The sequence below is a fragment of the Lygodium microphyllum genome, chromosome 16 (genome assembly GCF_053477565.2).
Source record: "Lygodium microphyllum isolate KBCC chromosome 16, Lygodium_microphyllum_v1.1.10, whole genome shotgun sequence".
NCBI lineage: Eukaryota > Viridiplantae > Streptophyta > Polypodiopsida > Schizaeales > Lygodiaceae > Lygodium > Lygodium microphyllum.
Genome location: NC_141150.1, coordinates 24,880,627 through 24,952,715, shown reverse-complemented (window position 1 = coordinate 24,952,715; position 72,089 = coordinate 24,880,627). Strand labels below are relative to the sequence as shown.

The 72,089-nt window shown below is 42.1% G+C and overlaps 2 pseudogenes; both read right to left on the bottom strand.

The window, feature by feature from the left end:
• Positions 1-32,151: 32,151 nt before the first annotated feature.
• Positions 32,152-33,029, bottom strand: LOC148022643 (thiamine pyrophosphokinase 1 pseudogene; annotated as a pseudogene).
• Positions 33,030-41,103: 8,074 nt separating this feature from the next.
• On the bottom strand, positions 41,104-61,820 carry LOC148022642 (thiamine pyrophosphokinase 1 pseudogene; annotated as a pseudogene).
• Between the last annotated feature and the right edge of the window lie 10,269 nt (positions 61,821-72,089).

The window sequence follows — 72,089 nt, the reverse complement described above, 5'->3', positions numbered from 1 at the left end:
GTATGATGCGTTCTCTCAGGTCCGCATTTTCTAAAGACGACCAATTGTCAGGGCTAAAATCCCATGATTGGCATAAGATATGTCAAGCTTATGCTATGAATGGATTGTAATTAGCGTGGGCATTTTGCAATTTGGAAAGTAGCCATTATTCATAATGCTTTCTCATTTGTGGCAGTTTGTCCTACCGATCGCGATCGTAGAATGCCTTATTCCAGAAATTTGCGGGGCCATTTACAAGTTGTCGACTTTGGTGCAATGGATCTTACAGAAAGAGATTAAGACGTCCTCTATTGAATCCGCTAGGCGAGGAGCAGTGGAGACGGTCTGTCTCTTTGAGAATACGTGCCCACTAGCATACTCACGATACAAATCCACCTTCTTGTGCATCTTGTGGACAAAGTGGAGATTGCTGGACCTGTCCATATGCGATGGATGTTCTTCTTGGAGCACTTCATGAAAGCCCTGAAAGGCTTTGTGCGACAACAAGCTCGGCAAAAAGTTAGCATGGCCAAAGGTTGGTTGGTGTCAGAGGCATTAGTGCATATTTCACAATGGCTACCAACGGTGGAATCAGATAGAGGAGACAGGCAACCTTCCAGACCAATCTACAATCTTAGAGCCTGAGATGGAGGCAATGATCGATGCATTGATTCCCATGGATGTCGAGATTTCTGATCCGCTTAGAGAGGAAGCATCCATACCATTATATGATGGGTGCTGAGTATCTCGGCTAAAGACACTGCTTGCACTCTTAAGTGTGCAAGGAGAATACAGGTGGAGCAATACGAGTGTGACCGAGTTGTTCAGGTACCTTATACATACGCTTCATTGATTTTTTTTCGACACTATTATTACAAAAATTTGTGCTTTTTCAAGGTGTTTTATGATTTTTTTCAGGTTATTGAAATATTATATATTACCACCTGCAAATACCATGCGTGAGTCTCATGATAATGCACGATATGTTTTATGAAAGCTTGGCATGGACTACAATAACATCCATGTATGTATCAACGATTGCATACTGTTTCGAGGAGAATACGAGACTATGGAGACATGTCCAAAGTGTGGTGCTCACACGCATCGACAGGACTTGCAAGGGCAAACCATCCCTCAAAAAGTTCACAGACACTTTCTACTTATCCCCCGCATAAACCACATGTTTCGTACGTCTGGCATGGCGAGCTTGACAACGTGGCATGCGTAGAATAGGTCCATGGATGGAGTTCAATGAATATCAGCGGATTCATGCACATGGAGCCACATTGACTCTACCTTCCCAGGCTTTGCCCAAGAGCCAAGGAATCTTCGGCTCGGTCTTACAATGGATGGCGTGAACCCATTCGGTTTGCGCTCAACTTCTTATAGTATGTGGCCGATAGTCCTTGTCAACTACAATATCCCTCCATGGCTTTCTACGAAGAAAAGACATCTCGTCCTTAGCTTGCTCGTCCCCAGCCGCTACAAAGTGAAAAATATGGATGTGTATCTTTGTCCATTAGTCGATGAGCTTAAGATTTTGTGGGAGGAGGGGGTCACCGTGCAAGATATGAGCAGGCACGATGGGTCGGTGGTCAGCCAATATTCGAGCCATTCTCATGTGGACGATGCATGAGTTTCCAAGAGGTGAGCAGGCCTCTGTTCTCGTTGGTAATATCTATATTTTATCTCATTCAAGCAAGTATTCACTAGGCCATGGTGTTGGAACAGGACTGGTTACCTCAGGTTATCATGCATGTCTATTGTGTAGGCCACAGTTAGACTCTCGAAGGTCACGAACCATGAAGAAGATGGTATATCAAGGAAACGCTGCTTTCTTGCCGAAGGATCATGAACTCAGGGAAGATTTCCTTGGATGACCTCCAACACGTCTACGAGTTGCCATATTGGACCCACTTACAGGTCCAACCACATGTTGGATCCCATGCATATTTTCAAGAATGTGGGTAGCTTGTTATGGGACCACATCACAGGAAAGAGAGACACTATAGGGGCACGAATGGATTTGAAGGAGGTAGGTAAGATGGAGGTGCTTTGGCCGCAGTCAAGGTGCTAATGGTTGCGTGCAGCTTCCTTGCGCTCCTTGGGTTTTGTCCACTAAAGAAGAGCGCATTGTGAAGCAAGTAATCAAGTCTATCCGCAATCCGACGGGTATGATGCATTCTCTCAGGTCCGCATTTTCTAAAGATGACAAATTATCAGGGCTAAAATCCCATGACTGGCATAAGATATGCCAGGTTTGTACTACGAATGGATTATAATTAGCGTGGGCATTTTGCTATTTGGAATGTAGCCATTATTCATAATGCTTTCTCATTTGTGGTAGTTTGTACTACCGATCGCGCACGGGGCCATTTACAAGTTGTCGACTTTGGTGCAATGGATCTCAAAAAGGAGATTAAGACGTCCTCTATTGAATCCACGAGGCGGGGAGCAATGGAGACGGTCTGTCTCTTTGAGAAATACTTGCCCACCAGCATGCTCACGATACAAATCCACCTTCTTGTGCATCTTGTAGATGAAGTGGAGATTACTGGACCTATCCATACGTGATGGATATTCTTCTTGGAGCGCTTCATGAAAACCCTGAAAGGATTTGTGCGACAACGAGCTCGACCAGAAGGTAGCATGGCTGTCTGAGGCGCTAGTGCATATTTCACAATGGTTACCAACGGTGGAAATAGACAATGAAATGCTATGGTTGTGCTGAAGGACGATAATAGACTGACTGGAGATGTGGTTGTTGGAAATGGGGTAGAAAAAAGAATGGATTCCTCAAAGGAAGAGAAGGTGAATCGCTTTTGGATGTTGCACCATGCCTTTATGGAGACGTGGCTCGCCAAGTACTAGATCGCTAGGCAAGATTGAGAGGAAGCGTGAGCTGAATTCTGACGTAGTACACGTCATTGATTGATTCAACCCGTGATTTATGTCAACGAAATGGTTGCATGGAGCTTTGACCACAGCATCTCGCGAAGAGACAGAGGTCTCAATGGAGGAGTGGGAATTCTTGAGGGGATGTAGTCCAAAGGTGATGAGGGGTTTAGAATATGTCGTATCTAAATTTTATATGCGACATCTAATTTGAGTATTTCAATGTACAGTACAAAATATATAGTGTAGTGTGATCGCGCGGACGGCATTTTTGCGTGGAGCGTATTGACAAAATGCGCTCCACAATGGACTATGGTATCATGGCAAGGTTCGAGCAAGAGAGCCGGCGATGAGCAATGGATCCAAACACGGTTGTGGATGAGATGTGTAGTGGTTCAGAGTGGTACTTGGAGGAGCTGGAGTAACAGTTTGACGAGGTCCATTTGGATTTCTCGAAATAGATTCCGAAAAAAAATGGACGAATTTGCGCGACACCTTTGTGTTGCTGGCCCATTGTGAACAGGTGCATAGACTCATTTGCTTGCTAATTGTATTACGACATGGTTTATGTCACAATGGTTTGAACTCTCTTGTACATGTTTGTGAATAGGTAATCTTCTATCCAAACTCCCGACAACCTCGATGGTGGTATGTTATACATTCAACTCCCCGAAGTGTGAGAGTACATGATCAAAGCGATGTTCCAAGCATAGATGAAGATAATATGCAAATAGAGGGTTCAATATTGCAAGGGATGGAGGCCGTCGAAAGCTTGGAGCCAGCATTGGCTAACAATGATGGAAATATAGGAGTCCAAGAATTCTTTGAGAACAAGGTGGACTCATTCTTTTGTGGTGACATGTCTATCGATCTTCCAGTGTATGCGGAGTTGTGTCAGGAGATTAACATGGGACCATAGGATACTTCATACTTGGAGCATCCACTTACTCAATTCGTTGACCAATCGCTTATAAGGGTACATAAGATATGCATTTTAAGTGAGAAAATTTTTAAATGATTTATATTAATGTGCTTTGTATGATTTAAATTGATTATTCTAACATCATTTTTTATCTTTGCAGGTGACATTTTTAGGATGAGTCGAGGGATGAGCGATGAGGAGTTACAGGATATCTTCGCATGCATGTCTCCATACCACATCACGAGATTCAGAGAGATGGTAGACAAGGAGGTATCTTGGTCTTTCGTCAGGGTGCTCTGCTAGATTTGCTTTAGCGCGATCAAATGCTTCGGCTTCGAGCAGACAAGCTCGACGCTCATGACTTTGGCCAGAGGGAGGGAGTGCATCGGGATCAGAGGGATGCTGCAGAGATACAGAGGTAGTGAGCCCGCGGTTGACACGGGATACAGGTGCGACTCCTCACTCTCGTGGCCCTTCCACGGAGCCTACCTCAAGCTCAGGTGGATGCTGTGGAGACACGGACGCGGTCTCTCTGTCTCATCATTCAGTTGGAGCTGCGTCACCTCAGGGATTTGTCACACCTGTGGGGACGTCTATTCCAGTTACTCCGTCCAGCCGCCGTCAGTATAGGTGGCACACCTGTGGGTGCCAGTCCGAGAGATATTACCCCGGTTGGTACACCAAATGCACATGGATCTCCTAGATATGCCGAGGAGTGTGGATGCAGATGGAAGAGGACCCATCTTAGGTAGACTCCAGGGGGTTATGGATATCTAGTCGATAGTAGGTCAGAAGCCATCATCATGAATGATGAGGGGAGGAGGGTGATGGCTCGCATGAGAGAGTTGTGCCAACAAGTTTTTCGGCACAACATCTTGGATCATTGGAAGAACATACCAGAGGGGAGCAAGGACTACATAGTAGCATCCTTGCACGAGGAGTTTCCGGTGCCAATCTTAGTAGATAGATTCTCTACGGGCTGGATGATAGATTGCATGCGTGCATACATGTCACATAGATGATCCGATGCATGCAAGGCAATAAAGAGTGGGATTGCAAAGCCCAAGTGGTTAGATGCAGACGATTGGTGCCAACTGAGGGAGGAGGCTACAAATTCTCCAAGACATTGGAGTCAGCAGCGCGAGGCGGTGAGGGCACGACTCGAGGCCGGGTCCATCATCTTGGGAGTGATGGCCATAGGACATATTTGGAGAACTTTGTAAGTTTTTCTTTTGTTTTTCTTATTTATTTTTTTGAAATATTCTTTGTACTGACCACTGCATTGATCGACCGATTGTGTAGATGCGGCGGCCCTGTAAGTCACTCATCTTTCTTGTCCGTAGTTACCATGAGATATTTGAATGCATTATTGTATGGTGGAGTGATGTGTTGTTTCTTTATCTGCAGAGTCCGTTCAATGCTCCTTTGCGGTGGGACAAGCTTTCGGGGGACGAGGATTTGTAGCTCGCCCTTGGATCCCTGGAGCTCACACACCTTTATTTTTGAGTCGCCTGATCTATGTAGACATTTTCTATGTATTAGTGATATCCTGTCATGATTGTACCAATTGCTTATTATGCGATCATGTATTTATTTCATGTATTAGTTTTATGATTTCAGTATACATTGTTTTTGTTTGCAAGTGCATTGTACACAGTAGTGCAGAAACTATTTTGTATGGCTCTCATAAAGCACACAGTGCTATATGTGGCAGGGCATCTTGCTGCCCTGCCATAAATTTTTTTTCCCCTATTACCGTCGCTATTAGCATCACAAATTTTACTACTTGCGTCGTTATTGGCGTCGTGATATACGTCGCAAACCATCGCTATCAACGTCAATATTGGCGTCGGTATCAGCGTCGCAAATGCCGATACCGATGCTGATAGCGACAGTAATACCGACTGTTCTATGGCGTTGCTAATAACGATGCTTTTTGCGACAACGGGAGAAAATTTTGTTATTTGCATTTTCATTGCTTTAAATGTCGGTATAAGGCCTATATCTTGTAGTGAAACTTATTAAGTAAGACTTGACATATGATGTATTGGTGGGGAATTCTTATTTCCTCATGTTATGTATGTTCATGGGAGAGATTAGGAGCCATCACCTCTCTTAACCTTCCATCATCTTCATTTCCTTTACAAATTCTCTCTCATGAAGTTTTGTTTTGGTTCTTTCCATTCTCTTTGAGGAAAGGGATGCCCTAGCCCATCCTCCCTTTGGCTATGTGGTGCCCTTCTTTAGCTCTTTTAGTGAGGGTTGGAGGCTAGGTGGGTAAGAGGCAACCCACACATCTTTTCAACTCTCAATAGTAACTTCCCTGAGAGTATTACAAATAAACAAATGTTTATCCAAAGATTATTCTTCTTGTTACAATTTCAAAAAGAGTGATCATCCAACCCATCTATATTTCAAGAGGCATTTTTATTTAGATTGTAATAGAGCATATGTTGCTATACATGAAAACACTAGTGAAGAAGCTAATTGTGTTAGTTGTTCCATCTCTTTAGAAAGGGTACTTCATATTCGTGATAGATCTTTTTTTATTATCAATTCTAGTGCTATAGAAAAGATGACATATTAGTCCCAATGGTTACATAATTATCATTCTATTCCTGTCAAGAAATTGGTTTATCTTGTTGATGACACATCTCGTCAAGTCAAAGGTGTTAGGAAATGTGCAATCACACCCACTATAGCCTCTTTGTAATGAACAACAAGCACCATGGTCCCTTTCCACCTTTTTTCACCTAGCAATACCACCTATTGTAAGCTTATAAAAGGCACTCAACCCCACACTCATTTGATCTATTATTCTCATTCAATTGTACTTGCATTATGGCTGGATACTATTAGTTGTTCTTCTTTGTCATTATTTATGTCTCATTATGATTGTCTACTTGCTCATCAGTGATCCACCTTAGCATGCATCCTCAATATTGTAACATGGTATCAAAGCAAGTTTCAAGCTAATGAGTCATTAGGCCACTAATTGGGTAATTTCAGTTTGAAATTTTGGCTCCCTCCACTTTCCCATGAATCTCTTACCTACCTCCATAGCCATCCACCTTCATTGGAGGGCTTGAATCTCTTCTCCCAAGAATTATCATCCTTTTCTCTCTCTTGAACAACTCTTCCTTGACTCAAGGTACTCCTGCTTGACACTTTATAGTGTGGCATTGGTGTCTCTCCTCTCCAACATTGCGCCTTTTCTCTATCGTTGTTCAAATCTGCGCATTCTCTATTCCTACTATTTGATCAGCCTTGTATGCAAAATGATATTGATGGTTTCCATAAGGCTTTTGAAGCTATACACCTAAGCTCTCTCAGACTCAGAGGGTTTTCCAAATGGCAACCTCTGTGAGCTGCAATGAGCAAAATACCAGTTGCCTCTCAAAACCCTAAAGAGGGCAGCCATAGTGATTAACCTCCAAGCTCATACTTCACTCCATTTTCTCACTTCCTTTGTCTCAATGATGTCATTGACTCTCTAGTCTGCTACAACACTCAATCCCCAACAAAGCTACCACTTCAAATCAGCAAGGAAGGGATTCAACATCAAGTGCTTCAACTACATAGTATCTCTTGATACTCACCTAGTCGTTTTTGGCACTAGTGCTTCTTGTATCTTTTGATACACTCAAATTCAACTTTGTTGCTAGTCTCCTCTCAATTAGTTTTTTCTACTCCTACTAACAAAATAGGCAAAGACTCATCGTCATGCCAATTCAACAGTGTCGAGTTCCACACATAGCAAACTAGGATCAAACTAATCCCGATTAAGAAAGGCTTGTAGTCAATCACAAGTGCTCAAGAGAAGAAACCAAGGGAAGCTACACTCTCTATCATATGGGATAAAAATGATGACAAGGCTTAAGCTATTTTCAAGGTTGAACTTGATGACATCTACATTCATCTTGTTGATGATTGTGAAACCTCTCAAGCAACATGGGATTGGTTAGAAACCCTATTTGGAGCTCACTCAAAATCCTCCAAATATGGCTTACTAATTGAAAATAGTACCTCACTTGGAACTCACTTGACTTATATGGTAAGCTTTGTTGGAAATCAATCCTCTAATCAAGACCAAGAAACCGAGACCTGAAAATAAGCGGTAATGCTATTTTTATAAAGAAAAATGATCTTTTTATGTTATTTGCTTTATGAGACCTTGTTCATATGGGATGAAAGTTCTTTATGACATTTTTTGCCATGATTTTCAACTGTTTGCAACCTGAAAATCAGAAAATATAAGGCTACATGGCCGAAAATAGTGTTAAAAAACATGAAAACACGCGTTTTAAGGGTAAAATTGGGTTTTTTGCTATATAAATGAGAAATATGATATGTCACACCAGCTAAATCTGAGTTTTTACTGTCAATGAACTTAAGGGCCACAGCCCACAATCATTTTTCATTTTAAATCATTATTTATTAAAGAAAAATATAAAAAAATATAAAAAAATGGAAAAAATGGGTTTAAAATTAGGGAAAAATAGGAAATGGACTGAGAAAAATTAGGGAAATTTATATCTATATTTGTGCAATGTATAACGATGGCAAAGCATGATGTTGGCCTCGGTTTGTCCTCGTTTCTATGTTTTGTGCGTATTTATCGTTCTTTTAAAATGGAAAAATGCATAGAAACCCTATCTAACCGATCAATGATGCAAAATGCTAAGAGTTGGATGAAGAGGGGCTGAAACACTGAAAGATAAAGAAAATATTTGATTTATGCATTGCACTTGGCATATAGGAAACGGTTTAAATAAAGAGGATGGTAGCATGAGTATATGGCTCGGTGCCTCCTTTCAACGCAGCACGCGCTAGTAAAATTCATGGAAAGAATGCTTTATGCACCATGCATAATGCTGATTTTTCTTTTGCCTGAGCACATAGCCATACACGATTTGCATTAAGCATAACAATTAAAAGGTATCAGAAAAACCTCTTGGATACATGGCACCTGTCTTCCTTAGGTTGTGACCAACGATGAGCGTGAGAGGACGTCCCAAGCTGTAGGTTAGTCGTTGGGTCCTAAAGGGAAATTGTTGTGAGGAATGGTACATCCAAGAACGTAAAATATTAGTACCTTGAGAGGAGTTTGTGCTCGTTTGTGTTATATGTTTAGCAGCGCATCAAAGGGCCAATCCCTGCGATGTAGGAGAGCTGTAGTGGGGCTCCGACTATTAGTCGGTGGAGTGCCTCCTATGTGTGTGTGACGAGGCATTATGCCTGAGTACTTTAGGTTCTCCCTCTGAGGAGTTTAAGGGAAATGTTAGACTATAAACCATAAACGCAGGAATTAAGCTTTAGGGTAGTTTGTCCTTTAGCATTAGATTGACGCTCCTGGTCTGCGAGGCCGTGAGAGTATTTGTGTGTCATGAGCATGAGGTTCGGCTAGTGCCATAGCTAGTGCCGGCCCATTTCAGGTCTCATCAGTGGTGCATCTGCCCGGAGCCACCTATAAGTGGTGTTTTTTGGATCTAGGGTTTCTAGGGACCAAAAGAAAGTTGGTTTATGTCCTCTGACAAGGACCATCAAGTCGAAATCCAGAAAGTAGAACGTGCTAAGAGGGCTAGATGGCAGTTAGAGATCGTAAGCCATTATTCTCCTCAAAGGAGTAGCCTAGTATGTATACGAAGCAGTGGTCTTAGTCACCCAACTGCTCCACATATTCTGTTAGGTGCAAGAGGAAGCATAAGTTCTTCCTCTTCTCAACCAAGTCTACCCACTTCAAGTGGGGGGTGAATTCACCCGTTCAAGCTCCTATTGCTAATCCGATTGTCGCCATGGCACAACCAATTGCAATTCCTGCAGGAATGCCGGATTTACCAACCTTAGGAGTTCCCTTGCCCATTTTTAATGGGTTAACGGAAGAGGATGCAAAATTTCACATTTGTGAATTTCAAAGATTGATGTTCAATTATCGCATATAAGATGAGGGACATTTCATGATGTTCTTTAATATGACGTTAAAAGGAAGGGTTGCGGTATGGTATCACAGCATAGAGTCTGGAACCATAACCCCCATTGATCAATTCTATGCAGCTTTCTGAGAGGAATATGTCCCTGAAAGAGGTGGCCAATATTGGTTGCGGGTCTTGAATATAACACACCAAGATCCTCACGAGAATGTGAAAGCATATGCCAAGAAGTTGAAGGAAGTATTTCGTAAGTTGCAAACTTACATTCCCATTCTACCAGCTGCCCAATTGCAATATTTTTTGCATGGGTTGGACTTTAATATCCAAGTACAATTGAGTAGTGCGGCCTTGGCAAATATAGACACCACTATTATGCAGGCAAAGGGAGAAGAAGTAGGATTACAAATGGCCTACTCCTCTCCAATGAATGTTAATGGGGGTTTAGTACGTGGCGGCAATCCATCATTGACGAATGGAAGTCAAGGGATGCCTATGACTAACCCTATTGGGAGAGGGAGCATGGTCCAGAATGTACCTTTGCTGCCAGCTCCTCCCGGTGTGACTATGCCTATGGTAAGTAAGTTGGCTCCATCAAATGTTGGAGGCCAAGTTTCGAATTCTAACGTTGTTCCTATGGGTCAACAACTAATGCCAAATCAGATTGTTAGGCCAATCGAACGATGGGTTGATGATCGAGGCTATGAGTCGAGTGCATCTAATGTCCTTGGAGAAGTCAAGGATATGATGAAGCATTATACCGATATGATTTTCGAACAATATCGACAAATAGCCATCGATGTTAATTTCTTGAAGAAGCAACAAAATCTGATAGGGAGTTGATGCCCTGAAGAGGGTCGACCCTCTAGATTCAGTTGTAAATGGTGTGGTGGATAGCACTTCCCCAGAAATTGTCCAAATGTGAAATGTGACATTTGTGGGAAGTCAGGCCATTTAGCTGCTACCTGTTGGAGTAAGATTAGTTCTCTCCAACAAGGGAGTAAATAGCTAGGTCCAGTGAATCATAGAGCGCAAGGAAATAACTTGCAACAGAATGATGCACCCAGGCAAATATTGCAGAGGGGAAAAATAACTATAGAAGAGTTGCCACAAGGCAACGGAGTCAGCCTTATTGAGGCTATATGAGTCAATGATGCTGAAACCTCTAACTTAAGAGCCGTGACAAGAGGCCAAAAGGCTAAAGAGGTTGACAAAGATAGTGTAAAACCGGTTGAGGGAAGCCCTAAACAAGGGGATAAGGGGACACAAGTCCAAAATCCTAGCATAGAAGGGGGACCGCTAAGGCTAGTTGACAAGAAAGGCGACCCTAAGAAGGATGAGGAAGTGCCAAGAAAGAAGGCAAGAGCTAAAAAAGAAGCACCAAAACTGGTCCAAAGACCCAAAGAGAGGATGGTTTGGCGAGAAAAGAGAGCTTTGGCTACTTATCATGACTTTGATTTAGCAAGTTCTCTTTGCGAAGTTAGACTAGATGTGAACCTCTTGCAATTGATCAAATTATCTCCAGGAGTACGCAAGGAATTCAAGAAGATCCTGCGTATTGGGTATGTTGTAGAACCCTTGGGCATAGCACGAGTAGGGGAAGATTGGTTTAATCATGCTGAAAAGAACTGCCCTAGGGTTCCAGCTTATGTAGATGGAATATTAGTGGAACATGTCATTGTAGACACTGGATCCTCCGTCAATATCATGAGTTCAGAATTGATGGAGAGGTTGGGTCTAGGCATCCAGAAAGACAGCTCCACCCTTCTGAGAATGGCTGATGATAGTCTGAGACAACCAGAAGGTTGCGTTACTAAGGTCCATGTTACAGTTGCGAGTGTAGAATGTTTCTTGGACTTTAGGGTTATTAGATTTGCAAGACGTCCTAGCTATCGAGTTTTGCTAGGTAGGCCTTGGATCTTACGAATAGACTGTCAAGTCGATATACCCGCCGGTCGAGTGGTTCTAGGTAGAGGTGCTAATCAAGTAATAGTCGATGCTTATCCAGAGTCTCCTCAAAGTGAGAGAGCTCCTTTATCTTCTACTGAATTAGAGACAGCAGACGATCCATCTGGTAGTGAGACATCATCCAGTGATGAGTCTAAAGAGGGATCCACTATAGAGGATATCTATCAGATAACTCTAAATGAGCCGATAGAGCCGCAAGATAGGATAAGAGATGCGGATGTGATTGAGTTGGACCTTGGCACGCCGAATGATTCGTGGCCAATTAAATTAGGTTCCATGCTCAGTTCAGCAGAAAGGGAGGACTATGTGTCCTTCATTTAAGAATTACACGATATCTTTGCTTAGAGTTATGATGAGCTGAGAGGTATTCCTCCCAGCCTGGCTGTTCATACAATTCCTGTAAAAGAAGGCAATCGTCCTGTGCGTCAGAAGGTAAGGCGTATGCCTTTTGAATTGAGGGACGGGCTGTTTGAGGAGTTGCAGAAGTTAAGGAAAGCTGGGTTAATCTTCGCTGTACAACACACAGAATGGTGTTCACCAGTTATTATCAGGAAGAAGAAAAACAACCAGATCCGATTATGTGTAGATTTTAGAGAGCTGAATAAGAAGATGGTTAAGGATTACTACCCGTTACCATTTATTGACCAGATTTTGGATCAATTAGCGGCTAGGGAAATATATTCGCTCATGGATTGCTTTGCAGGATACAACCAGATGGCAGTTGTAGAGGAGGACAACTTGACAATAACTTTTATTATTGTCTTTGGTACTTTTGTGTACCATGTGATGGTCTTTGGTTTGTGCAATGCACCTGGATCGTGGCAACGAACAGCAGACAAGACCTTTGGTGACATTTCCCCAGATGAGCTGAAAGTATATATTGATGACCTAGGGACAACCACTGTAAGGGAAAGGATGTTGGTTGTTTTAAGAAAATGCTTTGAGCGTTGCACACAATTTTGTATCGCTCTTGACCCACGGAAGTGTATTTTTGGAGTGCCTTATGGGCTATTGTTAGGTCATGTGGTCAGTTCAGTAGGGATAGCAACTGACCCTGAAAAGATCAAGGTCATAGTTGCTATGAGTCCACCATGCACTCCGAAAGAGGTTCATAGCTTTCTGTCATCGATAGGATACTATATCGGAGGTTTAAAAATGCCTTGGCCGAAATAACGTTGCCATTAACAAACTTATTATCCTTTAGCTGTTCATTTGAATGGAGCGACCCTTGTAAGGTAGCTTTTGAGGATGAGAAATAGGAGCTAGTAAAAGCAACCATTTTAAAAGCACCTAAAAGAGGTGAGGTGTTCTATATATTTTCACAGCCACCATGCATAGTATCAGCTATTGTTTAGCCCAAATCTGGGAGGAAAAGTGGTATCATCCGATAGCTTTTGCTAGTCGCAAATTGGGTATATCACAGATCAACTACACCTACATGGAGAAGTTGTGTCTTGCAATGGTCTTTGGGACTAAGAAATTCAGGTACTACATCCTCTATGAAAAGGTAGTGTTCTATACAAAGGCGGAAGGACTTAGATTGCTTATGAACAAGCTATAGCCACCTGATCGGTTGGCAAAGTGGTTAATCACTTTGTAGGAGTTCGATTATGAGATTAAGAGTAAGCCACCGAGGTTGCAGGGTATTGTGGAATGCCTTGTGGATTTCAGGGAGCCGAAAGAGATCTTAGCTGAAGGAAGTGATATTGAAGAAATGTTTAAAATTGATATAGCTTCTATCCCATCTTGGTATGCTGCTATTAAGCATTATCTATCAACAAGAGAGACAGGAGCTGGTTTATCAAAGTTTGAAAAGAGGAAAATCAAACAATAGGCTTTGAAGTTTTCCTTCATCGCAGGGACACTATATTAGCAGGGTGTTGATGATATCTATCGCCGATGTGTGATGCCTGACGAGGTTTCTTTTATTTTAGAAGAGTGCCATGACTCTGCATGTGGAGGGCACTTCGCAGGACAGTTGACGGAGTAGAAAGCTTTAAGAGTTGGATATTGGTGGCCGTCCATCTTCCAAGATTCCTTTGAGTATGTGAAGAGATGTGATACTTGTCAAAGACATGACAGTAGAGAGAATAGGAAACGTCCACTTATGCCTATCATGGCTACCCTTCCATTTGAGAAGTGGGGCATTGATTTTGTGGGTTCTATTACCCCATCGTCTACTACCCAGAAGAGGTACATTATAGTAGCCACTGATTATTTCACAAAATGATCAAAAGCGCGGGTGACGAGGCTAGACAATGCAAAAGAGACTGCAAGTTTCATTTTAGAGTAGATTATCTGCCGCTTCGGTCCCCCGAAGGAACTAGTGTCGGACCGTGGAACCCATTTTTTGAACAAAGTGATCAAAAGCTTGACTGAAGCTTGGCAAATCAAGCATAATAAAATGACTCCTTATAATCCGTAAGCAAATGGGCAAGTTGAAAGTACTAATAAGTAGCTTGTGGGTATCTTGTCTAAAATAATCTCTGAGAAGAAACGAGACTGGGACAGGAAGTTGTATGTGGCAGTATGGGCGTACAATACAACATTCAAGCGAGTTACCGGCCATACTCCATTCAAATTGGTTTATGGGGAAGAGTGTGTGTTACCCCTTGAAATCGAATTGCCAACCATACAGTTTGCAATTAACCATTCTTTGGGAGATAAGGATTCCGTTTTTGAACGTTTCACGACTATATCCCACTTGGATGAGCTGAAGTTGCAGAGCTTATTACACCAGGAGGTACCCAAGCGTCGAATGAAGCAGTTGCATGACCTTAGAGCAAAGAAATATACCTTTAAAAAAGGGCAATTAGTCCTCTATTACGATGTGCGTAGGGAGCTGTTTCCAGGGAAGCTGGAATCTAAATGGGATGGTCCCTACAAGATTGTGAGGCTTGGGAAAAATAGGTCTACGGCTCTACTAGCTGATCTATAGGGAGTAGAGTTTAAAAATAAGGTTAATCTTAATAAGATTAAACCTTATTATTTCTAAGTATGCTAATATAGAGAAATGCATTGCAGGTCCATGCTGGGGATGATTTGAGACGTGCAAAAGAGCTTACAAGCTAGTGGATGGGGCAGTTAACTCCTTATTTGGAGCACCCATATTTAGAGCAGAGATACCATAAGGGGAAACTCATCTGGTGGAGCAAAAGATACAAAGTGGTTGAGCAAGAAGATGGAACCTTTGTGTGGGAGATCAAAGTTTTCTGCCATCACTGCTTACGACTGTTGACAAGTATCCCTGTTGAGTTCAATGAAGAAGGTGGGATGGAGCCGTTAGTTCATCCTCTAAACATGATAAATTTTGATTATCATAATTACGAATAGAGAAGTTTGTGATGGCAGGCTGTGTAAACCCATTGTGGATGTATACATTATATTTTGACGGAGCGTCCAAGGGCCCTGATAAAAAAGAGAGTGTTGGAGTAGTAATCCGAGATCCCCGACGTAGAGTTACGATGAAGTTAGCTGCTTATCTCGGGGTAGGATTCACTAACAATATGGCGGAGTATAAAGCCTTGATTATGGGACTGCATAGTGCCAAACAAGGTGGTATTCGTCGGTTGTTAGTAAAAGGGGATTCCCAGCTGATTCTGAATTAGCTAGATGGGACATAGATAGTACGGAATCCCATTCTTTGTATATATCATCGAACTGCTATGACCCTATTTGAGGAGTTTGAGAGAGTGTCTTTTCAGCTGATTCCACGTTATTGGAATCAGTTTGCGGATTCACTGACAAATCTTGCTTATGAGGAAGACCTCTTCTTCAATTGTGGTCCTTGTTTGGATATTGTGATCAATGATGAAATAGGACCCGGTCGCTTGTGGGGAATGTTATCAGAGCATGCAATATATGGCAGACGATGTGATATGGGTAATGCAAAGAGTAGCCGAGACCAATCTACCGTTATTATCCTGGACCCATCAGTTGCTTAGACAACATGTTATGCGTACGTCTCTTGCTATATATGCAGGAGGGATGGGTCATAACCTTATGCATTTAGTTTAAGGCTACAAGCCCTGTGTTTTTCCTCCTTGGAAAGGAGCTTATTATTGTATATCTGTGCTATTTCAGGGAGGGATGTATAGGTGTTATTTTATTTTATTTTTTTAGGCCAAGAGGGCCAGTTTTGCGAGGTGTTACTATTTTATTTCGTTAGCCCAAGAGGGCTAATTAAGTTTTGTAGTGAAGTGTTTTATTTCATTAGGCCAAGAGGGCCAGTTGTCTGTTTAGTGCAGGTGCGGTTAATGGTTTCCTGTTTTAGTTTTGTGCTAGACAGGTTTCAAAGAAGAGCTTGGAAGAAGCCTTTGTTGCATGGAAGCTTCTTGTGGCCCTATCTAGGTGATATCTATCCTTTATGAGTACCGTGTTTTTTGTTATATGTATCTATGTACTTGTAGGGGATTCTCTTTTCTTGTTGGGGACTAGAGTCCAAGGCATGAAGTCCCAGGTTTAGGCTAGGTATGTTTGAGGAAGGTCCGAGTAGTCGTTGCCTCTTGTAAAGCCATTGCGAGACATCAAAAGACCTGTTTTTGAAGGCAGTTCTAGTGACTCTGTTCTGCTAGCCTGCTAGGCAGCCGTTCTAGGAGTTCTTGTTAGTTGTGAGGCAGTTAGAGAAGCCTGCCAGAAGGGAAAATAATCATGATAAAAAGAAACCCTGAATATCTTAAAGAAAATAAATATATACAAAGGTGTGTAAATAGGGGTTCTAACCCCCTATAAAAGTAGAAAAGAAAAGAAAGGAAAAATTTATAAGCAGTTGATCATCGCCTTGTGAAGGCCTGGTAGGTTCCTGGGGACGAGTCAGACCCGGGGCGGATGCCTTGTCTTCCTAGGGGTGGCGTCTTGCTGGAAAAGAAGAAAGTAAGGAAGGTTGAAGCGAAAATAAAAGTGAGCGTAAAAAAAGGATTAAGTGTTGCCTTGCGAGGGCTTGGTAGGTTCTTGGGTATCGAGACAGGTCCTGAGGCCGATGCCCTGTTCTCCTTGGGTCACTACGCTCAGCTCCCTCCTTTTTATACGCACGAGTATAAAAAATAAAAACCCTAAAAGAAAAATGTGCTGAAATAAAATACTTCTTCATCAGGTTATAAGAGTCCTCGCCTAGTAGGAGCTCCTAGTTGTGTTGTCCTTAGTTAGGTAGGTAGTTCAGACTACCACTTAGGGCAACCTCTTTGATAGTTCTTTTTAGTTTGGCCGTGTTGGAGCAGTTGGTTAGTGACTAGCTTCGGACCTTTTATCAGATTATGCTAGGCCTGCTCCTTGTGGATGTCATGCCTTGGTTTTGTCAGGGGGTAGGGTGAGCACTATGCTATGTTTTTAGTATCTATTTTGTATAAGCTTGATGCTTCCTTTTGGTTGTTTTGTGCAGATCTACTGTGGGATTCGACGGGCTGAGTCGCCCTATCCCATGGTTGCCAATGAGAGTGGAGTTTTGATGGCAATAAGTGCTTAAAAATAGCTAAAAATTACGAATATCAAGGAAAAAATATTCAACATCGAAGGCGGCGGCTTGACCTAGGACTCGATTTTAAGTGTCAAGTGCTTTAAAGGCACCCGAGCGACACTTGTTGATTTTTGATAAATTTTCAAACTACCGTGCGGGTTGTGAGGAGTTGCCAGCCAGTGTGGGATGTCAAGCCGGACGCCCAAGATTTTTCAGAGCTCGATTTGGAGTCCGGACGGGAAAATGGCCAACAAATGGGCAAGATTTGAAGAGTTGGACCAAAGTTTGGCCAAATGGTCATGACATTTGGGAGGGGATGTAGCATTTTAATGTGGCATCAAATCGTGGGAAAAAAGAAGCTGAAGAAAATGTGGAGAAGGACACGCCAGGAAGGCGCCGATTTTTGCGCCCATATGTTGATGATGGATTCTCTAGCCTCTGAGCAACCCCCCCAAATGACTATGGGCCTTGATTACCCTCTGTATGCTAACTCTATCGCCGCCTCTCACTCCTCAAATGGTGGCCTGAATGAAGATCTCTGATTTTAGTCTTTCTCTCTCCTCCCTCTCTCTCCCTTAAGGGGCTGTTCTTGTGTGGAAGAAGACAATGAAGAATGGTGGAGGAAAGCTTGTCCGGATGAGACCGGATTGCTTCTGGATGGATGAAGACATGAAGAGTGCTGTTCTTGAAGATGCTGAGCATTGAATGCATGCTGGAAATCAGTCCCGTAATCAAGAGCAAGAAACTGAGACCTGAAAATAAGCAGTAATGCTATTTTTATGAGACCTTGTTCATATGGGATGAAAGTTCTTTATGACATTTTTTGCCATGAGTTTCAATTGTCTGCAACCTGAAAATCAGAAAATATAAGGCTACATGGCCGGAAATAGTGTTAAAATACATGAAAACACGCGTTTTAAGGGTAAAATTGAGTTTTTTGCTATATAAATGAGAAATATGATATATCACACAAACTAAATCTGATTTTTTGTTGTCAATGAACCTAAGGGCTACAGCCCACAATCAATTTTTATTTTAAATCATTATTTATTAAAGAAAAATAGGAAAAATACCAAAAAAATGGGAAAATGGGTTTAAAATTAGGGAAAAATAGGAAATGGGCTGAGAAAAATTAGGAAAAATTATATCTATGTTTGTGCAACACATAACGATGGCAAAGCATGAGGTTGGCCTCAGTTTGTCCCTGTTTCATTGTTTTGTGCGTATTTATCGTTCTTTTAAAAGGAAAAAATGCATAGAAACCCTATCTAACCGATCAATGATGCAAAATGCTAAGAGTTGGATGAAGAGGGGCTGAAACACTAAAAGATAAAGAAAATATTTGATTTATGCATTGCACTTGGCATATAGGAAACGGTTTAAATAAAAAGGATGGTAGCATGAGTATATGGCTCGGTGCCTCCTTTTCAACGCAGCACACACTAGTAAAATTCATGGAAAGAATGCTTTATGCACCATGCACGATGCTGATTTTTCTTTTGCCTGAGCACATAGTCATACACTATTTGCATTAAGCATAACAATTAAAAGGTATCAAAAAAACCTCCTGGATGCATGCCACCTGTCTTCCTTAGGTTGTGACCAACGATGAGTGTGAGAGGACGTCCCAAGCTGTAGGTTAGTCGTTGGGTCCTAAAGGGAAATTGTTGTGAGGAATGGTACATCCTAGAACGTAAAATATTGGTACCTTGAGAGGATTTTGTGCTCGTTTGTGTTATATGTTTAGCAGCGCATCAAAGGGCCAATCCCTACGATGTAGGAGAGCTGCAGTGGGGCTCCGACTATTAGTCGGTGGAGTGTCTGCTATGTGTGTGTGACGAGTCATTATGCCTGAGTACTTTGGGTTCTCCCTCTGAGGAGTTTAAGGGAAATTTTGCACTATAAACTATAAACGCAGGAATTAAGATTTAGGGCAGTTTGTCCTTTAGCATTAGATTGACGCTCCTGGTCTACGAGGCCGTGAGGGTGTTTGTATGTCATGAGCATGAGGTTCGGCTAGTGCCACAGCCAGTGCTGGCCCATTTCAGGTCCCATCATTGCCTCCATATGTGTGCGATCGTGGCATTGCCAATGTGTATGGGTTCTCCCTCTGAGGAGTTTATGAGAAAGGGAAATGTTGGACTATAAACTATAAACGCATAGATTAGGCTTTAGGGCAGTTCGTCCTTTAGCATTAGATTGACGCTCTTGGTCCGCGAGGCCGTGAGGGTGTTTGTGTGTCATGAGCATGAGGTCCGGCTAGTGCCATAGCCAGTGCTGGCCCATTTCAGGTCCCATCACTTCATATTGATCATTGCATCAAGACACTTTGCAGTGATAATGTTGGATAATACATTTGAAATGATTTTGATGACTATTATAATAATCAAGATATTTATCATGAATGCATTTTTTCCTACTCTTCTCACTAGAATGGTATTAGTGAATATAAAAATAGGACTATCCTTAGTGACATGCAATGTATGCTCATTAATTTTAGCTTATCTTGATGTTTCTGGGCTAAAGCAATCTTACTAGTGATATTTGTGCAAAATTGTCTTTCTACAACTACTCCTTCTAGTAAAATATGGATTATTTCTTGGACAAGTGAAACTCCTATTTCATATTTTCAAACCTTTGGGTATATTTCTTATATTCATGTACCCTAATAGACTCGCAAAGAACTTGATGTTGTTGGTTTGAAAATTATTTTCATTTGATATTCAAATTTTGCTAAGGGATACAAGTGTCTCAAGAGGATGATTCGAGGATGTGGTCACTAGAGAACATTGATGATACAAAGTCATTACTCACTACTTTTCCTTTTCTATATGATGATGAACCTTCTTCACAAGATAATATTGACTCTTCAAATCAAGATCCACAACCTCTGCACCTATTATTGTTGATGATGACTTTGGTATTGATCTTAATGTTGATCTTTCAATTGATAACGAGAATGGTACCTATCATGTTTATGATGCTAATATTCTTGAGAATGCTCTTATATTTGTGAAGACCTTGTCTCTTAAAGTGATTCCATGTCATCCCCACAAAAGAAACAATGCCAAGAGGCTATGGAACTTGAGTATGAACCTCTTCTCTCTAAAGATACATGGGTTCTAACTAAGTTACCACCTCGATATACTACTATTAAATGCAAGTGGTTTATAAGACTAAAAAAAAAGCAAATAGAACATTTGAAAAAATCAAAGCAAGGCTGCAAAGGTTTCTCACAAATTACAAGAGTTAATTATCAAGCAACTTTCTCACCTATTATTTGTATTACTAGTTTTCTGGTCTTATTAATTTTTGCTATTGAGTTTAATTTGGCAATTCACCAAATGGATGTGAAAACTTCTATTCTTAATGGTGTTAATCCCAATGCCATGAAAGAAAAAATAAAATTTTAAAAATGCAAGGAAAAATGGAAAAAGGCGGCCCTTTGACGACTAAAGAAATAGGAGGAAAACAGGCCAAAAGCACAAGGACAACCTTAAAAGTTTAGTGTAAGTGCAAAAGTAGAAAGGTACATTTTAAATATAAAAGTACACTCTAAATTTTTGTAAAAGAGGACTAGGCTCCATCCTATGCAATTTTGTAAATGTAGATAGGCATGGGTAAATGCACAATGCAAATAGGAGGGGACTAGAAAAAGAGGAACTAGGCTAAAATGGTCGGGCATATAAAAAAGGGATGGGTGTCCAAAGGGGATTAGGGTTTTGTAAAAAATGCAAAAGGTGAATGAAGAAGCTTGTTCTTGTGTGTGGCCAAAAATAGCTCTCTTCCTCTTCTTCTTGTTCTTCTTCTTGTTCTTCTTGTTCTTGTTCTTGTCCTTCTTCTGCTTGCTTGCTTGCTTGAGCTTGCTTGAAAGAGGGAGTGTGAGGGAGTGACTGTGTGAGGGTGAGGAACTGTGGTGGAGAAGCTCTCCATCTTCTCCTCTCTTCTTCTTCTTCTTCTTCTTTTCTTCTCTTCTCTTCTCTTCTCTTTTCTTCTCTTCTTTTCTCTTCTCTTCTCTTCTCTTCTCTTGTGCACGGAAATGGAGCATGAAGCTTGAAGATTGACGATCGAGTTTGCTTGAAAGCTTGCACCTTGGATCATGGAGCTACCAGAGTGCTTGAGGGAGGAGGCAACTCAGTCAAGCATGGAGGTAAGCTCACTACACTCATAGGTATGAGAGCATGTATGGCTATATAAGAGGTAGCCATTGCACTTGGCTTGAAATGCTTGAAACAATAAGCATTCAGTGGGTCTTGGTGATCTAGCAATAAGTTTCCATATTTTGAATCATTGTTAAGATCGATGGATTCAAGCTTTGAGTGCTTGCATGCTTCGAATCAAGAGTTGAAGTAGGGTGTGCTACTTGAGAGATCGGTAGGAAGTGAGACAATTATAGAGGTATTCAATCTCCTTTGCCCATTTTTCTAGTTTTTTGGATTTAGGTAAGTAGATTGGAAAGTGTAAGTGGTTTCTTGTGATTTGGATGCATTTAGGTAAGAAAAAAAACAAGGAAAATAGAGAAACACACAGTAGGGTTTTTGCTATAATAGCAGGCCCAAAATAGGGGAAAAATGGAAAGAGAGAGCTTTAAGGCATTTAGACAACAAAGAGAGAGAAGGGGGAGCTAAAAGACTAAGCCAAGAGGGGTTAAAGAAGCCAAGAGGGAAAAGAGAGAGGGGTTTAAGAAGCCTAGAGGGAAAACAGAGAGCTCATTTGTGTGGAGTCAGTTGAGAGAGAGAGCTTGACAAAGAGAGAGAGAGAGCTAAAGACTGGAAACCATTTCATGCTTGGCAATCTTCACCACCGTGCCTTTGAGGCCCACATGTATGCTTTGAGTGTGCCTTTGTGTTAGATAGTTGGACCCATTGTAACCCATCCACCAAGCAATGCTCCTATACATTACACACAGAAGCCAAACAAGGATGAAGAATACATAAACCCTTATGTCTCATATGACAAAGAGAGGGTTGACCCAACTTGATGAATTTCAAAAAAGTGTCAGTGATGTCATTAGGCAGGGAAAGAGGTAGAGGTCTAGGAGGACAAAACTAGGAACCCGGACTTGTGGTCACCCAGGACACATCTCAACTCGATGTCCCAAAAGGGATTAAGCCAATTGAGACAAGGCCAAGACAAGACCAACCTGAGATGCCTCGAGTGTGGGATCACACACTTGTTTGACAAGTGCTGTAGGTAGAAAACCTTCCACTAGTTTGGCTATCATGGCATCTATAATATTGAAAGTGTTTGGAGTTGAAACATTTGATGGCAAAGCCATGAAAATTCTATTGAATATCATGACCTGAGCACTAGTAAAGGAGGCTGGGGTATTTAATTACCCGGACCTAGCAACCTCGACACTTCTTCAATAGGGAAGAAAATCCATAGAAGAATGAAAAAGAGGGCTGAGATGAAGATTACATTTAGGACAGACAATGCCACCGTGCTACCAAAGGGGAAGCAAGTTACAAATGTAGAAGTAGAGACATCTGCTCCTAAGACACCAGAAAAGGAAAGTGCCAAGGTTGGAGAATATCCTAATCCGAGGCACCAATTGGAAGCAAAGGATAAGGTCAAGGAATGAGTGAGAGAAGCCCAAGCACACCTAAATAATGCGAAACCTATTATTGAATATGAGATCAATGGGCTCTCTAATGTGAGCACATTCATCTTGCCTACTTAGTTCAAATCAAGAGATGCATTTGCACCCTACGTAACATCACATATAGATAGAGCCTAGACATCACAAGTGGGAAAAATGTTCAAGATCATTGGCAAAAGAGTATAGAGCGTAACAAAAAGTAGGCAATTGGAAACTTTCTCATGACATTGATATTGGCCCTTGTGATCCTACCTTTGGTAGTGCTGCTCAGGCAAAATCTGACAGTATGGCAAGGGTTGAAGTAGTGGGTAGAACGACATGATAAGCTTGGAGTGAGTGACTTTCCTGGCCATGATGCAATAACACACATATTGAGCTTAGCCTTGAACTCGGTTCCTAATTCTTTGCACATAAATGTCTTTTGGGAAGGCACAGAGATGGACATTGTCTTGCCTATCAATGCATTAGGAGATGCTACAAGAAATGGAATTGTAGATATGGGAGCTGGAGTTAGTGTGCTCAGCATTGCAGTCCTATAGGCTTGGGGTAATCCACTTGTGGAGACTGCAAAGTTGAACCTGCCTAAAAACATTAGAGTAGTCGCTATCATCGAGATTAAGGAAGATGATAAGGAAAGAGTGGCACCTAAATACCTACACATATTGGTCACCACTAGTCACATGACATATGTCTTTGACATGCTTATTGACAAGGAAGCTGACTAAAATATATCGTGCACATGACCATTGGACCCTCATTGGTCAGCCGCAACTATAGCCTACTCATGCTAAACTCAACCCATTTGGGAGGCAATCCTAATCAATACTCGAAAAGTGAAAATTAATAGTCTCTATTGAGACTAAAAGCCTTTCAATGATCTTTGACATGATGCCCAACATCAAGACCACTAGTAAGGAATCTCTGCTATGACAGAGATTCAAGAAACAAGCACACTGCAATGTCAAGTATGACTTGCAGTGGATTCACCTTGCAATTGGAAATATTCTGATAGTGATGGCTTTCAACAAGGGCAGTGTAGCTCCATCGTAGTAGCCTAACATCAAGACCACTAGTAAGGAATCTCTGCTATGACACACATTCAAGAAACAAGCACACTGCAATGTCAAGTATGACTCGCAGTGCATTCACCTTGCCATTGGAAATATTCTCACAGTGTAGCTCCATCGTAGTAGCTTGTAGTGCCACAATTAGAGGAAATAACTGCAAGGTCTAAGGAGGGGATCCTAACTTGTCCCACCCTACCAAGTTAAAATGCCCACAACCTAAAGGAGTCACACCCAAGACCACTAAGAAACAACCAAATGGGTGACTAAATGCCAACCGCAATCACCTAGAAGCCAAACTACATGAATTCATAACCACATAACATCATGCCCTAGGCCTAGGAGGCAAAGCTTGTGCTACCAAAGCATTCAAAAAATCTCAAACCACCATGGGTGCCCAAAGAACTATTGCACACCCAAGGCTACTATGAAGGCAACAACTGGATATGGTTGCCTAAGATTATGAGTGGCATGCATATCCCTCCACCTAGGCCCTCCACCCATCTCAAAAAAATGCTAAGATAACAAGAAATGAGAAACCAATTGACCCAAAATGCACCAAATCCATAGAACCTCAACGAGTCTATCAACTAGAACCACAATGAGTTGCCCCTAGACCAACTCAACTTGACACTTTTAGTTTTCCCAATGCTCCACAAGTAGAAAGTAGTGTATCATCTGAGCCCCAAGACCAACCCATTGCAAAAGTGGCTGCTAAACACCCTACTGAGCAATTCACAGTGCAAGCATCAGTTCTTAGGTTATCCAAATCCCTAACCTTCCGTAGGCATTAGACCCTCCTATAAGCATAGATCTATCCTTGCCTTGGCCTTGCACCTTGCCACAAACACATGGGATGACCTCATCACCTACATTAGACGATTAGATTCCACATTCACCATGCTACCCAAAAGCTATGAATGGCTAGTTGGTAGGCTTCCTCTGAACAAGACATTAGCAATGGAAGTATATTTCTTGCCATACACTTGGGAGGAATATGAGTTCTTGTTTGTCAATATTCCTAACATAGCCAAGGAATTGATCACCAATGAGATCTCTCAAGAGCAAGCTCCTAAAAAATAATTGATCATATTAAATAAAAGGAGCAAAGTCTCTGTAACAAACCAAGAGCTAGAACAATTGATAAGGCTAGCTAACTTTGACTCTTCCTTTCTACAAAAATGATATGCTCTACATTTCCAATGGGAACAAGAGGGTTGCCAAATTATGACCAACACCAAGCAAAGACAAATAATCAAAACCTCTGAGTACGACCCAAACTATGTGGCTCCTACCTCTTTTAGAGTATTGCCTATCAGTCACAACTGACCCATTATTGAATCTTGTGGAAGCTTTAATTCAACCACCAAGACCCAGAGACTGCTTATTACTCAAGCATTTCAAGTTGAATGCCAATGGCTACCTCTCATATAATCGTATGTGCTCTCAAGCCTACAAGTATAGTGAGCTTACATCAATGCCCAATCAAGTATCCTTCACTCTCAAGCACACCGGTAGCTCCACGATCCAAGATGCGAGATCAAGCAACCTCAATTCTCCACCTTCAAGCACCATGCTCCATAGCCACATGCACAAAACAAGAGAAGAGAAGAGAAGAGAAGAAGAGAGGAGAAGATGAAGAGCTTCTCCACTATGGTCTCTCACTCTCACACACTCATTCCCTTACATTTTCACACTCCCTCTCTCAAGCACGAGCCTAAGCAAACAAGAAAAAGAAGAGAAGAGGAGATCCACTTTTTCCACACACCAATAATGAGCTTCTCTATTCACTTTTTGGCTTTTATACATGCCCTTTCATCCCCTTTTTGCATGACTGACCATCTTGCCAAGGTCCTCTTTTCCTATTCACTTCTATTTGCATTATGTCTCCACCTATACTTGTCTACTCTTTACAACTTGCATAGGAAGGAGCCTAGCACTCTTTTACAAAAATTTGGGGGTGCCTTTTCATTTTAAAATGTGCCTTTGCCTTTGCCTCGACTTTTAAGATTGTCCTTGTGCTTTTGGCCTTTTCTCCTCTTATCTTTCTTTCAGACCACATCTTTCCACTTTGCTCCATATTTTTGAAAATTTTTAAATTTTATTTTTCTTTAATTTTCTCTCTCTTTCACTAGAGGCAACATTACCCCCTCCTAGTCGAGTGCTAGTCCCGTGGCACTTGCGAGACTTTATTAATGAGGCTTTGATGATTGAAGGGTGGTCATGTGAGTCGATGATGGGACTTGGGGATTGGAAATGGGAGAGAAATATGCTGAAATGGTTGAACTCACCCCGCCTTCCATGCTAAAAGAAAAATGGGCACTTTTGGGAAAACATTGGGCTCTATTGCTGAAAATAGGTATGCTGAAAATAAACAGTCCATTGCATCACATTCCCATGGATCTTGTAGTCAACGGTTCATCTCCCCAAATTTTGTGAAGGAACAGAAAGAAAAGGGCCTATGCTTTAAATGTGGAGATAAGTACACTATTGATCATGCCTCCAAATGCCCATACAAGAAAGCTAAGGTCAAGGTTCACAGCATGTACATCATGGAAGATTTGCACAATGAAGAGGATGACCTGGCCATTGATCAGACTAAGCCCACAGAGGATGTTGATCATGAGAAGTTCTATGACCTGGAGGATGGGTTTCCCTTTGACCCGGACGGTGCTCCCTCACAGATACTTGATTTAACATCCCACCCACCTCCCACTTCCCTTTTCTCGATCTCCTTGGATGCTTGGATGGGTTCCTGCAACCCCAATACCCTTTACATTCAAGGCAGTATCAATGGGAAGCATGTTTTTATCCTTGTGGATAGTGGAAGCACTCACAGTTTTGTCAATAAACCAGCCATTGATTGGTTCAAATGTATCCCTATGGCATTACACCACCCCTTGAAGGTCCAAGTAGCAAACATAGAAGAAGAAATCAGCACACATGTATGTCCTGCAATTCCCTTATGCTTGGCTGAAAATTATGTGGCATTGGTTGATCTGATTGCTCTAGATATGGGCCCCATTGATGTTGTCTTGGGCTGTGATTGGCTGAAACAATTGGGAAAAATTGCTATGGACTTCTCTCAGCTTTACATGGAGTTTCTAATGCATGCACAACCTATCCACCTAGAGAGAGTTTGAGATCATGCTGATTTTTAGCTCATTATAGCAAAGCAACTCAAACATGAATTTAAGAAATGCTCACAGATCTTTATTTTGCAATTAAATAAGGAAACTTCTGAATAAGGACACAGATCTTTATTTTGCAAGCCTTACTTGAGGAATACAGTGACTTATTTCAGATGCCTGCATCCCTCCCTCCCAAGAGACAAGTGGACTATCCACTTTACCTAGAGCCCCATTCCAAGCCAATGAACAAACCCCCCTATAGACTCTCCAAGTGTGAGCATGAAGAGGTTGCAAAGCAAATCAAGGAGTTGTTGGAGATGGGTTCCATTGAACCGAGTTCTTTTCCCTATGCATCCCCTGTCCTCTTAGTCAAAAAGAAAGATGGCTCCTTTCGCATGTGTATTGACTACAAAGATTTGAACAAAATTACAATGAAGAACCGCTACCCCATCCCACAGATTGATGATTTGCTAGATGAGTTAAAAGATACATGCTTTTTCACTAAGATTGACTTGCGCTCTGGCCACCATCAGATTTGTATGCAGGCAAGAGATGAGGTCCAAACGGCCTTTAGAACTAATCGTGGACTTTACCATTTTCTTGTGATGCATTTTGGGTTGACTAATGCCCCTACCACCTTTCAAAGCCTCATGAACAAAATCCTGCATCTCTTTCTATTCAAGTTTGTGATTGTCTTCTTTGATGACATCCTCATTCATAGCAAGTCATCTAGGGAGCACTTGACACACGTTTGGAGGGTGTTTGACATATTGAGCGAGCATTGACTCTTTGCTAAGGAGAGCAAATGTATATTCATGCAGACATCTGTGGAGTACTTGGGACACATTGTGAGAAAAAATGGTATACAGGTTGACCCCAAAAAGGTGCAATGTATTAAGGATTGGCCCACTCCTTCCACCACCAATTCCTTGCTTGGATTCCTTGGTCTCTCTTCATTCTATAGACAATTCATTAAGCAGTATGCCACCATTGCAGCACCTTTGACTGATCGCTTGAAAAAAGAGTCATTCTTCTAGGATGCCACTGCAGATCATAGCTTCAAATAGTTAAAGGACGCGCTTACTTCAACCCCCATCCTTGTTTGCCTTGACTTCTCTAAGCTCTTTACCATTCATTGTGATGCTAGTGGCCGGTGTACTGTTGCATTATTGTTGCAAGAGCATGGTGTGATTGCATTTGAAAGCCGCAAGCTTGATGAGAAGGAGATGCAAATGAATGTATACGACCAAGAGATGTTGGCCATCCTCCATGCCATCAAGAAATGGCACCACTATTTGTATGGCAGTTGCTTCCAAGTGAAAAGTGATCACAGAGTCCTCCAATACTTCTTGACTCAGTCTACTTTGAATCCTAAGCAAAGGTGATGGATGGAAACCTTACCAAACTATGCCTTTGACATTTCACACACACAGGGCAAGGATAATATTATGGCTGATTCTGTCTCTCGAATGTGGGCATGTAGAGTGTCATCTATCTCAGAATTTCACAGTGATCGGGTTGAAGAGCTCAAGGAGGCTTACTTGTTAGATGATCCCTTCAGCCACATATTTCAAAAATTATAGCATGGGGTTATGGCTGAAAACTCCCAATATAAGCTCAAGCATGGCCTTATTTGATCCCATGGCAAGATTGTCATCCCCCACACTTCCCCCTTCACGCATAAGATCATGGAAGAAATGCATTCTCGCCCCACTGCCGGTCACTTGGGTGTTTTCAAAACATATGACATGATTGCTAAGAGCTTTCATTGGAAAGGCTTATGGAGGGACGTCAAGGACTTTATGATCAAATGTGTTCCATGCCAACAGAACAAGGATAGTACACTCAAGCCCGCTGGCCTCTTGCAGCCTGTCCCTATCCCTGAAGGGATATGGACTCACATCACAATGGACTTTATCACTCGCCTTCCCGTGACTAAGAAAGGGTGGAATAGTATCTATATGGGTGCTGATCGCCTCACCAAAGCTGCCCACTTTATCCCCACTAAGGTCCAATATACTTCCTCTCACGTGGCCACTCAGTTTATGGAAAATGTCTTGAAGTTGCATGGCTTACCACAAGTCATAGTACATGATCGGGATGCAAAAATTATGAGCAACTTCTCACAGAAAGTTTTCACCTCCATGGGAACCAAGCTTGCTCCATCCACTTCATACCACCCTCAGAGACCGATGGCCAAACTGAGAGAGTGAACAAATGGCTTGAGACATATTTGAGGCACTTTTGCCATGATGTACAGCACAGTTGGGATACGTGGCTTCACTTGGCTTAGTTTGCATATAATAACTCCACACACTCTAGCATTGGAGTTTTCCCTTTTGAGGCCTTATATGGGTATAAGGTTCCCCTTCCTACAGTCTTGTTTACTGATAAGATCAATCCTCAGAGTCAAGTTGAATTGGATCACATGCAAGCTTTACTTCAGCAATGCAAAATGAATCTTCAGAAGGCCCAAACACACATGAAACTCTATGTTGATGAAAAATGAAGGCATTTGGAATTCCAAAAAAGGGAATTGGTCCTTTTGAAAGTGCCTAAGTCCCACTACTCCACTCTCAATGAGGGCAGCAGTAACAAGCTAGCCCATCACTTCTATGGCCCATACCGAATTCTGAAGAGAGTTGGCAACTTGGACTACCACTTAGAACTCCCCCTACCACCAAAATCCACAATGTGTTTCATGTTAGTCAGCTAAAACCCTTTGTAGACTCCTGAATGGATTATGTGGAAGAACTTTCCCCCATAGATGAAGAGGGCATCACTCAATATGTTCTTGAAGTAATCATTGGGCAGCGAGATAAGCACTTACAATCTCCATCCATCAAAGAATACCTCATCAAATGGAAAGGCCTACCCTTGGAAGAAGCCTCTTGGTGCCCAGTAACCATCCTCAATGAATTTCCCTACCTCCGTGAACCCCAATGACTGGAAGACTAGCCGATCATGCCCTAAATTGCCCACTTCCGTAGATTCCACACTGTTTTAGAATAATTTTGTACTTACTCAAATCACATGCATGTGCATTCTACATAGGCTGAAAGTACTCGTCATAAGCTTTGTTTTGACATATAGTACGCCCTGTTTGGAGCTGCCTATCAAAAGTTATGACTAGTTTACTTCAGTAGACCGGTTCAAGACTGCATGCTGTCTTGTAATGTGTATGCCTGTAATCTTCAGGACACGTCTTAGCAGTCCATCGGAAAGGATGTCTAGAAAGCTCTACCTGGCACTCCCATTGAATGTCACAGGGTTTGCGATCTAGGACTTTCCGCGTTGTCGGAGGGTTTTCGAAAGCAAAGTCGCAACCACAGAGGACCTTGACTAATTTCAAGATAGAAGATCAATCAAGCGAGAACACATTTAATTACAACCCTATTCAACATCAACAGCTTCATCTTCATAAAGGAAACAAATCTGATTTATAAACTGGCTATTCAAAAATTGAAGTTCTTCACATCCCTTCTTGCTATTTCAGAAAGAAACACCCTGCAGGTTGTTTGTTGACTGTTTTTCAGCCATTGAATACATATTTTCTTCCAGCTGCAATTTAGAGAACAAATAGATAATCACCCCATAGCAAGTCCTGTTCAAAAGATAATCTGATTTGGGACTGTTGCTATCGTACCACTGTTTAGAGCCGCAATTGATTCTCTTTCTGCTATGCTGCTATTTGTAGACATCTATTAGTCACACTAGAAATAGCCTTCCTGTGCCTTGTTAATGTATGTTTCAGCTTTTTGCCATAATTTCCTTAAAATTCATTTTCTTCTGCATAACCTCAAGCTCTCTATCAAAGGCCTCATAAACATTGACATGATTCACTCAAGACTTCCCTACATTATCCTTCACTGTAGCACATTGCAGTCCAAACCTTCCCCTGTGAAGGGAATGCATGGGATCCCATTAAAAGGCTGCAATACAAAGCTAAAAGGATTCTTATCAATTATCACAGTTCATCGTAGATCTCTTCCCAAACTACTCAAGTCTTTCGCATGTTCTCTGTACCTTGAAACAACTGTAGCTGATTGATACAGCCTTGCAACAATCTTATTCTCAGGATCAATTCTATCAACAAGAGGGTTAGTATAGCCTTTCAAGCCAGTAGTGAAGAGTACAAGCTCTACAAACTCACTTGCCCTCCTCAAGAATTCTTGTAATCCAGGGCGCTCTGGGTATCTATTTGTTTTCAATTTTGTGTTAACATTTGAATTATGAATAATCTGCTCTTCCTCCAAGCGTTTCTCCTTCTCTTGTATTGCCACTCTGAGCCAGATAATCATTTACAGCCATGGCCTGATTGCATTATGCAAGGATTCTTAATGCTCCTATTCAATAAGATTACCACCACGAAGGATTCTGCAACCTGCCCTTTGTTGAGAATGCTGCCAGGACCATTCGGCCATACTTTTCTCTTGGCGGCACCTGCCACATCCTTCGGGCACGAGCTAGTCTTCATGTACAGTGAGCTCAATGCCTGGACTTAATCTTGAAGGAATTTGAAGTAGCCAATGGCTTCCAGTAATACAGAAGTGGTGTCCGTCTTGAAAGGAACCGCTAGCTGTTGAAGTGTTGCAATGCGGTCCCCGATAGAGCTCCCCACTCTTGAGCTCGATAAAGATGATATGGCCTTCAGCTCCGTGCAACAGCTTCCCAGTTGTTGCTTATTGACGTAATTCTCTTGGCCCATCACAAAGACCTGTCGGAAAATCTCATCGACTCCTTTCTTTATCTTGTAGTTCTACCATCATCAATCCTACTTGAAGGAATCACTCTGTAATCTGTGCGTCGAAGAATACTAGAGAGGCAACTCAAGAAAGGTATTCCAAAAAAAGTTCTTGAACAACGGATGGAGAAAACAACTCCATCAAATTTCAACCAGGGGTGTGAAAGCCTCAATTGTGGCATCAGAATAGGCTCTCAGCCTTCAATTTTAATCTGTAAAAGTGCATAACCTACAACCTCCATAGCCCTTCACAGAGAGTACAGTACGCAAGGGTTCAAATTATTCTCGTAGCAGCATTTCAATAATGAATAAGTTTGATGGATGGAGTAACTGTATAAGTGCTTCGAATAGATTTCAATGGATTTCTGCGCCTCCATAGCCTTTCCCCAGAGAGCATTCCCCCTTGTTCCTTGTAGCAGTTGCCTACTTTTTCCGTGCCTTTCCCCCCCCGCCAAAAAATCCTTCATTTAAAAATAGCCATATGTGGCTTTATTTTTTTCTTTCCCCAGGCATTCGATCCTTCCACAATAGGCCTTAGAAAAGCAGCCCCTTTTACCAGAAAAAGCAATAGTGTTTCGAAGTTGATCATAGAGTTGTTGTAGCTCTATTGTCCAGATCAAATCAGTATCTACTTGTACAGTCACTTTGTTTCTCTCAGGAATGTTTGATGTACTGATAATGCCATCGAAATGTGAAGAACACTTATCTATATTCCACTTCAAACCGGTTGTAAAGATGTTAGAGGGACCAGTTAATGGAACTAGACCACTATGAGGACCTTCAACTGATGTTATTTCTGGTAATGTGTCATTCAAATACGACAAGCATTTCAAAGATCTGTGGTATCCTGATTCCCTGAGTTGTCCAGGACTTCTGTGCCTAGCCCAGCATAAAACTCCTTCACCTCTGGTCGAATAGAATCCAAGTCTCCTTTGATTACTTCAGGTTTGTACCGTTTACGAACTTCAAACGTATCCTCAGATGGCAGAAAATCAAGGGCACCATCATAAATCCGATTTGCTCCCCCATCTATGCATATTCGAAAACATGCTTTATCCCATAAAAACCGTGTCAATAAAGGCAGTTGACGGTTCAGCACTACAAGTGCAAATGTCAAACTAGGTTGCTCTTGGTTCAGAAAAGCACTAGAAAGAAAAGTGGAACTATGGTCCATTGTTGGAATGGAGACTATACTGACATAAGATTTCAAATTGCACAAAAATTTGCCAACATCCAAGGATAGGCCTTCTTCTTGCATCTCCCTGAAACAATTGAGCACATTCTCACTGAGCCCATATTTAGAGTATCCAGCAGTTATAGTAGGCACATTGAATGTATCAAACATTATTTGTGTCATCTTCTCTCTATTAACCTTGGGATTCAGTGGCGCTTCTATGAGGAGGACTGCTTGCTCTTCCTTAATGACCTCTATTGCAGCCCTTTACTTTTCAATACCTAGCTGAATATCCTCTGGTCTTCTCTCCAACTGCCGGATCTGAAGCACTAAGAGCTCCTCTCTCGTCAAATCCTCCTGCCAAGGTAAAACTGACCAAGTCAAAGCACAAGTCTCAGTCGGCATAACCGGTTTTTGACCATACATCAAATCTACGAGTATATATCCTGTGGTAACACTGTGAGTCGTACGATCAGCCCACAAAGAAAATGGTAGAAGTCTCGGCCATTCTCCAATCCGTCCTCTGCATGCTTTGGCTAATGCTTTCACTATCGACGACGGATGCCCTCTTTCACTCTTCCCATTTCCCTCTGGATTGTATGCTGTGGTTAGAGCCAACTTGATTCCTAGTTGAGAGAAAAACTCCCTAGCTTCATCTGCATCCAGTTCACCACGATCTGCAGTGATCTTACCCACACAACCATACATGCAGAAAATTTCTTCCAATAAGAACTTACACACTGTACTAGTGGTCTTCGTTCTCAAAGGTCTGCCCTCAACATGATTGGTAAGATCCTCTCTAGCCAAAACAATATATCTCATCTGCCATAGACCCATAGGCATAGTAACCAAGTCAACTATCCCCTTATAATGAATGCATAGCGGATAGGTCGGATGAAGCTCATCTCGATGACGCACTACCGAATACATCTGGCAGTCTTTGCAAGTCTCTACAAAGTGAGAAACATCTCTATACATGCCTTTCCACCAATATTTCTCCTTGATTTTCTCATAAGTAGCCCACACTCCTCTATGACCAGCCCAAGGACTCTCATGAAACTCCCTCATCACCTGTAATTGTGTCTCTTTATCGCAAACAACCCGCAAGGGTAATCCACCTCTTTTCTTTGGGTGCTTCCAAAGAAATCCATCCTTGAGAAAATAACCATAGGATTTTTTTCTAATCTTCTTGAACTCTTCATCTGTCCATTCATCTCTTTTGCTTAGTGTACTAAGGTACTTGCCAATCTGCAATCAATCTCCAACATAGAGTTCTTCTATGAAAGCCACAATATCATAGACATGGCAAACATGATCGACCATAGCGGCTGAAATTTTTGCATCATCTTCTTCTGCAAGTAGTGTCTCCTCATCATCATATCTAGCTCTAGACTACATATCTGCCATTGGATTATCCTTCCCTGCTATGTGTTTAAATTCTGGATTTAATGACTTGATGTATGCAGTCCATCTCAGCATAGCTATATCCGGAGTAGAGCAACTCGTAATCATACCTATCAATGGCAAGCAATCTGTCTCTACCACAACTGAGGCTCCAATAAAGTACTCCTTGTCACATTTGAGAGCTGTAACAATTCCCAGTAATTCCCTCTTGATTTGCGGATATCTCCTCTGTCTCTTGTTTAGGACTTTCGCCCCAAACCGAATAGCATACTTGTTTCCATCTGCATCATCTTGACCCACAGCCCAACCTATGCCAATTGGACTAGTGTCAACTGTCAATACAATAGGCCTTCCGCAATTATAATCCGCTTTCCTCAGAGTAGGAGCAATCTGCAATAACTTCTTCAATTTCCGCATGGCTCTAGTGTGGCTCTCATCCCAATAAAATTTCTGCCCCTTTCGAAGCAACTGATATAAACAATCTGCTATGTGTGCTAAATGGGGTATCCAAATCATATAAAACACACAAGCTCTAATGAATCTCCGTACCTCTGAAGTGGTAGAACAATACTCTATAATCTTGCCTATAGCATCCACCTTCTTAGGTGAGGGTTTCCTGCCGTAATACCCACACATATGTCCAACAATGACAACCTCATTTACTCCAAAAACAGATTTTTGCCCTGATAGTGTCAAATTCTCTTCTTTAACCTGGCCAAAATCTTTTCACAGGCTAAAATATGATCAGCCACAAAGTATCTACATCCCTGCTCATTTAGACTCTCATTCTTCTCTTCTTCTGCACACCCCTTAATGGGCACATCATCCAAGAAAGGCATGGTAAGCTGAGGTATGTAATCAAGAAAGACCTTATGCATGGCATTCATCATATGCGCAACATAATTAGTAGCACCTTGAGGCAAGGTACACATCCTGACAAGCCCAATAGGAGTTCTCATAGTGGTTATGTCCCTACTTTCCAAAGCCAGCTGAAACTGATCATATCCCGAATACAAATCACCTAAAGAATAGATGGCACGTCCAGCAAATGCTTCTGCAAACTCATCCACAACTGGACCTATACCAACATTCCTGATAGTAACTCTGTTTACTGGCTGCATGTCCTGTATAAATTGGAGAGTACCATTCTTCTTTGGAACCATAAACCACCTATTTGAGTATGGTGCAGATGATGGCTCTGGGATTCCCATCCTGATTTTCTCATTCAACAAGTCAATTAGCTTTGGCAGGTGTGCCTTAGGCACTGGAATAGGTCAGAGGTTCCATGGAATATGAGGAATAGTAAAGATTACCATAGGAGCAACAATATCTGGATTCACACATCCAATCTCATGTGGAAAAAAAAAAAACCCGCTTCCATGTCGCTCAAGCATCTCCTGAAAGCATTGCTTCTCTGTGGGTAGCAAGAAATCACCATTTCCAATTTTTAATTCATCAAGAGTCTCTGCTGAAAACTTATGGCCTATATGCTCTGGATTCCTCAAAATTGGCTGTTTGGCAGCCCTCTCTATTTGTTGATCACTGTCAGGTGGAAGTGGTACAGCTACCGGCTTCACCTTCTTATCCACAGTCTTGTATTTCGTGTCAACCCTGGCTTCATTATGATCCTCTGCATTACTCAAATCTTGTTGTAAATCAACTATTTTGCACTCCAGTGGTGGCTGAATATCCTGAGCCCTGTGCTCTATGGACTGCATAGGAACAGCCCTAAACTCTGGATGCTGAAATATTTCAGCAATAAACTCTGTTAGCCGAAAGTTTTCAGCTCTCTGTGTCTCTGTAAGCTGATCATAATCAGCCGGAAACTCTGTTTGCTGAATTTCTTCAGCACTCAATACTTTTTGCTGAGTCACCTCAGCCTCTGACTCTATCTGTGACACAAAATCTGCAATTTCATGAAACATGTCCAGGGATTGCACTGATACATTATTGTGACAACTCTGCATATCAGTTTTCAGCATATTTTCCATCTCTGTCATCGTATCTACACAAATCATACTATCATACATCCCATCTATATGCTCACCATCCTCTTAAATACTTGCATTTTTCAAAATTTTCTCCTTCATGCATATGTACTGCCTGGCAGCTCTAGGCAACTTAGAAGTCTTCTGATAACTCATCGAACTGTTTGCTGAAATCCCAACAAAACTGGAGGAGAAAACACTGCTGCCAGGAGGCGAGAACTCCAATCTCCTCTACTCTGTACCACTGTCGTCTCGTGAAACAGCGGTACCTAATGAAAATTCGAATCCCTCATAGTGGGAAAAGGTGCATCTCTAAGAGTATCCCTGTTTCTAACATTGTTCACACACACAGTCATAAACTGAACTGCTCTCATGCCATCTTTACTGTGAATCCGTGCATAAGCAGATCCATCATCCATTACTTTTGTTTCCATGCGCATCTCTGTGATGAATGGCTGTCCAAGAATTATGGGATAAGAGCATGAATCCTGCACAAACAAATGGAAATCCTCCTCTACATCTCCAATAGAAACCCTGACACTGGGACAGGCCGCATACAAATCACCTGCAGTGTTGTTGGCGGCTCTCATATGCCACCCATGCTCTACATCCATAGGCCATCTATTACTTTCATAAACTCCACGAACTATGAGATTAATCTCTGAACCATGATCCACCAAAGCAACATAAGGCACCTGTTTCTCTCCAATTTTTACCATTGTTTCTGTAGTTGCCCTAGCCCAATGACTCCGCAAAAAGTGACTACGCGGTATCAAGAAGCATTCTCAACCATAACCTCATCCTCATCCTCATCCAACTCCCCAATCAAAACTCCCTGTGTATCAGTAGTAGGCAATGCATGTCTTTTCCTCTTTAGGACCTCTTGGAAGTGATCTTGAAACTCTCTTTTCGAGATGCCCAAAACCTCAGAAATAGTAAAAGTCACCTCACTGCCAAGTATCTTGTCATTAAAGATTTTCTTCATGTCCGTAGATGTCTCAATATCGGATATCAATATAAACCCTGGCTGCTTTCTCTCTCTAGGCTCTTGCCTCTTTTCTTTCTTCTGAGCATCTTTCGTCTGTTGTTCTGGCCCTGGTCTCAAAGACCGCAATAGGTGGATTAACAAACTCACCCCCTCTAGTCTTTTTAGTTGCATTTGGATTTTCTTCATCCCTCTTACGCTTCTCCTCAACAAGTACATCTACTCCCTGAGACTTAGCCAAGTAGGCATAAATAGTGTACCTGTCAACAGGCGAATCCCAACCTGTCTCAGATCTGATGCTAGAACCTGCACTAGTCAAAACAGTCTGTTGAAATTTTCCCTTGTTTGTCGTCTCCATAGCATAAGTCCATAATGCTGACTGATTCTCTGATCCTTTCTCAATCTGAACTCCATATGCAGAAGCATCTCCTCTAGCTGCCACATAAGAAGTACGCGCAGCCATGTCATCCACTAATTTCTTCATTCTGCCTTTCCCAAAGTTGGTAGCAAGCGGAGCTCCTGTTTCAGTCAACCAAATCTTACCATCTTGTCCACAAAATACCAAATTCTTCCTCCTTGCATCCTGAAAAGATTCACAATCCTTGCAATGCTGATGGTCCGTACTATCACACCAAATACATCTTCAATCTCTCCTAGGTGCACTAGGAGCACTCCTAGGTGCAGTAGGAGCACTAGAAGAAATAGTAGGCGCAGTCGAAGCAAACTGCTCTTTCAATTTTCCCACCAATTCTGCTTTAACTGACTCTAGTGTCAAATCCGTTATGCCTTTGATTATGTCATCAAGAGAGAAAGGCACCGATGGAGTGGATGGTTTTGGAGCAGAAGGAGCCGGCATCGGTCTTGGAACAGGAGGAAGGGGAGGAGTAGAAACAGTAGGCACTGGCATAGGCCAAGAAAATGGTTGAGAAAGAGAAGAAATAACAGGGATAGAAGCAGGCATAGGAGCAGAAGACGGCGTCGGTGTCATAGATCCATTCTGTAGGCAGGTCTTCCATATTCTCCTCTTGGTCAAAGTCGAGACTGCATCTCGGGCATCTTGCCAATCCGTTTTAAGATCCATAGGCTTCGTGCGATCCTCAAGAAGCTCTCCTAACTCTTCCTGAAGAGCAGGATCTGTAGCTTGCAAGAAAAGCTAAACTTTTTCAACATCCAATGCTCTTTGTTCAATGGCATCAAGTTGATTATACCTCTCTTCAAATTCTCGTACCAACTCTAAAGCAAATAGACCTTTGTTTGGCATGTAGACCCACTCTCGGAATGACCGTCGTGTAGCCATCCCAAAGTCCTCAAGGAAATACTCTTCTTTCAGGGCCTTCTTAAAATCTTGCCAATGAGAATTTTGAATAAAAAGATCAGTCACCTTTTCCCTCAAGGCGGGTGTGACAAGAGGAAGGAAATACTTACTCATAAGTCCAGCTGGTACTCCAAAAAATCCCATCTTGATCTCATATTTCTTCAAGTAAGCTGAAACATTACGGCCATCAAATAACTTCTTCTCATTCTCAACTGCTTCAATTGCCTTAGTCGCGCTGATTGCATTCTCCTGCTCCGAATATAGTTGCCTTTGCTGAGACAATTGTTGTTGATGCAATTGTTGCTGCTGTTGCATATACAATTGTGTCTGCTGATTTTGAAGCTGCATATACATAGACATATTCTGCAAAATCTGCTTTAAATCATCCGTTGAAGTACTTGAAGTAGCAATCAATGATGGAGCTGAAGTAGAGGACAAAGCAGGAATCGTAGAAGAGGCTGAAACTGATGCTGAAGTATCTCCCATCCTGAAATTTATGCGATGCTTTCACATCGGGTTCACCAAAGATGTCGAAGGGTTTTTGAAAGCAAAGTCGCAACCACAAAGGACCTTGACTAATTTCAGGATAGAAGATCAATCGAGCGAGAACACATTTAATTACAACCCTGTTCAACATCAATAGCTTCAGCTTCATAAAGGAAACAAATCTGATTTATAAACTGGCTATTAAAAAACTGAAGTTCTTCTGTCCCTTCTTGCTATTTCAGAAAGAAACACTCTGCAGGTTGTTTGCTGACTGTTTTTCAGCCATTGAATACATATTTTCTTCCAGCTGCAATTTAGAGAACAAATAGATAATCACCCCATAGCAAGTCCTATTCAGAAGATAATCTGATTTGGGATTGTTGCTATCATACCACTGTTTAGAGCCGCAATTGATTCTCTTTCTGCTATGCTGCTATTTCTAGACATCTATTAGTCACACTAGAAATAGCCTTCCTGTGCCCTGTTAATGTATGTTTCAGCTTTTTGCCATAATTTCCTTAAAATTCATTTTCTTCTGCATAACCTCAAGCTCTCTATCAAAGGCCTCATAAACATTGACATGATTCACTCAAGACTTCCCTACATTATCCTTCTCAACTGCAGCACATTGCAGTTCAAACCTTCCCCTGTGAAGGGAATGCATGGGATCCCATTAAAAGGCCGCAATACAAAGCTAAAAGGATTGTTATCAATTATCACAGTTCATTGTAGATCTCTTCCCAAACTGCTCAGGTCTTTCACATGTTCTCTGTACCTTGAAATAATTGTAGCTGATTGATACAGCCTTACAACAATCTTATTCTCAGGATCAATTCTATCAACAAGAGGGTTAGTATAGCCTTTCAAGGCAGTAGTGAAGAGTACAAGCTCTACAAACTCACTTGCCCTCCTCAAGAATTCTTGTAATCCAAGGCGCTCTGGGTATCTATTTGTTTTCAATTTTGTGTTAACATCTGAATTATGAATAATCTGCTCTTCCTCCAAGCGTTTCTCCTTCTCTTGTATTGCCACTCTGAGCCTAATAATCATTTACAGCCATGGCCTGATTGCATTATGCAAGGATTCTTAATGCTCCTATTCAAAAAGATTACCACCACGAAGGATTTTGCAACCTGCCCTTTGTTGAGAATGCTGCCAGGACCATTCGGCCATACTTTTCTCCTGGCGGCTCCTGCCACATCCTTCGGGCACGAGCTAGTCTTCATGTACAGTGAGCTCAATGCCCGGACTTAATCTTGAAGGAATTTGATGTAGCCAATGGCTTCCAGTAATACAGATGCGGTGTCCGTCTTGATAGGCGCCACCAGCTGTTGAAGCGTTGCAATGCGGTCCCCGATAGAGCTCCCCGCTCTTGAGCTCGATAAAGATGATATGGCCTTCGGCTCCATGAGGCAGCTTCCTAGTTGTTGCTTATTGATGTAATTCTCTTGGCCCGTCACAGAGACATGTCAAAAAATCTCATCGACTCCTCCCTCCATCTCGCAGTTCTACCATCATCAATCCTACTTGAAGGAATGACTTTGTAATCTATGCGTCAAAGAATACCAGAGCGGCAACTCAAGAAAGGTAGTCCAAAAAAAGTTCTTGAACAATGGATGGAGAAAACAACTCCATCAAATTTCAACTAGGGGTGTGAAAGCCTCAATTGTGGCATCAGAACAGGCTCTCAGCCTTCAATTTTAATCTGTAAAAGTGTGTAACCTACAACCTCAATAGCCCTTCATAGAGAGTACAATACACAGGGGTTCAAATTGTTCTCGTAGCAGCATTTCAGTAATGAACAAGTTTGATGGATGGAGTAACTGTATAAGTGCTTCGAATAGATTTCAATGGATTTCTGTGCCTCCATTGCCTTTCCCCAGAGAGCATTCCCCCCTATTCCCTGTAGCAGTTGCCTACTTTTTCTGTGCCTTTTTTCCCCCCAAAAACCCTCCATTTAAAAATATCCATCTGTGGCTTTATTTTTTTCTTTCCCCAGGCATTCGATCCTTCCACAATAGGCCTTAGAAAAGCGGCCCCTTTTTTACCAGAAAAAGCAATAGTGTTTCAAAGTTGATCATAGAGTTGCTATAGCTCTATTGTCCAGATCAAATCAGTATCTGCTTGTACAGTCACTCTGTTGCTCTCAAGAATGTTTGATGTACTGATAATGCCATCGAAATGTGAAGAACACTTATCTATATTCCACTTCAAACCAGTTGTAGAGATGTTAGAGGGACCAGTTAATGGAATTAGACCACAATGAGGACCTTCAACTGATGTTATTTCTGGTAATGTGTCATTCAAATACGACAAGCATTTCCAAAGATCTGTGGTATCCTGATTCCCTGAGTTGTCCAGGACTTCCGTGCCTAGCCCAGCATAGAACTCCTTCACCTCTGGTCGAATAGAATCCAAGTCTCCTTTGATCACTTCAGGTTTGTACCATTTACGAACTTCAAATGCATCCTTAGATGGCAGAAAATCAAGGGCACCATCATAAATTCGATTTGCTCCCCCATCTACGCATATTCGAAAACATGTTTTATCCCATAAAAACAGTGTCAATAAAGACAGTTGATGGTTCAGCACTACAAGTGCAAATGTCAAACTAGGCTACTCTTGGTTCAGAAAAGCACTAGAAAGAAAAGTGGAACTATGGCCCATTGTTGGAATGGAGACTATACTGACACAAGATTTCAAATTGCACAAAAATTTGCCAACATCCAAGGATAGGCCTTCTTCTTGCATCTCCCTGAAACAGTTGAGCACATCCTCACTGAGCCCATATTTAGAGTATCGAGCAGTTATAGCAGGCACATTGAATGTATCAAACATTATTTGTGTCATCTTCTCTCTATTAACCTTGGGATTCAGTGGCGCTTCTATGAGGAGGACTGCTTGCTCTTCCTTAATGACCTCTATTGTAGCCCTTTACTTTTGAACTGCAGAAACCTCCATTGCAAGATCCAAGGTAGATGATAATCGATCTTCTAGTGCTTCTGAAACAGATCCAAACTTCCCAAACATATCCATGCTTCCAAACTTCTCTCCACTATACTCGCACGCAGAAAAAAAAATGTAAACACAACGACTAAGTATGTACAAAGTAACAATTCCCACACACACAACTTTTTGGTGGATTCCACACCTTGGATGTGCAGCAATACGACAACATTTGCCACGTAGTGGAAGTATTCTAGCCATTCCCACTTAGGACTGACCTGAATGAGGGTTTTTTCCTAATGGTCATTTCCTAAACGGCAACTAGCATCGAACCCAAGCGAACTTTTTTACGCAGAAATGCCAGGGTTGAAGCGGATTCATGCTGCACTTGGTGCAAGGAGAATGGGAAACGAGAGGGATGCAAGGCTTAACCTCTCTGCCATAAGGCATAGTCCCATTCCATTTCCCTAAAACAGCGTCAATCGGGATTATTATAACTTAGACTCTAGGTCAGTGCCCTTGCTGTTCGTGTCCTTTGAAAACGATCTTCTTGCTATCCATCGTGATTGAGAAAAGTTCTCGGCCAACTGGGACCACCCATCCATAGGACGGACCCATTGCCACATCCACCGCAATTTTCTCAAGTTGTTTTAGTTATTTAATTACCTACCACATTTAGTTGGACATGTATCAATCAGCTTCCTTAATTAGCCCATTAGGCACTGGTTCCTTCACGTAATCATAACACTTGACATAGAAAAGCAATGTGAAACAAGTTTCTTTTCAACAGCTTGTCATATTTATCTTTGGAATACATTTATAACATCCAGCCCGTAGGCTTGTCCATAATTCGCGCGAAGGCTATCCAACAATCCACAGGGATTACTAATCCAAGATTCCGCTCGTAGACTAGTATGTGGGTCTCGAGATCCAATCTCGAGTCACGTTGGCCTTTTGTGCAGGGCCCGAAAGGTGAGGGATTTACGGCCAGAGCCCCCTCTGGCACCCAAGCGTCCTCCTGCTCCAAGTAGCGCACAACAGAAAGACCTCTCGTGGTGGGTTCGGTCCACCTTCCCGGCACGGTTAACAACCCCCTTGGTTAGGGTCAGGTAGGTAGTCGGGGGTAACTGAAGCTGCCTCTCCCTTCAGGCCTTCAACCTGAAGCATTAGATATCTTTTCATCCTTTAATTCTTTGAGCAAACAAAGCAAAACAGTGCTCTTAAAACTGTTACAAGCACAATCATTTCCATTGGTCGTTATTTGGCCAACTGCTAAGGAGCGAATCCTTCTTTCCGAATGCATCCAGCACTCGATCTGGGATCAATTGCGACTTGGCAAGGTCCCCAAGGGTTTGTTTGTTAACCCTTATATCCTTGGGGCCGTACCCTATTAACCCATTTAATCAAAACCTTAAGTTCTATTAGCAATAAATATGTTATTCCAATTTACTGATTGGTCTTTTGCTTCCAAGAAAATATCTAATCCCCGTATCTTGGTCACTTTACCCAAGAAAGGTACTATAACAGGATGATTATTTATCCTCTTGCAAGACAAACTTGCGTAAGAATCTGCCAATCTCATTCCAAGGAATTGGCCATTCCCTTGTGATCAAATCACAAGGTCATGCGACTCTGCAACTTGTTACACAAGTGTCGCATCTAATCCATGGGACTATTTTACCCATCGAATGGTGTCTTCTAATCATGAAATCATGATTAGATAGGAAACAGGGTTAGGGTGTCTTTATAACAATCTGTTCCTAATTGCACTAGGCCGATATTGTCAGTCCTAAGGTTCCAAATTCAAACGGAGTTTCATCTTTTTATCGAGCAATCCTTAGGGCAGAAACCCTAGATCGTCTCTCGCAAGTATGTCCTATTGTCCCTACATTCTGTGAATGAGGGCAAGTCTTTAGGGTATAAGTATTTCAACTTAACAATAAGAGCGATTAGGTCATGCCCTCAATGTGCTAAATCCTAGTTAGCTCTTTGGGATATGTTGCATTGAACTAACGAGTCCCTCGGGGTTTTTAGGTGTTTAGGTTTAAACCAATTTACTTGTCTATTGTTGAAGATATTTACGAAACCATTTTTGTAACCACATGATTCATTGCCTACGTATTGAGTTGATTTTACAAACCCTAACTTTTCCGACTAAGATCAAAGCGTAAGTTAAGTTATGGCATAATTCCTAGTGATCCTTCTATAACATGCAATCAAGTTTCATGCTACTAAGCTTTAGGGTTTTATGTTTGAACCATGCAGCCTTTTCTAACAATTACGCAGTTGAAATGATATTTATACCAATTGACTAGAGTTATGCAGCTCAAGAACCATTTCATGCCTTGCAAATTTCCTACGGATTATTAGCAACTTTCTATAACGAATCATTGCGAAGAAGAGATGTCTAATAATGCGATATGCGGTTTATTCCTTCCATGAATAATTGAAGTGTACTCTCATAATTCCGACTTGTAAAGATGGGAATTAGTTAATCTAATTTCGTTACTTTGCAATGCATAAAAACCACTTGCTAGGAATGCATAGAGATCTTATGCTCTTCTTTTTCATTCGTTTAATACAAATGACCGATTCTTTAATCAAAGTTATTTCCTTTAATTTAGACAAGGTATTTCAATCGAAAAGTGCATTCTAAATTTCGTAAAGGAATCATGCACAATTGAATTTTTACGACGTAAATCAAAATTAGGAAGAAAACCTGGACTTGTGGTGAAATGTCCACATGGATGCTATGAGACGATCCTCCTACGGTTGCGCCTTGTACCTTCTTAGGGGCCATCGCAAATTCCACATTTTCACCTTGGACACAGAGTTATGATCTTGTCTGTCTCCTTCTTATGCGAAACTCCCTTTGTGAATCAGCTTCCTTGATCAATTTCACCATCTTTTGGAACCAGCTTTAGAAGGCCTTAAAGACTTGTGGGAGTTACAATAAGAAAGATGGTTTTTGATCCGGTGGTTAAAATAAACTTGAGTAGAATCAATGAAAAGAAATGGGTTTAAAACTTTGTGGGGATGCTATGAAAATGGGCTTTAAAAACTCGGTTATTGTGAGCTTTATGGGAGATGTATGGAAAAGAAAATCCACGGAAATGGAGTTAAAAAAAAACAGCTTTGTGGAATGCGAGGGCCTAAATTCTGGGGTGAGACTCCCTTTGTATAAGAACACAAGGGGGGGAAAGGAAGTGTAAGGGGCCACTTGTGAAGGGGTTAAATCCCGGGGGTGGGGTCATAAAAACCCGCTTTGTAAAGGCAATAGGAAAGGGGCACATGAAGGGGCTTTGGATCCCGGGGGGGGGGGGGGGGGGGGGTTATTAAACCCACTTGAAAGGGCTTTAACAAAGCCCACAAGAAAGAATTTTTTGTGGGGGGGCCAAGGGGGGAAAAGGGACTAAAACTGCAAAGGAAAAAGGGGATGAAAAATTTTTCTTGGGAAAGGGGGCTTATGAAGCCCCCTTAGAAGCTTCTTAGAGAAGCTTTTGGCCATTATGAAGGGCTTTGGCTAAGCAAATCCCCCATCAGCAACGTCACATGTCTAGATAACGATGTCATAAGTAGGCCATTAGCCACTTGCCTTTTGTCTTGCCCTACACTCTTTTGTCACTATCTTGGGAAACTTGCTTATTGATGGCATCTAAGCCTTGTCTTACAATGGAGAACTCATTGATCTCGTCTTCTAGAATGGGCTCGGCATCCTTTAGATGTTTTTGAGCTTCTCTTACCCACTCCTTAACCTTGTCAACTATTTTCAATTAGCACTTTGGATTAGGATATCCCCCAACCTTAGCACTCTCCTCTCCGCTATTTTAGGTGTTGAAGTGTCAGCCTCTATATCTACCATTTGCTTCCCTCTCATTAATGTGGTCACACTGTCTATTTTTAGTGTCAGTTTGGTGTCAAATCTCTTTTTCTTTCTTTGGCGATTCTGCTTTCCTATTGAGGCTACATCTAGATTGCTAGGTCCTTGCAACAAAATACCACCCTGCTTTGTTTGTGCTCTAGTCATGACCTTCAATGAGATGGAAGTGGCCTCATAATCAAGTGTTTTGACTCCAAATAGCCCCAAAGGTACAAAAGCTATGATGGTTGATCTAGTAGATGGTTTTCACCTAGGACTTTTAGCATATAATTGAGCGATTCCACACTCGAGGCATCTCAACTTAGCCTTTTCTCGGTTAGCTTGTTCTCATTCGGGGCAAAGAGATGAGGTATTCCTTGGGTGGCCACATCTAGCATAAGATTGGGTCTTCTCTTTGCCTTGCTAGGTCTCTACCCCTTCCTCGACTTAGCACCATCAGCGATACTAGTCTAAAATCCTTTAAGGTGGGATTGTCCTCATCTTTGTATGAGATGTAAGGGTTTACATATGTCTCCTCCTCATTTGACTCCTCTACATAATGTATTAGAGCATCACTCAATGGATGGGTCAAGAAGGGTCCATGTGGTCTAGGTAAGCCTGTAGGATTGATGCCCATTCTTTAGATAGCTATCTTGGCATCATTAGACATTGGGATAGCTAATGGAGAACCATTTTGAATTGTGGTTGTCTATTCCCCAAGTTAGCATGGCTGGTTGTAAAGCTACAGATATGGTAATCACCTCCGCAATTAGAAATACATAGCATCATGACCGAAGCTACCACATTTGGCACAAGGTCTAGATGCAGGTTCAGTGCGCTCAGCCCCAGAAGGTGGTTCCCTCCACAATGGACACATTGCAGAGGAGGTTGTGTAGGTTTTCTAATCATTTCTTGGAGCTTGGTGAGCTCCATCTTTACGCCTACCAATTCTTGGCTTGGGTCAATACTCTTCCCTTTCTCTTGGTTACTTTGACTAGATCTCTTGCAAGAAGTGGTAGCTCTCTTTGAGGGTTTAGAGGCTGCACTATCTCAGCTTGTGGCTCTCAAGATTCTCTCTTTGATGAGTAGGTCCTCTACACATATAGCTTCTTCAAAGAACCTAGCTAGCAGGTCCCTTTGCAGGTTCAAGTTTCCTACCAAGGCTTTGTACATCTCTTCATTCCTAATTTTTCTTTTATAAATATAGTAGAGATTTCTCATTCACTATATCACCTGTGACTAGGATTCTCTTAAAGAGAATCCACATGTGGGTGATGTAATCTCTAATATCCTCATCTTTTTGATTGACATTCTTCAGTTGAACAATAAGGTTATCTAGGTACCCCTCCTCAGAGAATCTCTTAATGAAGAGACTCTTGAAAGTATTGAAGTTGTTGTCTTTGACGTTATCTAGAGTGGTGTACAACATCCATCTTTTATCTCCAAGATAAGACCCAAAGCTTATGCACGTTTTGAGTAGGTTCTATTAGGTTATTTGCCTCATACACCTGCTCAAACTACTCTACAAAGCTACATGGGTCATTGTCCGGCTAGTACTTGTCTAGTTGCTTGGCAATTAGGGGTATCTGCATTTGGCTCTTAGAATTCGGAGTTATTTCTAGTCCCGCTAGTAACAAAGTTATTAGGGCCACTCTACTTTGCTCTGCAATCGTGTTGTCTATGATTTGCTTCGTGAGAAACTTGTTCAATGTAAGATTGGCTTCTAGTGCTCTTTCACTTTCTATATTGGGTCTTGTCCTATTCCGATTGGCAAGCATAAAACTCACTAAGGGTTTGGTGGCCTTTAGTTCAGATAGTTTCTCAATTGTTCTAGGTGGCTTTGAAGGTTTTGGAGATGGGCTAGGAGGTGGTGTCTAAGGTGTAAGCATGGCACTCATGATCTTGGCCAACCAAATCTAGTTGTTGCCTTCATAATAGCCTTGAGTATAGAACAGTGCCTTAGGCACCCATCATAGCTTGGCTATTCATTTGGTTCTATACCGCGGACTTTGTCACCAAGGCTCAAGGCATGATGTTTGGGGATTATGGGTCCATGGAGGCTGGCTTTTAGGTGGCCGTGGTTGTCATTTAGGCACCCATTTGAGTTGTGGCTCAATGGTTTTGGCCATGTCTTGTTTAGGTTGTGTTAAGTTTGTTGTGGTGGGGTGGTACGAGTCACAAATCCCCTCCTTAGAATTTGCACTAGGTTCCCCTACCAATCACTTTGCACACTTAGTTTGAGCCACGTTGCCCATGCTAAAAGCTGCCACTATGTGCACTCTGCCAACAGCTATGTGGATGTGCTACGAGTCATAGTCAACATTGCAATGGGCTTGCTTCTTTAATGCAAAACTTAGTGCCATTCCCTACTAGTGACCTTAGTGTTACGCAATACATAGAAGATCATGGGGAGGCTTGTAGTCTCAACACAGACCGCTACTTTACACTTTCCCACTAGAAGTGGGTAGGACTGCCCCCAAAATGGATTCAGCTTAGCATTTGTGGGCTACAATTGGGGCTGACCAATGAGAGTCCAATGCTCCTGATCGATAGCAAAGATGTTGAAATCAGACCACCCTCATTGATAAGTGCATTGAAAGCATGTTTTTTTTGAGTAGTGACTATTATTCGCAAGTAAGCAGGTGCTACTACTTCCTTGCCCATGTCCTCAATCTATGTGATAATTTCCACTCTTACATTTATAGGGGGAGCAACATTGATAGCTCATGCAATGGATGGGTTAGAGGGTATTACTTCTTGAGGCGAATACTATTATAGAAGCCTATGCCCTTGCCCTCTAGGGTCTAAAGCTCGACACAGTAACACCAGGTCAGCTTACTTGAAGTCACAGTGTTTGACATGCTTGTCAAACCAGCTCTTGCATCATGCTTTTTCATAGATAGTGCATGGGTGGGTCTTAGAAAGGTGTTCTAGCTCTATTAGGTGTTCTATCCATGCCTCCTTTCCATCCCATCTCTCTTGCACTACTATTCTCAAGCTTGGAACAAAAAACTCTACTTGCAAGATTGCTTCTGTCCCTTAGGTCAAGTTGAAGGGTGTTTGCTCCACTACCATCTTGTAGGCTGTCTTATAGGCCCATAGCAGTGCCATGAGTGTGTTATCCTGATCCTTGCATGAAGTAGAGACTACTTTAGCTAGGACATTCACTAGGATTTTATTCGTGGATTCTACCTGAGCATTTTCTTGAGGGTAGTAAGGTGATAATTTCCTATGGATGATTAGGAACATGGATAAAAAATGAGCAACCACTTCATTAATGAAGTGTGTGTGTCTCTAACTAGATTGATGGGGCATGTGAATCATGAGATCACTTGATCCCAAAGGAACTTAGCCATAGTCCTAGCATCATTCTTCCTGGTGGATCGCGTTTTGGCTCATTTCATGAGATGGTCAGTGGCTACTCTGATGTATTTGACCTGGAGTACTCTGTCGTAGGATTGATTGGCCCAATAAAGTTGATTCCCCAATTTTCAAAGGGTTGTGGTGCTATGATTAGGGTCAACTCTATCTTATCTTTATGAAGAGGGGCCTCAGTCCTTTAGAACTTGTCACAATGCTTTACAAATTTGGCAGCATCACAGAATAGGTTGGGCCATTATAGTTTAGATTGTAGCACCTTGTTGGTCATGGTATCTCCACTGAAATGACCTCCAATGATTCCAGCATGCTCTTTAGTCAGCACATCATGCATTTCATGCTCACACATACATCGTGGAAATAAGTCATCATGTCCCAATCCATAAAGTTGGTTGGCAATTAACTAATAAGACTGAATCTTAAGGATAAGGAACTTTATCCTGGCCTTTTTGATAGGTCTTGCAAGTAATCCGTGCTCTAAGATCTAGACTATGTTATCTGCCCAATATGGCATTAAGTCTGCGCTCTAAACAAGCCTTTTTTTTTGGACACACTAAATAGGTGCGCATCAAGTAGATTGTCTATAATCTCCTATCCAGTGGCTTCTCCTATGGGTATGCAGGACATGTGATTAGCCATGTAATGCTTCTTTCCCTCACGTACTACCACAGATAAGTGAAACTCTAAAAGAAGAACCAACCACCTAGCTATGTGTCATGTAGCACAGGGTTTATTTACAAGATAAAGCAAAGCTTGATGGTCCACAAAGAAGGTGAAAGGCATAGCCAAAAGATAATGCCAAAACTTCTTTACAACAAATACCATGGCTAGGCCTTCCCTCTATGTCGTACAGTAGTTCATCTCTGCATTCTTGAATTGTTTGCTAGCAAAGCTCATCAAATAGTCAAGATTGTGTTCATCAGGCTAGCACAAAATAGCTCCCACAGCAAACTTTGATGCATCAATGTGCATGGAATATTATGCTCCAATCTAGGGCTAGTAGAATAGGTGCAATAGTGAGAGTTTTTTCAGTTACTCATAAGCACATTGGCATTCCTTGGTCCACTCAAATACGATCAGAAACTTGTAAAGTGGTCTAACAATCAATGCATGGTTCAAGACGGAACCCTATGTGTCCTAGGAAGTAGTGAACTTCCTTATAATTTGTTGGTGGTGTCAAGTTGACAATAACCTTTCTTTTGGAGAAGTCAGTGGCAATGCCATTCTCAGACACCACATGCTCTAGGATACATACGTGCTTTACCCACTAGAACTAGCACTTTAGGGGGTTGAAAGAGAGATTATACAATCTACACCATTCCAAGACTGTCCGAAGCTTATGTAGGTGTTTCTTTTAGCTTAAGTGTATGCATAGATCATCAACGAATACTTCTAGTTCGCATCTAAGTATGTCCTTGAAGACAATGCACATTAGATGCTAGAATGTGATAGGTGTAATATTTCAGTTATTACAAAGTCGTGTGAATTCTCGGGCAAAAGATAATGCCAGCATTGGGTCACGGACGGTGCGAATTTAAAACATGATGTATCATTGGTAGAGCCAAAACTATGGTTAATGAAACCGCATATTTCCGTGTGAACCTCCTCTTGGGAGGAGGTCAAGAGAAAATTGAGAAGATTTATGGAGAAATATTTCTTTTAAATCTTTTTTATCCTCCCCAACCAAAGGATGTGTTGGAGGTGGGAGAGTAAAGCACGGGCATGTAGGCCTTGCGAAGGAAGTCATGGATGAGCAAAGGCGGTCAAATGAGCATCCTTGCTAGATGTTAGAGGGGGGTGAACCCCATGCCAATGGCCACGTGGAGGGAGAGAGGTACCTCTCCCTCACAGCTATAAAACCATGGTGTCGTGAGGGATAGAGAAAAAGGCTGTGAGATAGGACCGGCACTCTCTTAAGAGAGAGCTAGGAGCGGTACGCTGCTAAGGGAGAAGCTGTCACGCTGTTGTTGAGGAGGGGAGAGGGTCGTGAGCAATCAGCATCGTTGTCATCGTTGAAGGGGAGAGGAGAACCGCCTGCTGCCACTGCCATTCGTCAGCTCGCCTTGTCGCCATCGAATCGCTTGCTGCCACCTGCTACAAGCCCTTAGTCAATTCCTCTCCCACCACGTGGGATTTTCAGGAAGTTCCCAGAAGCTTTAGAAGCTTCTTAAGAAGCTTCTAAAGCCCCCTAAGGAAGCCCCCCTTCTTGTGGGCTTCCACAAGCCATCTCTAAGTGGGTTTTGTACCTCCCCCCTCGGAATCCAAAAAAAAAAACCCTTTCCCGTGGATCCCATCCAAGTTTTTAAAAAGCCCAATAAACCTTTCTTTTTCCCCCCCTCGCGTCTTTACTCAAAGGTTCATTTTAAACCTCGGGGTACCTTAGAACCCCCTTTCTATTGACCTTCACAAGACACCCTCTTTCCCCCCTTTTCCATTTCACCCAAGGCCCTTTGAAAAGCTCATTTAACCCGGGAGTTAAGGCTTTTCCCCCCCTTTGGTTTCCCCACAAGCATCCAATAGCCCAAGTTCTAAAACCCTTCCCGTGGGCCTTTGTTATTGCCTCTCTAGTGGGTTTAAAAGCCCATTTATTCCAAGACAAAAAGGCTGCATTTATGATGGCTCCTAAGAAAGCACAAGGCGCAACCGTAGGAGGATCATCTCTTAACATCCATGTGGACATTTCACCACAAGTCCAGGTTCTTCTTCCTAAATTTGATTAACGTCATAATATTTCAATTATGCATGGATCATTTGAGGAATTAGGATGCATGTTTTTTCGATTGAAACTAATTTGGCTAATAGCTCACAATTGAGGGATTTGGTCATTAGTATTTTTCAATAAAATGAACAAAAATAAGTGAGCATAAGATTTCTATACATTTCTAGCAAGTTGTTTTTATGCATTGCAAAGTAATGAAATTAGATTAATTAATGTCCATTTTTACAAAACAGAATTATGATAGTACACTTCGATTAAGCATGGAAGGAATAAACCGCATATCGCATTATTGAACATCTTTTTCGAAATGATTCTTAAAGAAAGTTACTAGCAACTCTAGGAAATTGTTGGGGCTGCATGAAGAAGATTTAACTCTAGGAAAGTGGCCTAAAAAATTAAATCAACGAAAGGGTGTGTAAGTTTAGCATACGACAAATTCATTCGGAAAAGAAAGTAGAAAAAGGTTGCATGTTAAAACATAAAATCTTAAAGCTTAGTAGCATGAATCCTGTTTGCATGTTATAGGATGACCAATTGGAATTATGCTATAACTTAACCTATGCTTTCATCTTAACCCGAAAAGTTAGGGTTTGTAAATCAACTTATACGTAGACAATGAATCATGTGATTATGAAAATGGTAGCGTAATTATCTTCAAGAATAGACATGTTAAATTGGTTTAAACCTAAACACCTAAAATCGCGAGGTACTCATTTAGAAAGGGTTAATTCAATGCAACATATCCCAAAGAGCTAACTAGGATTTAACACGTTGAGGACATTACCTAATCGCTCTTATTGCTAAAGCTGAAACTCTTAAACCTAAAGACTTGATCACATTCACGGAATGCAGGGACAATAGGACGCACTTGCGAGAGATGATTTAGGGTTTCTACCCTAAAGGATCTCTCGCTAAAACGATGAAAATCGGTTTGACTTGGAGCCATAGGACCGACAATGTTAGCCTAATGCAATCAGGAATGGATTGTTATATCTAATCATGATTTTGTGATTATAAGACTCCATTTGATGGGTAAATAGTCCCATAGTTTTGATGCGACACTTGTGCAACATGTTTTAGAGCCGCATGATCTTGTGATTTGATCACAAGGGAATGGCCAATTCCTCAGAATGAGATTGGCAGATTCTTACGTAAGTTATCTTGTAAGAGGATGAATAATTGTCCTAATATAGTACCTTCCTTGGGTAAAGTGACCAAGATACGAGGATTAGATAAATTGCTTCGAAGCAAAGGACGAGTCAGTAAATTCAAATAACATTACTGCTAATAGAACTTAAGGTATTGATTAAACCGGGTTAATAGGATACGGCCCTAACCCAGAATATAGGGTTAATAAATAAACACTTGGGGATCTTGCCAAGTCGCAATTGATCTTGGATCGAGTGTTGGATGCATTCGGAAAGAAGTATTCACTCCTTAGCAGTTGGCCAAAGAGCTCCACCTCTCAGCTACAAGCCCTCTCCTCTAATTCACTATAAATATGAGGCATGAGGAGGCGCAAGAGAGTAGAAGGAGACCTTGAGAGGCTGCGAGAGAGAGGTAGAGAGAAGGATACCCCTCCAAGAGATTGTGAGGAAGAGCTTGAAAGAGAGCTTGAGAGAGAGAGAGAGAGAGAGAGAGAGAGAGAGAGAGAGAGAGAGAGAGAGAGAGAGAGAGAGAGAGAGAGAGAGAGAGAGTTACCCTGAGAGGCTGCACAATTCCCTCTATCTTGATTCTCGACTTAGCCATCTTCTCTTACACTCTTCTATCTCGAATCTATTCCACCTTCTTATCTCTTGAATCTATTTGTGGACGATGGCCTCCAAGCGAAGAATATTGCATGCGGATGGCAATCCCACAACTAGAAATGAAGCGGAAATGATTGTGCTTGTAATAGTTTTAAGAGCATTGTTTTGCTTTGTTTGCTCAAAGAATTAAAGGATAAATGGATATCTAATGCTTCAGGTTGAAGGCCTAAAGGGAGAGGAAGTTTCAGTTACCCCCGACTGCCTGCCTGACCCTAACCAAGGGGGTTGTTAACCGCATCGGGAAGGTGGACCGAACCCACCACAAGAGGTCTCTCCGTTAAGCACTACTTGGAGTAGGAGGATGCTTGGGTGCCAGAGGGGTCTCTGGCCATAAATCCCTTGCCTTCTGGGCCCCGCACAAGAGGCCAACGTGACTCGGGATTGGATCTTGAGGCCGGCATACTAGTCTATGGGTAGAATCTTGGATTAGTAATCCCTTTGGATTGCTGGATAGCCTTCGGGTGGTTTATGGATAAGCCTACGAGCTGGACTTTATGTATGTCAAAGATAAATATAATAACCTGTTGAAAAGGAACTTGTTTGACATTGGTTTTCTATGTAAAGTGCTATCATTACGTGAAGGAACCAGTGCCTAACGGGCTAATTAAGGAAGTTGATTGATACATGTCCAAATAAATGTGTTAGGTAATTAAATAACTAAAACAACCTCAGGAAAGTGTGGAGGATGTGGCCATGGGTCCATCCTACGGATGGTTGGTCCCGGTTGGCCGAAAACTTTTCTCAATCATGATGGACAGTAAGAAGATCGTACAAAGGACACGAACAGCAACGGCACTGACCTAGAAGTCTAAGTTATAATAATCCCGATTTACACTATTTTAGGGGAACAGAATGGGACTATGCCTTATGGCAGAGAGGTCCAGCCTTGCATCCCTCTCATTTCCCATTCTCCTTGAACCAAGTGCAGCGTGAATCTACTTCAGATGTGGCATTTCTACGTAAAGTAGTTTGCTTGGGATTCGACACTAGTTGCTATTTAGGAAATGACCAATAGGAGAAACCTTGATTCAGGTTGGTCCTAAGTGGGAACGACCAGAATACTTCCACTACGTGGCAGATGCGGAAAGTCCTAGATTGCAAACCCTGTAACATTCCATGGGAGTGCTAGGCGGAGCTTTCTAGATATCCTTTCTGATGGACTACTAAGATGTATCGTGAAGACAACATGTGGACACGTTACAACAGGTGTGTTAGTCAACCCAAATGGCATGACTATAAAGACAAATATGCCCCATTGTATGGAATATGCCATCTTGTGTCTATCGTCAGGGTGCACATGATCTTGGTTATAGCTCGAGAAGCCATCCAGGAAACAATATGCTTCTTTTTATGCTGGTCTCTTGAGTATGTGCTCTGTGTAGGGCAATGCATAATTGTCTCTCTTAGTTGCAGCATTGAATTTTTTGTAGTTTACACACACTTGGAATTTTTTTTCTTTTTCAAGGAAATCATGATGGGTAATACCCAATCCATGTGCTTGATCTCATATATCAATCCGACCTTCAATAGTTTATCAATCTCTTCCTTGATGGTGTGAGCATCCTTCAGATTCATCGGATAAGGTCATTGTTTTATCGGTGTTGCATCAAGAGTCATTGGAATGTTATGCATTATGACTCTCGGATCAATTCCTTTTAGTTATTCTAAGAACCAGGAAAACATGTCTATGTAGTCTTGCAAAAGAGCAATGAGATCAACCTCCTCTTGCTTGGTGACATTGTCACCTACTAACAGGGGTTGTGGTTTCTCCCCTTCCCCTGTTAAGTTGACCTCTTGACTTTGGTAGGCCCTTCTATCAGTTCACTTGCATGTCCATCCATCTTCTCTCCCAACAACATCACTACCCTATCTCCCTTCTTGAATTTAGTGAATCACTTTAGTAGGTCTTGGGGCTTCCTTTGTTTTTTAGTTTTTGACCCCTTTGGTTGTCCTCTCTTTTCCTCCTTCACCCATCTATGCCTTAGATGGGCAAGCAAGTCCCCCTTGATGCATATAGTTTTAGGTGGTCAAGATATCTCTAGCTCACTCTCAGAGCTTACTTCTAATTATGAGTTAAACTTGCAATTGTTGCTAGAGGAGGGGGTATCCCATGTGTCACTAGGATGGACTGGTCCTACTTACTCATAGTCCATCACGCCTAAGTGATCCAACCAAGTGCGATCACATTCAGTTCTGAAGAGTCCTCTTTCAATTCTAAAAGTGTTGGCTCTCCCGGATTAGAATCTACTCTTATTTGTTCGATCAGTCGGCCATCTGTGTTGTACTCTATCGTCTAGGCCTCTTCTTCACTTTCCTCATTTGTAGAGTAGTAGTCCTCTTACTCGTCGTTCGAATACATTCTGACTACTCGTCATTGTTTAGGTCTTTATTCTCAGCTCTTTTTTTATTTGTGATCAACACCCAATTGTACATAATATTTAGGCCTTGCACCTAGGTCCATTACCATTTCGGCTCCTCCATGAGGTCTTGGAGTGACTTGAGATTGGTGGCTAGGTCACTGACTAGCTTCCTCATCAAGCAAAGAAGAATCCCTTAGAGCTCAGGTCTATTAGAAGGAATATGGAAAGGGGCAAGAGTCTACTGTCTACTAGGGTTTCTAGCCATCATGCAAAGTGGTAGTGAAGGTGGGATCTCACAACACAATCTTAGTGAGTTTGGGAATCTCCGAATTCCCATTTTTTGAATACTAAAAAGATGGCACCCGGATAACATATCCATAAGTTTCTCAAAACCATATGATGTAACCTATCATTGGAAAGCGCTTGAAAAATGGAATCTATTGAGCTATAGACCACTCAATTTGGAGTTATAGTGTTCAAGTTATGACAAATCCAAAGATTTGACCATGTGTCCCAAACTTATGGAAAATTCCCATATTCCCCAAAATGATGTTTTACCCTTCGGTAAATGGGATGTGGTGGCTTTATGTGACTCACTTGTTGTCCTTGATACTTGCTTATAATCCACTAGCGATCATGGTCCTCTCTGAGGTTCTAGAGGTTGCACATTCTTGAATTATAGTCATTGAGCTTCTCTCTTTGAGTAGGTTGTCTACTCATATGGCTTCTTCAAAGACCCTAGTTTGTACGTCCTTGTGGAGGTTTGAGTTGCTCACCAAGGCCTTGTAAAGCTCTTCACTCCTAGTTCCACTTATGAACACAGTGGAGACCACTCTCTTACTAAGTTGCTCTTAGGGTTGGAATTCTCTTAAAGAGACTCTCCATGTGGGTGACTAGTCTCGAATGTCCTCTTTGTTCTTTTGAGTGACATTCATCAGCCAAACAATAAGGTTATTTGAGTACCCTACCTCAAAGAATCTCTTGATGAAGAGACTCTTAAGATTATTGCAATTATTACATTTAGTATTATCTAGGCTAGTGTACCGCATGTGCCCTTTGTCCCCAAGTGCAAAGACCAAAAGCTTGTGCACATTGATCAAGGTTCATTAGGACGTTCGCCTCACATACCTGCTCAAATTGCTCTACAGAGCCATATGGGTTGTTATTGGGCTGATACTTGTTGAGTTGCTTGGCAACTATGTGTATCCTTGTTTGGCTTTTGGAATTCGGAGTAATACCTAGTCCTATTAGCAACGAAGTTGCTAGCACTACTCTTATTTGTTCCACAACTGTGTTATTTATGAGTCACATCATGAGAAGTGCGCTTAATGTAAGGTTGGCTTCAGATGCTCTTTCCCTCTCAGCATTGGGTCCTGTCTTGTTTTTATTGGCAAGCACTAAAACTCGCTAGAACTCACCCATTTCTATCACGTATATCAGCCTCTGAGTTTGCTACTCCTGATTATAGGTGGCTACATCTTAAAGAGCTTTCTTTACTAGTCTTTACTCTGCCTCCAGGTCCGCTATGATATCCTTGGCTAGTCTTCCATGGTGCTCCATTTTGTTATGCAAGTCGTATCGATTTATCATCTATTGCATATCAATTGGAAAGTCCCCCAAGTGGAACTCACCATTTTTGGAATTGGTGTTGGATCCTGACATTTCATCAATCTCTTGGGTCACTAGGGTGTTGATCAGGCTAATCAACTCAGGTAAGATTGAGTCCCTAATCATGACAGCTCCTTTCACTCTCCAAGAGGCTTTCTTTGAGGCTTAGTATCCACCACCAAGATTGTGCAATCAAGATCAGAAGGTCTTCTTCTATTAGTGGGTTTGTTTGATCTTGGTTATCTTGTGTGTGAGTTTCTGATTATTTCAGGAAAGTCTCAATTTTAAGTGTACTCAGGTGCTCATGGGATGCTCCCTTCCGTGCATGGTGCAAAATCAAGCTTTCATCTTTCTAGGTACACTTCAAGTGATTATTTATGCAATATGTGACTACGATGAAAATAATGTGGTACAAACACATGCTTTTCTAGTCCATTCCTATAGGTGGTAATTGCCCTAACATGTTGGTTTGGGTCCTTTAAGATGTCCCAGATGGATGGTCTAATAAGTTGTATTCGTAGTCACTTCCTAGGCCGCTAAGCCACAATTTTTGGAGTCTTAAGACTCTATGAGTCTTTCAAGGTGTCTAGAGGCCTATGAGGGTGTTGCTCAACTCTGGATTGGGCTCTATCTGGTCTAAGATATGTTCCTTTGTCAACTTCCAAGTTTTGATTTTAGTGTCCGAGCATTAGTCGTCCGATTCCTAAAATCGAAATCTCCAAGTTTTGGTCTATCTGAATGGTAGACTTAGATTGTCCGTCCGAGGGGATAAAGTTGGACGGTCTGAGTTCAAGTGCCCAATTTTTGATATTCGAGCAATTGGGGTTTGAGTTCACAAGTTGGATAGTCCGATCACAGTGTATCTAAATGGGAAAGTTGCCTGAGTGGTTCAAGTCTGAGTGTTTGAGTTTGGTGACTCGAATAAGGGAAGGTGTGTGCGAGTGGATAAAATTAGGATGCTCTCATTGCCTTAATCAAACCTTGCGGCCAAACAATATAAAAATATTTAAAACCCATACTCGCAGCTGGAGGTTTGAAATACACTACAATGAAGATTAGCATTCACACTTTCTTTTCTTTGCATGTAGCTCTCTCTCTCTCTCTCTCTCTCTCTCTCTCTCTCTCTCTTTAGCTCTCTATCTCACTATCAGATGAGCAAAGGAGCTCTCCCAATTGATCTTTTCACCTGATATTTTCTTATTAAAGCTCTTCTCGACTCAATTTTGATCTTTTCCCTTCCTTCCTTCTGATGCATTACACATTAAAGGTCTTTTTCTCTTCCTTTAATTCATGTTTGGCATGTTTATAGAGCAGAAACCCTATTGTGCATAACCTTCTTTTTCTTGTTTTTTCTTTTTTTCTTGATCCTAATGCATTCAAATCACAACGAAGTGCTTACAATAATCCACTCTACTCATCTAGATCTAGAAAAACAAAAAACTTACTTGCTAAAGAGATCAAATGCCTCTTCAAACTCCCTCGGTTCCTACCTATCTATCTCCAATATCCATTCAAGAAAAACCCTACTTTAGTGCTCAATTCAGAGCATGCAAGCACTCAATGCTTGAATCAGTTGGTCTCAACAATGGAACAAAAATGTGGGAGCTTTTGCTCAATTTCCAAGACCCGTGGACCACTTATTGCTTCAAGCATTTCAAGCCAAGTGCAATGACTACCTCTCACAAAGCTATATGTGCTCTCACACCTATGATTCTAGTGAGCTTACCTCCATGATCGATCAAGTTCCTCCTACCTCAAGCACTCCCATAGCTCCATGATCCAAGGTGTAAGCTCAACCCTTAAGCTCCAAGCTCCAAGCTCCATTATTGTGCATGAGATAAGAGGAAAGGAGAGGAGAAGAAGAAGAGAGGAGAAGATGGGGAGCATCTCCACCCTAACACACTCACTCCCTCTCTCAAGCACAAGCTCAAGCAACAAGCAAGAACAAGAAGAGGAAGAGAAGAGGAGAGCTAGTTTTGGCCACACACAAGAATAAGATTCTCTATTCACTTTTTGACTCTTATATATGTCCTAATCCATTTTGGGAACCCATCCCCTTTTTTACATGACAAGCCATTTACGGCTAATTCATCTTTTCATATTCCCTTCTATTTACATTGTAGCTTCACCCATGCCCTGTCTACTCTTTACAAATTACACAGGAGGGAGCCTAGCACTCTTTTACAAAGATTCAAGGGTGCCTTTGCATTTTAAAATGCACTTGTTCCATTTTTGCACTTTCCTTCGGGTTTTAAGGTGCCTTTGTGTTTTTGGCCCTTTCTCCTCTTATTTTTTGTGTCGAGCCACTTTTTTTTTCTTTGCCTTGTATTTTAAAATTTCTTTTGCTTCCTTCTTTTTATTTTTTTACCTTTCTTGCGCTAGGGTTAGAGATCATAGTCCAATGCGATGCCCTTCCCGACTCCAAGCTCAAGAAGTACCCAAACATATCAGTGTCTAGCACCTCCTAACACAAACGAAGGGAGCATCCCCTAGCTTATTGCTATGGCCCCACTACAGCTCTTCTACACCCTAGGATTAGCCCCATGATATGACATTTGAACATAGTTATCTTTTGATAATATTCATTCTAGGAGATAATTCAATCCTTACCAAATCACTCTCCCAAAGAAAACTATAACACTAGACCTACAACTTAGGGAACCTCATACTCAACATGGGTCAATCGCTCAAAAATAAGTGTTATGCATCTATGAGATATTTTTCTTGATATACGATGTATGAAAATTCAGATGCAAAGTGAATGCCATATAGTGCACAAATGAGTAAAGTTATTGATCAACCAGCATGGACATGCACAAATAATTCTTTTCATGATTTCACTCTAGCATAGTGCTTCGTTGCTAGGGTAATACCAAAATAATCCATGCTACTACCCTTTTCAAGACTTAGAATAATCATATCCTATATGTCAAGATATGTATAAAACCAGAATTCACATAACACAACTTTCCACAACCCTTTCCCCTTACCATTTAAGGTTTTTCTTGTGGTGGTAGATATAAAGAGTATTTTTATGTGTTTTTCGTATGTGAAAAGTAATAAATGCACACTTTTACATATATATGGGAATAAAATGAGGCTAAACCTTATGTCTCAGCTTGGTTATATGTGTACAAATATATTTCTAAATTTTAATTATTAAAAATATTTTTTAAATTTTCTTGGCCAAAATAATATTTTTGATATTTTATAAAATTATTTAATTAAATTATTATATTTTTGAAATTTTTTGAGTCTAAGAAATAATTCACACTCTAAATCATCTTCACATTTAGTTTTATCCCATATGAACGTTGTCAAAGGGTTTACGAAAGCAAAGTCGCGTCTTCAGAAGACCTTGATATATATCAAGATGGAAGATCAAACAAATAAATAATCCAATGTCAGAGATGGTTCTAGCATTCAACTCTGAGTCATATATTAACCATACAATAATTCTAGATTTCAATCAATAAATTCTGTTTTAGCTTCAGCATGTGATACAGGTAAAGTGTACCAATAACATTCTTGTAATCCACTGATGGTATATGACTCTCTTTATAGTGAGCTCAATCATCAAGTTTTTAGGGTTACTCCAAGCTGAATAGGATGAATAGGTGATATTATATTGTTATGATGGGCTGTTTCTGTAAACCTTTAAAGAACCTTGTAGTTTTCATACATGGTTACCACCTCCTTATGTAAAACCTTGGAGTTTATCTTATCCAAAAATTTAAGGTATGTGTCATGAAAATTGGGCTCAATACTTTGCGAACAGTATTCAGCATCTCAGTTGGTGTTGAGCGAACTTTATCTGCCACCTTCTTCACCATGGGGCTTAGCTTGGGGAAGAGGAAAGCTGATGGTCTGGATTTAGGAGAAGCAGCTGCAGACCAAGTTCCCTTCTTTTGAACTGCATCTGGACTATCTAAACCTCTTTGAGAAAATGATGAATCATAACTTTGTCCACCAGTTATATCTGTTCTACACAAGGATGATGTTCTTGTAATCCCTTGAGAAGACAGAAACACTAAATCAAAATTTGCCTCCCACTTTTCTCCAGTGCCATAGTCAACTGAAGTGCTGCTGGATTGATATACAGGCATCGATAATTTGGGAAGTCCAAGATAACAAAAGGAAGAACGAGCTCTGGTACAATTAAGTTTTTGTGTCCTCCTTCAACTTTTATCTTCCTCAGATAAATTTCTGGACTGGATCCTTCTTTGTAGAAACCGAATGTATCGGAAAATCGCCATGTTGAAAGCTTGTGTTGGCTGGAAGGACAGACGAAAGACGAGTCGAGGGAACGTCAGAAACGAGTTTTCTGTTCCTTTTCTGTTTACATGGTCATCGCCATCATCCAGAGAACGTGCTTCCTCCGTTCGATCCTTTTGCCCAGCAGCAACCTCATCAGCCATCACCTCTGTTCATCGTAGTCTTCGCCTTGATCTCTCCTTCAATATTGCCCCTCCCCAGAGCCAAGCAGCCTACAACACAGACAGATCCATCGTTTTCATAAGCAGGCTGTTTATCATGCTGTTCTTCCTTCGTCGCTCCTCTCTCCGCAGTTCACAACTTCCTCCACCTGACAAGTGAATTTCCCTAATAAAGGCTTGAAACATGCAATTCGGGCTCGCTCCGCTGCCTGCGGCAAAAACCAAAAAGACTGCCGCTTTCTTTCTCCCGTCTGCTTCTATGATCGCACAAATCTCGTAGAAGTTGATCGCACAAATATACAAGCTCCAAGGTGGCTCAAAACATTCCCCTGGAACTGCCGACGGAGCTTTGCTATTTTGCTTCGTCTTCGTCTTTTTCTTCTCACTACTCTCCTGCTTCGGTTCCTCCTTCGCCTTCAGCCAGTCATGATTCGATGTCCTTTTTCCCTCTCTCCACTCTGCGCATCCTGTGTCAGATCCATACCTCCCTTTTTCTCCTGTTTTCAATTCGTATGCTTTTTACTGAGTTCCCATCTTTCTCACTAATTGCTTCCCTAATGCTATAGCCATCGAAGCTTCTCTCCACACCTTCATTCCCTGACTCCGCAGCTGTTTGCAACTCTGCCCAAGCCTTATCTCTTTCCGCTTTTTGCTATTTGATCTCCTTTGACGAATTGGAATGTCTCGACGACAGAGTACCATCTCCCCCTTCCCATACAGAAAATCATCCTCTTCGTCTTCAACTTCCTGATTCCTCGGATCCTCCCAAATTGCCTCCTTTTCAAAAATAGTTCCAAAAGCTTCTCCTTTTTCCCCTCAAAGCACGGCTCTCCTTTCCCTCCTTCTTTAAACTTTCAAAATCCCCTCTTTAGCCTTCGTAGCTCACATATCATTATTTTTGGTTCAAATTCAAACAATCTATTCTAGAGCTTGTAGAAGTTTTAGCTTATACAAAAGCTCTTGACTATACTGCATATCTCCAACAATTGTAGTTTGAAAATCACCTATTTTTCACATTCAAGGATCAGCATTAAACCACAACTCATCAGTTCTTCACCTTCAATGGTCCGCATCTCATCTGTTCTTCAAATTCAATGATAAGCCTTAGCTTCTTCTTTCTCCTCCGATGCATGTGTAGTCACATATGCATGCACCTATGTGTGCTCATGGCCATGGCCACCGTGCTCCCATGGATGCCACAAACCCAGAAGGACAGGGCCATCCTCTTTCGCTCTGTAGAAAACCCAAAACCACATGATGAAGCAGCCTCAGTCATTAAGCTTAAACCGTGAATCCGTCCAACAGTCAATGGCTCCTCTTTTTGCTGAGTCTACGAGCAATAGTGCTGATGGATTTTGGCAAGCAATGATTCCAAACCTTTTTGCAGCAACATGTATCAACATAGGCTGAAAGCATCTCATCATGTTCACTCATGCGCAGAAAATAAATGTAAACACATCAACTAAGTATATACAAAGTATCAAATCACACACACAAATTTTTGGTGGTTTTCACACCTCGAATGCGCAGCAATACGACATCCACCCCCTCTAATCCTGCGCATCCTCCGGATAGGCCAACTACCCATGATCATTATCATCAAGATCCACAAACAAATCAATCTCTTCGTTATGCATTTCCGGTAGATCAATAAGATTTTCAGCCATATCATCCGTCTCTTCCATTGGAGTTTCTTGTCGTTGCTCTTCTCTTGAAAATTCTTTCAATACATAATCCTCATCATCTCTTTTCTTGAAAATCTTGATTCTTTTTCCAGCAATAGGCACTCTAAGCACTGTCCCATCCAATTCAGTCAGCTCATATGTTGCATTATCAAAGACATGTCTGACTATGTACGGCCCAAACCATCTTTTTACCATCTTCCGAAGTGCAGTATGCTGATTTTCAAGGCTGCTATCAAAGACCAATACCCAATCTCCCTCTTCTATTGCTCTAGGCCGCAAGCGATGCCTGTTATCAAACCTGTCCTTGTTCCTTAGTCTAGCAACTTTCAACCTGTCAATAGCTAGCTGAATATCCTCAGGTCTCCTCTCCAACTGTCGAATCCGAAGAGCTAAGAGCTCCTCTCTCGTCAAATCCTCCTGCCACTAACACTTCCTCAATTACCTTGCATACTAAAGGATAGTGCATGCCCAGGTTCCTGCCAATATGTGCTCTAACAAACTCCCATGTAGCTTTGCAAGAGGTGATGGGCTAGCCCTCCTCTTACCTTCCTTGAATGTCATTATTCTACCTCTAAACTGGACCCACTTTGATGTGAAATTCTGTAGATTCCTTTTTTAGCTAAGGATTTTTCTTTTTTACCAAGTGTAAATGCACTTCAAGGACTAAACACCCATGACCAAAATATCTTTTAATTTCCTTTAATTGTAGTATTTTATATGGTTGCTAAAACTCCTTAAAGGATCTTCACTATGAGTCCTTTATTAGTATCTTGTTTAATGCTAGTAATGGACCATTCTAAAGTTGAGTGCAAGCTTACTACATATTTACTACATACTCCTCTCTAGCTAAAAGGTCTTGAAACACTAGCTCTTGGCAACCTTCTTGGGTAATACTCCGCAGTTATTTGTGGGGAATGTTATCAGACCACGTGTTATATGGCAAGCAATGGTTGATATGGGTAATGCGAAGAGTAGCCAAGACCCATCTACCACTATTATCCTGGACCCATAGGTTTGTTAGATGACATGTTATGCATATGCCTCTTGCTATATATGAAGGAGGTATGGGTCACAACTTGATGCATTTAGTTTAGGATTGCGAGCTCTATTTTTTCCCTTGGAATAGAGCGTATTTTTGTATATCTGCCTTCTTCCAAGGAGGGATCTATATGAGCTAGTTTGTTTGATTTCTTTAGGCCAAGAGGGCCAGTTGTCATACGGTTTTAATGTTTAATTTCTTTAGGCCAAGAGGGCTAGTTAGTTTGCAGTAAAAATGTATTATTTCTTTCGACCAATAGGGTTGTGCAGGTACATTTAATGGTTTGTTGTTTTAGTGATTGCATCATACAAGTGGATGAAGTCACTGGAGGGAGCCTTTGCTACGGAGGATCTTCTTGTGGCCATTCCAGGTGGTTTCATCCCCTTTTCAGAGTTTTTTCCTTTAAGCAAATAACAATACATGTGTAAGGGGGGGTACTTTTGTTTTGTTTGTTGGGGACCGACAATCAAGGCATGTAGTCCCAAGTTTAGGTTATGTATGTCTGTAGAAGGTTTGAGTAGTTGTTGCCTCCAGTAAAGGCATTGTTAGGCATTGAAAGGCCTATTTTCGAAGGGAGTTCTAGTGACCCTATTCTACTAATCTGCTAGGCGGCGGTTCTAGGAGGTCCTGTTAGTGTGAGGCAGTTAGAGAAGCCTACTAAAATGATGATATAAAGAAGCAAAACCCTAAATATGTGAGAGAAAAAATAAATATACGGAGGTGTGTAAAAAGGGGTCTAACCCCTATTTAAAAAATATATAGAAAAGGAAAGAAAGAAAAATCCTTGAGCAGTTAAACATCATCTTGCGAAGGCCTGGTAGGTTCCTGGGGACAAGTTAGACCTGGGGCCAATGCCTCGTGTTCCTAGCGGTGGCATCTAGCTGGAAAAATAAGAATAATAGAAGTTTGGAGCAAAAATAAAAGTGAGCGTTAGAATAGGATTAAGTGTTGCCTCATGAGGGCTTGGTAGGTTCTTGGGTATCAAGATAGGACCTGAGGCCAATGCCTTGTTCTCATTGGGTCACCACGCTCAACTCCCTCCTTTTTACGTAACTGAGTATAGAAAATAAGAGGCTAAAGGACCAATGCGCTGAAAGATAATATTTGTTGATCAGGCTGTAGGAGTCCTCGCCTAGTAGGAGCTCCTAGTTGAGTTGTCCTTAGGTAGGTAGTTCAGACCACCACTTAGGATGCCCTCTTTTATAGTTCTTTTTAGCTTAGCTCTATTGGTGCAGTCAATTAGTGACTAGCTTTGGGCTTTCTGTCAGATTGTGCTAGGCCTACTCCTTGTGGATTTCATGCCTTGGTTTTGTCAGGGGGTAGGATGAGAGCTGTGATGTGTTTTGATGCATATCTATTTTGTATCAGCTTGATACTTCCTTTGGTTGTTCTTGTACAAATCTATGCGTGGGATTCGACGGGCTGTGTAATGAAGGATACCTAACTGTCCTAACTAAGGGGAAGGAGAGAGAGAAGGACTGTAGAAGAAGAGGGAGAGGAGAGAGAAAGGCAAGAAGAAGAGAGAGAAAGAGGGAGAGAGGAAGAAGAAGAGGAAGCCATGGAAGCTGGAGAAGGTCAAAAGAGAGTTTTCTTGATAAATTCTGTTATGCCTCAAAATATCCTCTTACACTTTATATACTGTTAATGTGACTAGTATGTTCCCATGCCATATTCCCGTGATTCCCGTTCATTACAAACCATCCCATCTCATAAAGTTTTTGTCCTAAAAAACAAGGGATGTAGTCATGGACTGTAAGGGTGTAATGTAGGAAATCAGCCATAACTTTGTGTGGGAAACTCCGAATGGGACAGTTGAGGTGTCGTTACGGAGCCCATGAGATGTACTTTCAGCCCATGTGGGTGGAGCGGGGCTGCAATCAGGTTAGGACCAAAACTGGTAAAAAATAACGGGCTGTCCAGGAATTACTAGTGTGTAGTCCTAGATGGTATGGCTGGAGAAAAACAGTCATAACTTCCACTAGGGAGCTCTGATCGGGGCAAGTAAGGTGTCGGCACGGAGCCCTCGAGGTGTACTTTCAGCCTATGTATGAAGGATAGGGCTGCAAATGGACCAGGACCAAATCTGGTACAAAACAAGTGGCTGTCCAGATGCAGACTACAGCCCAAAACAGGGGTCATGGTTAAGTGCCAGCCACCAACACAGCCTCCTTGAGGTGTGGAAATTCATCCAATATAGATGCTGGGCACCAAGAGGCTTCCTATATTGGTAGGCCTTGCCATTTGATTAGGTATTCATGTATGGAACGGGTGCGGAGTTGCTTTTCACGTTTCCCAATGACCGCTTCAGGAATGTACTGAATAAGGCCCTCCTCATCTATGGGTGGTAGCTCCTCTACATGATCTTTGGGAGTGCCAATGAAAGGTTTCAATTGGCTCACATGGAAGACATCATGGATCTTAGTGGTGGAAGGGAGTTGAAGACGGTAAGCCAAGTCCCCGACCTTCTTAATGATCTTGTAGGGCCCATAGTAACGGTGTGCCAACTTGTTGCAAAAACCATCCTTTAGCATGGCATAACGGGACTTGGGGACCTTGAGGAGTACCATTTCACCCTCTTGAAATTCAAGGGGTCTTCTTTTTGCATCAGCATGGAGCTTCATGTGCTCTTGAGCCCTTTTGAGGTTTACCTTGCATTGTTGAAGTAGAGCTTGCATGCGGTCCAACTCTTCTTTTCCTAGGGGGTTGAGCTTTTCATTGAAGATCACGGTAGGAAGGGGCACCCGATAACCATACAATGCTTCGAAGGGATAGACTCCAATGCTTGAATGAGTAGAGTTGTTGTAAGAAAATTCAGCCAAGTGCAGCCATACGTCCCAAGAATTCTGCACATCATGACAAAAATGTCGCAAATAAGTTTCAAGCCACTTATTGACTCTCTCGGTCTGCCCATCCGTTTGGGGATGATAGGTTGTGGACGGAGCCAATTTGGTCCCCATTGAGCTAAAAATGGTATGCCAAAACTGACTCATAAATTTGGTGTCCCGGTCATGTACTATGACTTGGGGCAAGCCATGCAACTTAAAAACATGCTCCATAAATTGAGTGGCAACTTGGGATGCTGTGAACTGGGATTTTGTAGGGATAAAATGGGCTGCTTTAGTGAGTCGGTCAACTACCACGTATATGCTATCCCAACCCTTCTTAATTGTAGGTAAACCAATGATGAAATCCATGGTAATGTGGATCCATTTTCCTTCAGGAATAGGTAAAGGCTGCAACAAGCCGCCCGGTTTAAGAGAGCTATCTTTATTTTGTTGGCGAGGCACACATCTAGACATAAAGTCTTTAACATCCCGCCATAGGCCTTTCCAATGGAAGCTTTTTGAAACTTGGTCATATGTTTTGAAGACCCCTATTTGGCCAGCAATCGGTGAAGAATGCATCTCTTCAAGGATCCTTTGGGTGAAGGAGAGGCATGTGGAATCACAATATGGCCATGGATCCAAATGAGGCCATTGTAGAGCTAATATTGGGAATTGTCATCCATGACACCTTGCCGTAATTTTTGGAAAAGAGGGTTGAATTCAGCATCAGGCAAGTATGCCTCTTGGAGCTCTTCAATCCAATCATGGTGGAGTTCAGTGATGGATGAAACCTTGCATGCCCACATGCGAGAGAGTGCATCAACCACTACATTGTCCTTGCCACGGGTGTGGGTAATCTCAAAGTCATAGTTTTTTAGGGTCACCACCCATCTACGTTATTTGGGAGTGAGTGTGGGAGCTTTCACTCAACCGCCAAGACCCTCGGACCGCTTATTGTTTCAAGCATTCCAAGCCGAGCACTAATGGCTACCTCTCACATAGCCGATGCGCCATCCATATCTACGGGTGTAGTGAGCTTACCTTGATGCCATTCGAGTTACCTCCTCTCCCGCGCACTCCGGTAGCTCCATGATCCAAGTGCAAGCTTCAAGCAAGCTCCATCCTCAAGCTCCACACTCCAAGCTCCATTGCCGCGAGCAAGACAAGAGAAGAGAAGAGAAGAGAAGAAGAGAGGAGAAGATGGAGAGCTTCTCCTCCTCGGTCCCTCACCCTCACACACTCACTCCCTCACACTCTCACACTCCCTCTCTCAAGTACAAGCTCAAGCAAGCAAGAAGAAGAAGAAGAAGAAGAAGAGGAGAGCTACTTTTGGCCACACACAAGAATGAGCTTCTCATTCACTTTTCGACTTTATATACAAAACCCTAAATCCCTTTTGGGCGGTCATCCCCTTTTTTCCTTTTTTACATGGCCGGCCATAGCCTAGGCCCTTTTTTCCCATTGTCCTTCTATCTTCCTAGCTTCCTTTCCACCGCCCGTCTACATTTACAAATTGCACGGGTGAGAGCTCGGTACTATTTTACAAGATTTTAGGGTGCGCCTTTTTATTTTAAAATGCGCATTTCCCCTTTTGCCTTTGCCTTGGACTTTTAAGGTTGCCCTTGCGCTTTTGGCCTTTTCTCCTTTTCTTTCTTCAGTCGGGCTACCTTTTTTCCGCCTTTGCCCTGCGTCTTTTCCACTTCCTTTTGCTTTCTTCGTGTTGGGGTTAACATTAGCCCCCTCCTAGATGAGTGCCAGTCCCATGGCACTCACCGTCGTAGGTAGCAGGCTGTAGCATGCACCGAAGACGTGGGTGACAAGGACGCCTGTGGTTTCCGTGGAGGAGTGTTGGTGGTGGTGTTAGAAGGTCCTGGGGGCCTGTTGGTCGCCCAGGTGGCTGGTGGAAGGTTGTTGGAGTTGGTGGTAGGGCTATGGTGTGTTGGGGATTGCATTGATGGTCAGCACAAGGATTCTGCACATGTCGATTCTTTGTGGGCTTGTCGGATGGTAAGGGATAAGCATTCAGAATTTGGTGTTGATGAAGATCGAATGACACGTTCTGTGGAGTCTTCAACACCTGCAATTTGAAAACCTCTCGTGTGGTCTCTCCCTAAGGGGTAGTGCTAGTCTTCTTATCGTGCACAAGACTTGTTTGATTAGTTTGGGAGACAGGTCAAACTCTAAGCAAGCTGAGAGTATTGTCCTACACTTGAGGACCCAAACTGTGGATATACTTCGGTGCAAATATTATGTGAGTGCTCGTGCATACTTAGATATTACATAGTTAGAAGACTGCGGGCTAGTTTCGCATAACAATGCGTGGATGAGGCAAAGTTGTCCATGTTGAGAAGGAGTACGCGTGAAGGTATATAAGACATCCTTTGCATTGTGACTGCACGATGTAGCATAATGGAATACAAGGACACCGCACTTTCAGTAGCTGGAACTATTGGACTTTCTTGATGAGTACGGTGTACGTTTCATAGCCAATCATGCGGTGCTGATCACACTGATTGCAATGGTACTAAGGCAGAGTGCAAAAGAAAATTGTGCAAGTGGGTCAGGGTGACAGGTCTAACCCTAGGCGAGACAAGCTCCCCAGGTATGTCTTGCCCTTGATGTGCCCTGAACAATTGTGGGTGAGTGTAAGGGGCTAGGGGACTAGGGACGAAGCGGGTCGACCAAGGTCACCAGACGTACCTAATTTGAGGACCCCTAGGTGCTGTGCTGTGATCGTGGGTGCTTCTTATTTTTCCATTCATTTCTTTTTTTCTTTTCTTTTCTTTTATTTTCTTCTTCTTCTTTTTTTTTTTTTTTGCGTGAGTACAACCATTACAATCTGTTGAGGCTACCATCCTTTCAATGAGTTGGAAAATGTCAAGCTTCGAAGACACAGAAAATGAATAGTACAATGATGATGGTGCCCTAGCCTCGTTGTTAGAGAAGTAGTTGGCGAAAAGGGGGAGATCCACTTGAGATATTGCAACCCTCTTTGCGGCACATGCGATGTGGGTACAGTTGAGGTAACGACTGCCGTGAGTCAACTATAGAGCTTGACCTAGGAAGGGGGAGTGGCCCAGGAATGTTTTGTGGGCCATGCAATGTGGGTAGTTGGCAAGGGTGCTTTCGGCAGCGTGGCTTTGCCGCGGCTCATTGTGGGGTTGTGGGTGTTGCGGTGATTTGGGCATTGACCAGTTTCGCACATGGGCCTGTATTATCCTGCATCCACTTGTCGCTTCATGAGAGCATATGAATTGTGTATGCCACAACTATAATAAACCAGTGCAATGCAAGGAGATATCACTTGTTTGAATTCTATGGTGTTGACTAGACATTTATCACTTGCGCTTGATTAGCTTTTTCTTTTGCTAAAGGCGTAGCATATATTAAACGCAGATATGATAAGTTCATACAAGTTAGGAACATGTCAACACTTAACAAGTCAGGAACACTTAACCATTTAAAAACCAAAAGTCCTGGCCAGTTATCATTTGATAAGCCCCTTACGCATTATGGGCTACTTGATTTGTATGAGGCGGGGCGAGTCTGCGTGGCTGGGTGATTGGGGCTCTGCTGGTGTGGGACTCCCGTGGGGGTGAGCAGGGAACATGTCGGCCGGGACATGAATGGTGTAATCCCGGCCCGCTACCGTCTCTAGAATATCCTTAAATAATTCATTAAATTCTTCTCTTTCCTGAGCTGCCCTTTCTGCCTTTGAGCGTCTGGGGCCCGAGCGAGAGCTGGGAGTGCGTACCACTAGTGCTGCGGCCTGTTGCGGGTTTCGAGTCTCGACTTTCTTGACTCGAGGATTCTTCGGCCTTCGCCTTGGGCAATGTCGCTTAGGGCCTCGCTTCTTGGCATACCTCTTGATGGTGGGCCCATAGCGCTCCGGTGGAAGGGCGCATGCCACATGCTCCCGCCTTGTGTGCAGAGCGTCTTTGCATGTTAGATCCCCATGATTTTCCATGCGTTCCGCTGCAAAAGAAAACCTGCAAGACACAATCCAAGGGTTTAGGCCTTGATACAGGATACAATTGTTTGTATGGAAGGGATTTTAATGTGGTTTATGAAGCGCATATGACAAGAAGGGGAGGGGTGAGGCATGCGGTGTTTGTTGTAGAGGAATGTTCCCCATGCTGATGCTCGCGTTGTCTCCAGTCATTAGCGGATATTAGTTTATGCTAAGTCGTGTAGACTGGTTGTTGTGGAGTGGGACAGGGTACATCCTCGGGAGGATAGACCAAAAAGGGAAGAAGGTGTATAGGAAGGGACTACACCCTATCTACACCATCAGAGTTGTTGGTCAAGGCCTCCTATGGCGGCAATATGGGTTGCATGCCCTTCACTTGGAGGTGGCGCTGGTCACACGACTTTTAAAAGTGTGATGAGA